Genomic DNA, 72,089 nt, shown 5'->3' with positions numbered 1-72,089 from the left:
GTGATCAGGCTCCATCCTCTATAAATATGTATTGTTATAGTGGGGGTATTTATGTCTTTTTAGTATCTAAATATATTATCTCGACATTTCTGGAATATTCCTCTCTCTCCGTGTGTTGCGAGGTCTCCTTCTTCGTCTCCAGCTTTCGCTCTCTTTTCAATCTTCAACTGCTCACCGCTATTGTTTACGATAAAGAAATTCATAAGATTGTGTAAGATAAATAGCAATAGAAATCTTTGTTAATCTCATGTTGAAGGTAGCAGAAACTATCTGAGAAGTGAGTGACAAGATTTTGAACTTCACAACCAATGCGCAAATAGAGGAAACGAAGGATTATTGAGACTTCTCTGTCAGGTGATTTAGCAATAAGATATTTTGCTTGCATAATCAAAACTCTATTCAAATAGAAGAAGAAAGGTATATATCACACATTTCCTAAATGAATTTGTTATATTGTAAATGGAAGATCCATTTTTTTTGTTAATCTCTCTTCTTGGCAGGTCAGATTATTCTCTAAACGTCAACTAAAGGTTGGATCAAATCTCAGAAGATTCCATCAAGGTTCATCATGTCGATCATTCTCCATGTTTCTTGATTTAAAAATCTCAAAACCTTATTGTTATCAGTGTGTAGATATTTAAGACAACTGACAACTTTCACTCTCCAATAAGATTGTTGTCAATTTCCCTTATTCAGGTCTCTCTATTTTGGTTCAGTGGCTAAAAGAAGAGGTCGTACAATGAAAGTTTCAGATCTATAGCAGTTACTGGGTGGTTGCTCATTGTTAGAAGTAAGTTTTAAATTTAGGCATAGTATATTAGTCACTACAACCTGCTCTTACATTTAGTTTTGTAATTCTTTAGTCCATCATTTGTATATATTTCACTATGTACCCGTTATCATCATTAAACTACTTGATTGAGTGGTTTGGTCACTATTGAATTTTCTTTTTATATGTGTTATGGCTAAAATTTGCCACAGCTATCTTTGGATATTCATTTATAAGCTGTAAGTCAGTATTCTAGTAGCCTACGACCTAGGTCTTTGTTAAGATTCTAACGTTGATTCACATCCCACCTTCATACTTTATGCTACTTCTAGATCAATAAAATTATTTCATACTGCCTTTATCATTGCCATTTTCTTAATTGTGCTTTATTTAGAGAAGCACCTTTCCGGTGTGAATCAAGTCTTAGACAACATTCAGCTTAGAGTATGATTGTAGAATGTCAAAGATGTTTGAATGAATATTTCTGATGTTCTTTATTGATATATCAAAAGGGTATATATACAAGAAGGATTCTATGAATACATAAGATCTCCCATTATTATAGGAATGATTATAGGAGATCTATATATCTAGAGAAAGATTACGATACACTTGCTAAGATTACAATATAGTTTCTAAGTATACTACATACTGTAATATATTGTTACTCCAACAAGCCTTTAGCTTTGTTAAAGGTACTATTTCACTAAGTATAGACACAAATTTAGAGTGTCACTGTCTATAATTAGGCTATCCATGTGAGCTATTTAAGCTTCTTTTGGCGTGAAGTAGTTGTTGCTTTGGAATTGGATGTTGGAATTCTATTAGTTAGTATTAGTTAGCTGGTGAATCTTATAGTATTGCTTCTTTTTCGTACTTTTAAATCTTAATACTTAAAAGTTTGTTGTCCCTAATCACGCGTAGGTCTCAAATCTAAAAGTTTTCCTATGGTTGAGTTTTTGGATTTTGCCACAGTTGGGATTGAGTGTAGTACTGCAGTTAGTGTGCTTATACTAGATATAATAGCTGAAGTAGGATTGCCAGCGGGGACATAGCCATAGCTCTTGAAGGGACAATGAAAATAGTAATAAACTTTTCTATATTCTTTATTATTTCTTGATCCGTCCTATATCAACTCTTATTTTCCGTTCTTCTGTTGCAGCCCCGTGCTAGATGTTGCTGATTCCTGCAGAACTGGAGCTGCTACTAACATTATTTTAGGCCTTGCATTGAGATACAAAGCTGTCATCATTCCGATTTTCAGCATTTCTTGATACTCTTGATGTTACTGGAATCACTACTGATTTGCTGCTATGGTTTCTTTGGCACTCCTTGGTACCTTTGTAAGCCGTGCAAACTCTAAGTGCATCTAAGTGCTATTCAAGCAATACTTTGAGCGCGGTATTCATTTGAAATCACAGCTTCGTGCCAACTACTTCTGATAAGCAGTGCATGCTTTGATCGAACCTTTGTTCGTGAAGTATGCATCTTTTAATTGATGTCCCCTACCTCAGTGAATACAATAAGTGCTACTAATTGAACTGTGTGAGAACTATTTTTCTTCCCCTTCTTTTCTGTAATAAATGTGTAGCTTTATACTAAAACACTGTTTAAATTAAATGACGACAATGTGTTATTTAGTCAATCAGTGCATGGTGCATGATCAGCTGTGTGATTGTTCTCAATCAATACTTTTACTCTATTGTGGTACCACAAGAAGCTTCCCAGGTTCATCTCTACTTCTCCCCAAACCATGCGGTTCTCAAGTCTACAACCTTTCCATTCGAAATACAATAATCGAAACATGTACAAACTAAGCTTTGGTAACGAATGTTAGAATCTGTCTGTCTAATACAACGTGTGCGAGCACGTGCATGATGCTAGTAAAGATAAAGAATACAGATTACATTACATCCCAACTACCAACCAGCTTCCACTCTCCCAGCTGAACACCAACTTCTGCTCACATAGTTACACGAAAAGTCTCTTCTGAAGTGCTCCTATTGCTCCTTTGTAATATGGGTCCATTGGTTTTTAGCAAGACTGCAGGATTAGGCCCAATATGAAAACACCAAAAGACCAGAAAATGGGCCGGCAACAGAAACTAGCTGTAGCAGAAAAAAGAAATGGACTCTCTAGCCCTCCAAAGTATGAGCCACTTTTAAAGTTAGCGTTTAGCGCTTGTATCCTAAATAGTAAATACACATTTTTGGTCATATTCAACAAACCCGTCGCTCGAAAACAATAAAAAAAAAAAAACATTTCCATCTAAAACAACTGATCGATACTGACTATGTTCGCTAAACGCTTCTTACAGAAGGTCAAGATTCCCTTCTTCTTCTTCTTCTTCTTCTACTTCTCAGGTAATTCTTTATCCATTTTTTTTTTTGGTGCTAGATGTTCGTTCGGTCAAAATAAAAACAACCTTTTCTCTACAGCAAAATGTGACATTAAAGGATTTAAATCCACGTGTTGAAATTCACTATGGTATCCCATCCACTGCATCAATTCTTGCTTTTGATCCTTTTCAGCGACTCTTGGCTATTGGGACACTGTAAGTTTTTTTTTTTTAAAATATTGTGTGTATGAAAATGTTTTACTTATTAGGCTATTACTAACTATTATTAAGTGATCCCCCACGGTGCAGGGATGGAAGGATAAAAGTGATTGGTGGTGATAATATTGAAGGCCTTCTCATATCTCCAAATTCATTGCCCTTCAAAAGTTTAGAGGTTTGTAAGTATCTATATATTCATATTCTTTCTTCTTTATTTTCTCCTGATGAGAAGAGGAATAACAAAAACAAATTATTTTGCTTAGCAGTTCCTACACAACCAAGGCTTTCTTGTGAGCGTCTCGAATGGAAATGATGTTGAGGTAATGTAACTTTACATAACATTTTCAATATTTATGTGTTGTAATTTGTCTTCTTAATGCCTTTATACCTTCTTATTTCAATTTAAGACAATTTTATATATATATATATGTCCAAACCTGAGTACCGTTTGATGGAGCCTCGTTGATAGGAAGTTCAGGTTCATGTAAAAAGTGATCTTTGATGTTAGATATTTCAGTTTTTAAATCAGAACTAAATTCTTTTGGGCGTGAGCTTCTTGGTGGGTATGTGCATCCAACAAGGAAAAAAAGAACCGTAATTTAAGTATGATTCAAATTTCATGCGTCGATGTAATATATATACTACAGATGGTTTTGATGATATACGAGTGCATCAGTGCATGAGTTCAACAATCTCCCACAGTTATCTACAATGAACATGCAAACTTATAAATGCTCTGCGATTAGCGATCCATCATTTCACTGCTCTTCGTTTTCTTCATGAGTAAATGCTTACCTTTTTTTTCTTTCACAAACTAGGTATGGGATTTGGAAAACAGATGCTTGACTTCCTATCTACAGTGGGAATGTAACATCACTGCGTTCTCAGTGATCAGCAGCACCTGTTTCATGTATGCTACAGTCTGTGGAAGTTGTAAGAATACATTTGCATCTCCATATGAACTTTTTATGTCCCATCTAAACATTTTATTGTTTTACTGCATACAGGTTTATTGGAGATGAGTATGGATCAATGTCTGTGTTGAAGTATGATGCTGAAGAAGGAAAGCTTTTGCAGTTACCATATCATGTTCCTTCGAGTTCTATAAGTGGTATGGTAAATATAATATATTATCTCATGATGTCAACCATAAATTTCTGTGTAATTTATGAAAAACTTGTAAAAAAGCTTGTTTGTCTCTCTAATGAAACTAGTGTGGTGTTTAACAGATGTAACTGGGGTTTCACTGCCTTCCCATGAATCCATTGTTGCAGTTCTTCCTCAGCCCTGTACTTCTGGCAATAGGTGAGATATGAAAATGCTTTAATCTCTTAGTTTATTTTCTCGGTTTTGAATCTCTTGTTCTTTTCATTATTATATGAAATTTGAGTTTTCTACATTGTAAAGAGTCAAGACAGATATAATACATTAAAAAAATAGGTACATGATATCTTTCTAGTACATTTTTTTTTTTTTTTGCTCGGTACATTAATGGAGAAGCATTAAATTTTTATTTGTTAATCGTGCTGTACTTCCCAGTGCTTAAAGGAAATCATATATATGATTTCATAAGCTTGTTTTGTAAGTTGTTATTGTTTGTTTGGTCCCTTGTAATGTTAACATAAACACAACATACTTCAGCTATGAAGACATTGGGTATGCCAATAGGTGGGGTTGGCCATAGTTATCAATATTATACCATACACGAAATGTATCGTACGATACGTATCGTATCGAAAGAGAATCGATACATATCACACTAGTGTATCAAAAGTTTTATGATACGCTTCAAACACATGAAATATTAAAAGGATTTATCTGAAAACTAGTTTTTAAGATTTATTTGGTTTTTTCTTCTCTTTTCTAAGCCTTAGAAAGCCATCTAAGGTTTTAGGATATGATAAACAACAACAGTAATGCAAAAGCAACAGCTGGCTTACTCATCTAACAGCTAGCCTACCCCTTTATGCCTAATACTAATTTGGGCCTAGTGGTTGAAAATGATGACATTTTGTACCATACACTAGTAGTATTGTGTGTGATAAGACTATTTTTGTACAAAACTTACATGCACATGCACAAACACATATAAAACTATAACTATGAGTCTTCACTCTTCAATCCTTAAGACCTTTTCCTGCAAAGTATGAATTTATTGCATATATATATTCAAATAATTCATATATACATATTTTTTATAATTAATTTTAAAAATACCGTATCTTACGATACACGATAAGATATATGGTACGATATGCAAAAAATGGAAAACGATATATGATACGATATACAATTTGACAACTATGGGTTCGGCAACTTATAAGTTTTCTTAACTCGTTTTTGGAATAAGAGTGGTTATTACACATTATTATTACTGATTAGTGCATTGGTTGCTCTTTTGAATGCAAAAGAAGAGGCTCCTTTTTTGTAGATTTTATTGGAAAAATGAGAATAGAATATCGCCAAGAAAGACTTATTAAATATATAAACTGCTTGGAGTTGGAATTAACAGAATTTGATGAGTTGGATTCTTTATGATGGAAAGACAATGATCAGTGCCTTGTAATCAGTGTTATTAGACCCGGCCCGGCCCGGTGGTTTGACCCGGTGACCCGGTCACCAAACCAGGTTGGGTCACATAGTAGATCGTTTAAGCAGTTGACCCAGGCCAAACCCGATTAACTCGTCCGGTTTTCTTGTAAACTGCTTTAACCCAGACGGTTTAGTCCGAGCCGCCGGTCCATAACTAACTTTAGAAATTATAAAATTTTAATTTGTTGGTACTAAGACTCGGACCTTGGGTGACTATTAAACAAGCTAGGATCTCTACCATTACACCACAACAGCTTTTCTTGCTAGTTATTAACTATATAAGAAATAAAAATAATATCTAATAGTAAACTAGTAAATAAACATTTTAATTTTGAAAAACATAATCTGTATAGACTCAAACCTAGGTTTATTGGAAAATGAAATGTCTCTAAGACCACCTGGGCCACTAATGAAGTTGTGAAAATGTATGTACTAAGTGAATTATATAATATTTTCAACTTAAGTATTGACCCACTGGTTGAACCAGTGACCCACTGGTCGAACCGATGACCCAGTGATCCAGTTCCTTTGCCGGGTCAGTGTCCGGGCTGGGTCTGATAACTATGCTTGTAATACCTTAAATTTCACAAAAAAAGTCATTTTTTCGTCAACTCATTGTACATCTGGATGTGGCACTTGTATCTAGTATTTACCCTTCTCTGCAGGTGGTTTTCCACATCCATTGTGGTGTCTCCTGTATGTGAATGATTGCTTACTTCTCCATTCACTTTCCTTATTTATGTTGATTCTTCAATATCAGTATCAATGTTTTGGTTATTGATGTTTTTGTGCGTGTTTCGATGGTTAATGTCAAAATTAATAATCATTTAATCTGGAAACAAAAAAGATTGGCATTTGCTAATTGATGCACTTGAGGGAAAACATTTTTCTGATGGTTGGAAAGAGAGCCTATTAGGAATGTTTAGCAATGGTTGAATACGAGGAGAAACATACTATTTGAAGTCATGTTTTCCCTACAACAGGTATCTGCTGTTGTACGTAGACACTGATGCCTATGTTTACATATACACTAAATTACTAATCAATGTCTTTTGTCTCTCTTAGCTTGTTCTGACTTCTGATTTGCGATACATTAGAATAATCTGGTGGGCATATCAATAAAACATTATGTTTTTTAACAACTTTAAATGGCTCTGATTGTTCTATTTTAGAATCTTGTGTTTCACATAGCCATTCCTTTCCTTTGTCTGCAGAGTACTGATCGCTTATGGGAATGGGTTAATTATACTATGGGATGTTATTGAAGCTCAGGTTGTTCTTGTTAAAGGTAACAAGGATCTTCAATTGGAAGATGATGTATTTGCTGATTCTCCTGCTAATCATGAAGCTCCAGACCCCCAACTTGACCATATACAAGAGGAGAAAGAAATCAGCTCTATTTGTTGGGCATCTTCCAATGGATCCATTCTTGCTGTTGGATATGTAGATGGGGATATTATGTTGTGGAACATTTCAAGTTCTTCCTCTACCAATAATCAACGAGCTGGAAGATCATTTAACGGTGTTGTGAAGTTACAGTTATCATCTAATGAAAGAAGGATTCCTGTGATTGTATTACACTGGGCTGAAGATAGTCAATCACACAAAGATTGCAAAGGGCAGCTTTTTATCTATGGTGGTGATGAAATTGGATCTGAAGAAGTTCTGACGGTGTGTTTCTTCTCAGAGTTAGCTCGTTTTCAATACACTTGTAGTTGTTTGTATATTAGATCCTTGTGCACTTTTACACTGTTCGTACTCAATGAGTTTATACTCTTTTACGCTTCAGTATTTCAGCATCAACCATTAGAACTTTTTGTCAACATGTTTTCTGGCTGGTACAGGTCCTGAGTCTTGAATGGTCATCTGGAGTGGAAAATTTAAAATGTATTGGACGCGTGGACCTTACACTTGGTGGATCTTTTGCAGACATGATTTTGGTACCAAAATCTGGGTCAATGAAGAACGATGTCAATGCAGCTCTATTTGTATTGACTAACCCTGGACAATTGCATGTATACAATGACATAAATTTGTCGGCAATAGCATCTCCTTCAGAGAAATTATCCTCTCTTCCAACAATGAAATTTCCGGTGGTAATACCTATGGCCAATCCGGACTTGACTGCCGCAAAGCTCTGTGTAATACCTAAGGACGAAAACTTGTCCAAGGCTCTCTTAGAGGTATTCTATTTCTATACTGCAGTAAACTCTCGGTTTGTTATGTTTCCTTTGAAGTTACTGCATATCTTTACCATCTCCCCTTCTTGAAGTAATTCTTCTTTGTTCAAGTAGATAGCTTCCATTGTGACATTCGGTGCTACACCTACCGTTGTGGGTTCAGAGTGGCCTTTGACTGGTGGCGTACCGAGTCAATTATCATTTGCTGAAGAGAAACGGATCGAGAGAATATATATAGCAGGTTATCAAGATGGATCTGTTCGACTGTGGGATGCCACATTTCCAGTCTTCTCACTTATTTTTTGTCTAGAAGATGAGGTTAGAAGTTTCTTACGAAGATCCATAGATTCTTGATGTTAAAAGGATGACATGCTTTCTCACATTCATTTTGTTCTTTGTGGCTGGAAAAAAGAATAAGGAAAACTGTGTTTGATAGCGACAATTAATTGGCAGGTAAAATGCACGAGCGGTGTCGAGGCTAATTCTCCAGTAACAGCATTGGAGTTCTGCTCTCTCGGTACAAGTTTGGCTGTTGGAAAAAAAAGCGGTCTGGTCAGAACGTTCTACTAATGGTTTATTCTGGTTGGTTCTAGGAGAATCTTACAGATCTTATTGACTTTTGCCAATTTTGTAGGTTTCTGTCTATAAGCTCTTTTCGAGTGCTGGGGATACAAGTTTTCACTTTGTCACAGAAACTAATCATGAAGGTTACTCTTTCTCAGTAACAAACATCTGTTGCTGCCTCATTCGTTTAATTTTCTGATCAATATGCTAAACATTATGCACTTTTTCGACAGTTAACGTTATGCATCAAGAAAAAGGATTTAAATGTATGGCTGCCTTTTCTGTCCTGAATTCTCCTATTCAAACACTACTATATGTGAACTATGGAGCCAAGCTTGCTGTAGGTTTTGAATGTGGCCGTGTAAGTATCATCTTTGTACTGTCTTAATTTCACGGTCTTGATCCTTTTGACTGTGGGTTGTGGATTTCAGTATAATAATTGAATTCATCTTTCTTTGACGGCTCTCATATCAGGTGGCAATGCTTGATATCAGTACATTATCAGTTTTGTTTCTTACAGATATTGCAGCCAGTTCAAGTTCCCCAGTCATTTCAATTGTTCCGAAGCCATTTCCTGATATTGGTAACTTAAAAAAGAGTCCGAAGCATTCAGGATTCAAAAACATGAAGGACCTCGCTGAGGGGGTTTTATTCATTTTGACCAGAGATTCACAAATTTTTGTTGTTGATAAAGTCAACGGTAAAATGATTGTCCCGAGGTCAATGCACCCAAAGAAGGAGTCAGTTGCCATTTCTTTACATGTCATAGGCAAGTAGAACTCATTAGATTTATTTGTAAGTTCATGCTGCACTATGGTAATGGTTCGTGTCAAATTGTCAATTTCTTCATAAGCTTGAACTTGTGTAGAGGGTAAATTCTATGAATATGGGAGGAGGCTCAGGATAGAACATAGGTGGGACACACCTAGAAATGGGGTGGAATTAATCCCAACACTATCCCTAAGCAAGACATGCTGAAAATAGACACAAACGGTGAGCTTTTTTTTTCTGCAACAACACCTAACAACACTTGAACCCGAGACCTCATATAACTTTAGCTCTGCTACCATGTTAAACATTATGAGTATCCAACTTAAAACCAATTGGTGATTAGTGAGCGTCCCCATGATTTATATATTAATTGGCTACGCTTTAGACTCCCGATGTGGGATTAATAATCTCAACACACCCCCTCATGTTTGGGGTATTTTTTAGCCTAACACGTGGACACTTTTTTTAAAGGGGTGACGTGGAGAATGGATCCTTTGGGGCAGAGAAATAGCCCACTCTGGTACCATATTGAATGACGGCATCCAACTTATACCCAATTGGTGATAAGTGGAGCAGTCTTAGGATTTATATGTTGATTGGCTAGGCTTTAGACTCCCGATGTGGGATTAATCATCTCAACAGTTCATGCATATCTGATAAATGTTCTTTGTACCAGAGAATAGCACCTCAATCTGTAATGTTTCAAATGAAAAGGATCTGGAGCAACTCTCCCAGAATAGTATTGCCCATAGTGAGCCCGTGCACACTAGTATTGGTACTGGAGCTAAGTCCGAAGAAGTTGAGCTTCACACTTCTACTGAAACTGTATATTCTGGGGACAGACTATTGAATTCAGTTGTTTTACTTTGTTCCGAGACTGCATTGCGCTTGTACTCTGTAAAATCTTTGATGCGGGTACATCCTTATCTCTTTTGCCACCTTTATCTTCTGATAATTACTTATATTTGCTAGTTGAAGGAAGCTTCTGATGTTTTTAGGGGGACAAGAATTCAGTTTGTAAAGTGAAACTTGCAAAACCTTGTTGCTGGACCACAACTATTAAGAAAAAAGGCGAGAATCCATCTGGATTGATTCTGCTTTACCAGACTGGATTGATTGAGATAAGGTCAAGCACTAATTTCAGTAATCCTTTCTTTTCGTTTTCCTTGCAATGGTCACATTACACAAGTATTTTTAAGTGACACAGGATGCAAGTTGATTAATTTTGTTGGCAAATTTGGTTTTCTTGATTGTGAAAATGGAAGTAGAGTCATCTACTTCTTTCTTGAAAGACAAAGTTCCTGAAGCCTTTCATTGGCAGGTCTTTGCCAGATCTTGAACTCGTGTCAGAAAGCTCTTTAATGTCGATTCTAAGGTGGGGCTATAAGGCCAACATGAATCAAACAATGAGCTCATCTAATAGTGGACTAATTGCATTGGTAACTTTCTTGTTTCTCAAACAAATATTTGTAGTTATCTTTGTAAGCTATATATTACCCAAATACTTATTTTTAGCCTTACAAAGCCCACTTTGAAGTCCTTCCATACTTTCTTTCCCTTTCAGTAGATTGAATTTTGTTCCTACGGTTTACTAAGGAATTGGAAACTCATAATGTGTAGATGTTGGTATTTTGTACTTCCCAAATGGTGAAAAACTCCAAACGATTGTTTAATGTCTCTGTAATTGTTCATTCTTCCATCTCTCGTCCCTCAAAGTAAAATACCATACCATTATCCTTACTGATTTTCTATAATTCAGTGGGTCTATGAACAAAGTAGTATAGAACTGTAAGAAATTGGAAGGGACGCGGGAAGGAATTTGGAAGAAGAGAGGGGAGGACCAGAGGAGTAGAAAATCGAAGCCCTACCCCAATCTCTAGGAACAAAACAATCCTTGTTCAGTCCAGTTTCTAGAATCCATAAAGGAGATAGTATTTATTAAAGTTTTGTGAAATGTATTTAGAATGTTCACAAATGAAAAGCAGAAAGCGATTTTGGTGTTCCATGACAAGATTACTGAAGCACGAGATTCTGAGGAATTTCGTACAAAAAAATGCCATAAAAATAATTACTAGTTGAAGCAATTTTAGAAGGTTGTAATTGATGATTTATCACATTGTAATATACTCTGAAACTTTGTATCATCCAACTCAAAATCAATTGGCAATGAGTGGAGCAGCCCTTGGGGGACTATACTAAACACTCAACATATATATAGCTTTAACAGAATCAATGTATAAGTTGGTTTCATGGTTGCTAAAATCTTTAGTGATCTGGACGAAATATACAGGCGAACGGGAGTGAATTGGCTTTCATTTCCATTTTCATTGGTGAAAATGATTTCAGGTATCCTTATTTCATGTATGTATTTGGCTGCTAATCTACAACTTTGCTGAAAAAGAATTAATTCTAAAAGAACACTGAATTATTTTAGGATACCGGAGTCTCTGCCTTGTCTTCATGATAAAGTTCTTGCAGCTGCTGCGGATGCTGCCATTAGTTACTCTTCAAATCAGAAGAAAAAGCAGGTTTCCTTGAAATGTTTCACATTGTTTTGTTATATTTACGCACTTGTAAGGTTCTTGCAGTCAGCAGTCTAACTTCTGTTGCTACAGGGCAGTGGTCCTGGCATATTAAGTGGCATCATGAAGGGCTTCAAAGGGAAGAAAGTTGGCTATACTGCTAATGCTGTTGGAAATCGTCCCCAATCTTGTTTGGCTCCACAAGTAGAAAACGTATTTTCTAGAATGCCATTTGCAGAGCCATCTGCAGATATTGCAGATTATGAAGAGGCGGAGCTCAATATAGGTCCTTTCTCGTTCTTTTCTCACCTGCCTTTCCTATCTCCTTCCCTTTGCTTTGCACTGACCCACTGTGTTTCAAATTTAATAGATGACATTGAAATCGATGATCCTGTGGAAGTTGTGTCTACTTCAACTTATACAGGAAAAAGTGATAGTGGAGGTACATCAGGTCTGTCTCATTATCTATTAAGTGTATTTTAACTACAAAGTTTAAAAGTAACCTCTCTTTTTCCTCTACAGATAAGAAATCAGAAAGAGAGAAGTTATTTGAAGATGCGACTATGGATATGAAACCAAGACTAAGAACACAAGATGAAATTATAGCTAAATATCGAAAGGCTGGGGTAACTACTTGTAACAAGTCCACTTTAACCACTCATTTTGCATTTTTTTTTAATGTCTAAACTGGCTATTAATTCCAGGACGCCTCTGCCGTAGCTGCACAAGCAAGAGACAAGCTTTTACAGCGTCAGGAAAAGCTTGAGGTATGATACTATCTTGCTGAAAGGTCTAGAGCTCATTATCATTTGAATTTTATAAAAGAGCTCTAGAACACATAGATGTAGACAGAAATTACTCTGACTCGCTTGAATCGAGTAATTTGGCAACAACGCTGAATGGTCTGTAAAATTAGAGAAGTTTCGCAGAAAGCACCAACTAAATGATCCTCAACTTCTTATCAGTTGTGTCCTAAAGAGTATTGCAATCACTAGGATATTTTTCTCTTACCAATGACAAAATATGATTTATCAGATGACCAGGCATGTTAATCATATCGCTACAGTAGTTGAGTTCATGAGAAGTTACAATCAAATATGCTAACCATAATGTTTTTGGGTTTAATGGTTTCTACATAAATTCACTTTATTTGCAATTTTTTTTCTATTTCAAACTTTCACATGATCAGCGGTTTTTAAACATGAATTACTTGAAATGTAGTAGTTATACTTTTACTGAGATGCAATACACTGTAATTTATAGGGGTCTGAAACTGTTTTTAGAGTATTAAAATGTCTTATAGGATCCTTGACATACAATTCCCTTCTCTTATACCAGAGGATTCGCAAAAATACAGAAGAACTGCAAAGTGGGGCTGAGAACTTTGCTTCAATGGCAAACGAGCTCGTTAAGGTGATGGAAGCTCGAAAGTGGTATCATATATGATAAAAACTTGACGTCCGTCCGCATTTTTTGGATTAAAGGGGGTAGGGCAGGCATCTTTCCATGGTCTTAATAAGGAAGCTTACTTGTGAGGTGAATAGCTGCACGAACTTGTTTTTATGCTGGCAGGGATGGTTCTTCGGGTAAGAAACATTTAGTCCAGGAAGCAGAGGGCCTAGTAGTCGACTGGCGCACTCAGAGGCCAATAAGAATGTTGGTATTGCCCTTCTACCTACCTGGACTGCTTTTATGATAACATCTGGGTTGGTATTGCCCTGTAAAGAACGAAAAGAAAAAAATAACAAAAGATTGTAGTTGTGATATCCGATATGTACTGTAGATCTAAACAAGTGCAGAATAAGGCATCAGGTGGAAAAGCGCCATTATATAGAAAAGGATAAACAAGAAACGATGGTATTATACTATTATTATGACACAATCTTTATTGGCTAGTGATGAGAATTACTTATTAGTTTGATGTTATAATGTTATTATGTTTTCCTTGTAATCTCAAATGAATAATATTGGAAGTGGATATTCTTCTTTTTATTGAAAAAGATATACTTGCCTGAATGGATTCCGACCGCCGGAGCAATTACTAATAAGTATTGGGTGCTGGACTTTAGGTAGAAGAAAGTGAGTCAACTCATTAATTGACTTTTTCTCTACAAAAAAAGTTAAACCTTTAGTATTGGTAAATAGGTAGCTTTTCACTGTCTTTAGTGTGGTAGGATGGTCCTGCCCAGGGGCAGGACGCTAGCGATTCTCCTAATAAACATACTGAACTAGTAAAGCAAGTCCACAAAAGAGTATCACTCCGCTTTGATCTGAAAAGCATGCGTTCTCTCTATCTTTCACCCAAGGAACTTTTATCTTGAGCACGCCATTCTTCCTCTGACCTTTAGTCTCGTTAACCTTGTAAAACTCAAGTGGAAAAGCGAGCTTAGTCTCTTACTTCCTTCCAATCTCATAGTTATTTAATGGTTATTCCGTGTCCTTCAAAACAAGAACCTTTTACGTCTTCCTTACCAACTCCAGGCATATCAATCTTTAGGTACGTTGCCTCCTCCTACTTGAAACCCATAAAAGTTGTGTTGATATGAACTCAGGATGGATGCTTGTATAGGACTACTGCATTCTACGTTCAGGAACACGCAATGTACCATTCAATAATAATTAAGGGCAACATGCACCAGTGGTCTGAGTAAAATTGTGACAAAAGCTGAGAAGATACAAATGTTTACAATAGCTGAAGATACAAGCACCAGGGATTGGCTATGATTTCAAATGCTAAAACCAACCAAAACTCCTCCAATGCCAAGCTTTCAAGGAGCAGACGACAATTATCTCCTACTGGCCTATGATCCTAATATGTTGCAATTGCATGAATCAAGCATAGGCTCTATATTAATGCTTCCAATGCGTTACTTGAACCTAGTTAAAACTAACACATGCAGTTTAATTTCACCATTATCAATTACTATCTCAGGTACATTTTTCTCAAAGATGAAGCAGACCCAAACACAAACATGTTTCAAATATGCGGAAACACTGACAACCCAATTAATAGAAATTGATATACCAATATATAAAGTAATAATATAGAAGGCATAACAATATAACATTAAGTAGCTAGGAAAACGCAATAGTTACATAAAATATCTATTCTACATTCATATCCAACAGACATATCAGACCTCTTTCTGTAAACCTTAATCGTTGTTTTTCTTGTCAAGATACGGTAATTGATTCATGTACAAAACTACAAATTGTGAAGAACTTTATAATTTGATATCAGTTCTTTAGCCATCAGAAAGTAAAATCTTGTGGATGTTGGAAATAATAACAGAAGAAGATGATTAGGACATTTCTAGCCTAATTCAGAGTCCCAAAAGAGATGAATCTGCCAGATTTATAAAACACCAGAATGTGCTTCTCTTCAGCAGCTTCTTATTCGTTTTCTCCTTTGATCAAAAGTCATAGTTTGCTAGAGCAGCCAAAATAATAGTTTACTAGACATGTAAGAAAAAGGAAAAGCTGACAGGTGCTATGAATAGACCAAGTGATATCCATGCAGTACGTCGTGTTATACTACAGTTATCAATAGTTTCTGCTAGCTTACAACTAATTTACTTTATACTTTCAGGTTTAATATTTTGGCAGTCAATAACTATCAGACTTCGCTAATAATGCTATCTCAGATAACCTGATAAATTCTGAGACAAATACAAACATGTACCAGACTACCAGGTCTTCAACAATATTTCTCAGCCTGATTAAAGTGAGGTCAGATTCTATGAACAATCACTCTGCATACATTCCGACTATCCATGAGAATTTTGCTACACTAGGACCAAAGACCATCTGCTCGAAGGCCATCCACGGTTCTTGAACTAGCCAACTTTCTGTTCAAGAGTTCTCTCAACTCAATTTCACTTGGGAATCTCTGCTCCTTTAGCTTAGAGAAAATCTACAATATCCAAACAAAGAATCGTGACGTGGATAAATGCTAGTATGGAGTGGTAATAAGCATATGATAAAGGAGCAAGAAAATCACATTCTTGTTTTATACTAGAAATAAAAATGGCTTCACACATTCCAAACTTTTTATCCTTGGGAACAAATTTTACGTGAATTATGAAGATCCCAAACAACTTTCAGATATATAAATTACCAACATGCAAACAAATTATGTGCTAGTGATTGACATTCAAGCTATGGAAGTTTAAAAGAATTCCTTGGAGACCAAGTACGCCAGGTTATAAATCTGCAATTCTTATGTGTCATAGGCTCCGCTTGGTATCAAGGAAATAGATGCAAATGTGGAAAGTTTTAATTTAGAAATATTTGCTCTGAAAGAATTTCCAAAACAAAATGTTCCATAATTCGGTGCTCGGTAAGGTAAGTGAAATCAGTTGTTGAATGGGAGAAAAGATCGGGGACGAAGGGTTTTCATGTTGGGGAAAGTTTTGTTGCCATTTTTGAAAACTTTCTAAAACAAAGTTTTCTCGTGTTTTCCGACTAAACAAGCGGACCCATAGTGTGCAAATATGTAGAAAGGATGCTATTCTAAAATGATGAAAATGACTGAACTGGCTTATAGACACTGATAATTGCTTAACTGAAAAAAAAAGGGCAGCTGTGAAGGTGATACATTATAGGTTTCCACCTAAAGTGCTACACATACTAATACACACCGGATGGCCTTTATTGTCTAACATTCCTTCCCAACTAAAGGATGCCCCCACCGCACCATAAACGCAAACCAATAAAAAAAAAATGGAAATAATAGTAAGTAAAACTAATAATACCCTACTATTAGACACCATTAAATGTTTCTATCATGTAGGAAGTAAAACATGTGTTGCCGGTGAAAAATTATCTACATTCCAAATAATAGAAGAAGCAAAAGCCACTTACCAATTCGCCATTGTAGTAAACTTCAAAAGCCCCGGAACTTTGTAGGAAGGATTGCATGACATTTCCAAGAAGCCAAGCGGTTGCGATGGTTCCAAATCTATTTTGGCGCATTGAAAAATACCAAGCAGGAGGATTCATGTATCCCAACCTTGGAAAGATGTGTTCACCACCCAAAACTATCCCCATAACTCCAACTTGAAAAACAGGTACGGCCTTGCTAAGTATGCGTTTCGGAAGGGCAGGTGGATAGTTTGCAAGAATGACATCAGCCCCTGGAAAAGCAGTTTCCAACCCCTTCTTTATAGTTTCCGCAGTTCCCCTGCCAAACAAAAACCAATCAATTTTCCAATTCCAAAATGAAATTTCAAGAAAAAGGGGATTATTAGCTCAAACCTGTAAGAACAAGAGGAGCAGAAATTGATGTTGATAGTAGCTCCACTCCTTATCGTCGTCTGCAATAAATAAGAAAAGAAATTAATTAACTTGACGTGGAAAAAATTTAATTGTTTGAAGAAATACCTGAGTGGGGAAATCAAGGGTTTGTTGTTGTTTAGATGATGGCACGTGATGGGGATGGTGATGAGATGGTTTGGAAGGTGGTGGGGGTGTAAAGAGGTTGAGAATGTCTGAACAGAAGAGAAACAGTGGGAGTCCAACCAGAAGAAGCTGCACTCGATCCATTGTAGCAGCAGCGAGAAAGAGAGAAGATCAAAAAACAAAACAAACAAGTCTTCTTCGTTTACGGGTTTTTTAATTGGGCCGTGGACTTGAGATTGGAGAATTGCTCATGGGCCTTATTATTCTTAACCCGATAATAATTCCAACCCTCCCTCGTGAAATAATAAATTAATAATGCACGTGGGTTATTCGTGTGTGTTGGATATTCTAACCCCTAATTTTAACAAACTACTACACTGCATTTTGGTAGTGAACTTCACGGGGCAGCAAAATAAAGATGTCACAACTGCTCTCCGTATTTTACACAAATGTTGCATATTTGATTTACTACTTATGACCAATTGACTTTGGGTTTGCCAATGTCGTCTTTAAACGCCTACACTCTATCTAATGCACAAGCGGGGATAGCTCATAATAACTAAAAATTGAGTGAAGTAAAAAGTGACAAATTGCAACTTTAGAACAACACATAATTGGTTTACTCGAAATATAATGTCTATCATCTTAAAGTGAAGGGACCATGACCCATTGATCTGTTGGTAGTGTGATTGACTATTGGCTAGTTTGGTCATGGGGGTGACTTAAAAAAAAAAAAAAAAAGAAGATTGGACATTATATTGGTATATCTAAACTAGCTGTTTGGTCATGGGTTGACATAACTAAAGTAGCAGCTATCAAAAAATTAAAAAAAAAGTTGGAATTTGGAGGGGCATTATATAAGTGAGAAAGAGTATATCTAAACTAGCTGAACTTGTGTCTTATAGCTTACAAAGTTGAGCATAACTAATTTGAGTAGCAGCTATCAAACTAACTATTAGGAACCCCAGTAAGAGACTAAGAGTAGTGTAGTTAATTTTCATTGGATTAGCAGACTGTTCAATGGGGAGGTTCATTAATTAGCTAAATGGGCTATGAATTGAACAGAATCGTGACTCGTGAGTCTCTTCCGAATTATATTGTTAATCTTGACTGTGACATTTCCCAGGTTTGAAATTTATGATATGGTATGGGTTTAGCGAAAATAAATAAATAAAGGCCTTGGGTGTCAAATTGGTATCCCATATGCAATAGGAAACCATATTTGGAAACAATGTTACCAATATAGTGTGCGGTTGGAAACCAAAACCGTGTGGTATTGGATCTTGAGATTTTGTTTCTAATATGAATTTAGAAATTGCCAAATTCAATAACTAGTGAATCTATGTGGAATTTTTCGGAATTGGTTTGTGAGTAATTGTATTATATTTGTTTCTCTCTTAATTAGTAAAATTTTCCTCTTTTGCTTGGTGGATTAGGCTAATGCCAAACCACGTAAATCTCGTTTATATTTTTATTGGTTATTCGTTTTGCATTGATAAATATTTTGATTAATATTTTTGCCGATTCTATCACCACATTCAATTTTCTTTGGTCCAATTAACACGCTTCTGCATTCGTTTACCTAACAAAATATTCTCCGAGTCAATGCTTTTGTTTGTGCATGTTGTTGAGGAAAATCCAAATAATATTTCGGTAGCCTACAATAAAAGAAAAGAACTAGAAATCCAAGCAGAAATTGTTTTGTTCTCAGGTTGGGTCCCCGACTAGGTGGCTCTATTTAAAACGTTTCACGGCTCTACTATCTTTTGTGCAAGGATAGCAAGATAATTTAAACAATGGGTTTGTAAGATAGTTTGCAAGTATGTGTTTGTAAGATAATTTAAAACAGCACAAAATTCATTTGACTTGATCTTTTTCGTATGGAGAGAAGATTAGTATACTACTGCACTCTCGATCACTTGCTCAAAATAAATTAAATTACGGAAATGGAAAAACCAAAAACTTCATTGTTGTCTTCATACTTCATAGCCTCAACGAATGGATCCAATCATCTTTTATAACCCATCCAATAAATTAGTTGGAGAGCGGTTCTTCTATAACCGGGTATAGATCAATCACTGTATCTCTGTACCACACATACCCATTTCGTATCTCGACGCACACACACACACATCTCGGAGCACACACATAGGTATCGAGAGACACACACATCTTGAATTTGAATGAACGGCGAGATAACACGGTTACAGAAATGATCTCTGTACCCGGTTGTAGAGATCTCGAATCCAATTAGTTGTAAAATCATTTTCCTACCGAGGACTGAAAGATGGGTGCGGAACACTACTGAAAAACAAAATATTCCAAGAATAACTTTTGTTTCTGAGTTCCTGTATCCCTAATCCCCACTTTCTTTCCAAGAATAAAAGGAAACAAAAATCTCAAGATACAAACAAATCAAGTTTCTAGCCATGGCTAAATTAAAAGGACAAATTTTCTCATCAAAAGACGTGAAGACCAAAATTCCATTGTGGAAGAATACAACTTACTTCAAAGTTCAAACAATGGGTATCTACATGGACTCCAATCCTCACATTAATAAAATTTGAGAAAGTATAGATTGGAGCAAAGGGGGAATAGATTGGTGTTTTTTTATGGTACCCATTCATCTTCTTCCCATGCCACATCGCCACCAACTTTACCATAATTATTTAGGCCTTGTTTATTACTTGATTGTGCTATCACTCTACTAAGCAAATGACCAAAACAATGACCCTAACACTCTCTACAAGCCATGGAACTCTTGAAACCACGTCGAAATCAATAGGCTCCAGATTGGAATATTTGATTTGAAATAAGAAATAACTAACTTTTCATTTTCCTTTAACTTTGTAGAATTCTTGAGATCGATCGAATTGGAAGCAAACACAAGTTGATTCTTTTAAAGAGGTCATTTTCTGTGTTATTGTTATTTGTTGCGGTTAGTCTTGGGAAGATGAGGGTAGAGAGTTTGTTGAAGGTTCTATTATGCATTCATTGAAGATGTCAAAACAGGTTAAAATGGTATCAAGGTCTACATTTTCTGTCTTTTAGTGGCTTGGCCTGAACCCATGAGTAAAGCATGGGATCTCTAGCATTCCTCTTTCCTACCACCATTAAAAATTTTAAATAGATACCACTAACGGTTTGTAACATATAGACATATAGTAGATTTATCACAAATAAATTTTCCAGCTGCTATATAATAGCTAGTTTTACTAATCAACGAAATGGGTTTTTACTGTCAACAAAAGTTGTGGCATCCTAATATTAATGAAACTTTTATAACTTTGATTCCTAAAATCTCTAATCCTGATTACATGTCTAAGTTTAGGCCTATTAACTTATATAACTTCTATTATAAGATCATTTCAAAGTTGTTGGCTATTCATTTAAAAGCTCACATTAATAATATAGTTTCCCCCTTCCAAGGAGCTTTCATACAAGGTAGGAGTGTAGGTGATAATATAGGTTTAGCTGCTGAGATTTTTCATAATATGAAACATATGAAAGCTAAACATGGTTTTGTAGCCTTAAAAATGGATATGGCTAAGGCTTTTGATAGAGTTGAATGTCTTTTCTTGATAATATTTTCAAAAAACTTGGTTTTAGTGAAAATGGAGACTCCTCATCTCTCAATGTATTTCAATTGTTTCTTTTAGAATCCTTTTTAATGGTGGCACCCTGGAACATGTCATTCCCAAAAGGGGGATTAGACAGGGAGATCCTCTCTCCCTTTACATTTTTATTATTGTTTCTGAAGCCTTATCCAGGATTATTGCAAAAGGTGAATAAGAGGGGGCTATTCATGTTATTAAGATTAGAAGGAATGCTCCCCTATTACTCATTTGCTTTACGCGGATGATTTAATTCTTTTTACCAAAGCTAATCTAGAAGAAAGTGGTCACCTTAAGATTATCTTAGGGGACTATTGTGATATTTCTGGTCAGAAAATTAATTTTAACAAATCTAGTATTTTTTGTAGTAAAAATGTGCATAATAGACACAAAATGATTTTGAAAGGATTTTGGAAAATGAGAATTTTTGACAAAAAAGATAAGTATTTAGGAGTTCCTATAGTTTTATCTAGGAAAAAAAGAGAGGACTTTGATTATTTGGTTGACAAAGTTCATGGAAAAATAAAAGGATAGAGAGCCAAAGTGTTGTCTCAAGCAGGTAGAACAACTCTAATCCAAGTTGTTGCCTAGGCCACACCTCTTTTCACTATATCTACCTACCTTCTCCCTGTCTCTACTTGTGAGAAGATAGACAAGGCATACAGAGAGTTTTGGTGGCATGGAGCAGATGATAGCAAAGGTATCCACACCATTGGGTGGGATAACATATGCAAACCTAAAGCCATGGGAGGCTTGGGATTCCGAAAAGCTAGAAACATGAATAAAGCTATGCTGGCAAAGCTTGCCTAGAAAGAGTCTACTGATACTTCCTCTATATGGGCTAGAACCTTTAAGGCTGTGTATGGAAAAAATTGGTTTGATGTCAAGGAGAATCCTCCACCAAAGGCCTCCTGGTTTTGGAAAGGGATACACCAATATGAGAGAGTAATATACACAACCAATATATATTAAGCACATGTCTAGCACAACAAGACGACCACACTCATCCATAAGTCCAACTCGCTTATGATCAACTCATACAAGTCAAGCGACCTTATTAGCACCAGAACGCTCTGCTCCCAGAATGACCATATCCAGAACGATAGGCCCAGAACGCTCACATCAGCCAGCACCACAACGGCTAGTAACGTATGGTCTGGCTGTCACCTTAAAGACCGGAGCTTCAGATACGCACACCATTACTCCACCGCAGGATGCCTTCATGGCTCATTAAATATCATAAAGTCCAGAACTTGACCTGACGTGGGAGAGAAGGAAGTGCGGGCATCTTTGCCTATATAAAGAAGAGGAGGAACTACGTCTAACCTGATTCAAGTTCCCCCCCAGAGAGAGAGAACATAATACGTAGGTAGTTCATCCACACGAACTCGGTCAAACCCAATTAACTGATCCATCTCCCCCAAATTATCTACTCTAGTAAGATTAGACGAAATATAACATTTACATTGGCGCCATCTGTGGATCGAATTACTTGAAAATTTATCTACTCAAAATTTCCATTTCTTCCAACCATCTTCCTAAAATCGTTAATTTTCAAGCCCACGAAGCATGGAAAGCCTCCAATATCAAATGAAGGTCATGGTTGCACAGATGGAAACCATGAACAACAGCATCACCCTCTTACGACAGGAGAACGCCGCATTGAAAACTCAGGTGGTAGCCCAGAACCCCATCGGAGTCACAGCCGAAGACGACATTAACAAAGTGAATAAGCAAATCAAGGAGTTGTCCCAGCGAATTGACCAGAGTGTTGTGAAGAAGGATGCCACTCATATTGTCCAGAAGATGCTGAAAACTTATCGAGCATCCCCATTCACTCCGGAGATACTCAGTAAACCCTCCCCACACGATTTCATACAACCACGCTTTACGATGTATGATGGAAGCTCGTGTCCCGGTCAACACGTAGCTCGCTACATCCAGAGCCTCACACTGTATAGTGCGCAGGAGTTTGACTACTTATAGTGTTGCCTATTTCCTGCAAGTTTGAAAGAAGGAGCTCTCGACTAGTTCTATTCGTTGGAACCGAACTCCATCGATAGCTTTGAAAAGCTAACTGATCAGTTCGCTAACCATTACGTCCACAACAGACGTAAGAAAACCAATGTAGACTCACTTTTCATGCTGTCTTAGAAAAAGACGAATCAATTCGCTCATTCTTAGGGCGATTCAAGACAAACTTGCTGTCCATAAAAAGAAACCTCCAAGAGTCCTTTGCAACCTTGGAATTCACCAATGCAATCCGGAAAAACACCTAGCTATACAGGTCGCTCATGAAGGAGCGTCCTGAAAAGTTGGAAGACTTGTACACTAGAGTGTACAAGTATATAAAGCTACAGGAAGCTTTAGATAATGACGGTGAACAAGAGGAAGTCGCAGCAATCTCGGACGTTGCCCCGTCCTCAAACAAACGCGACCGGACCTCGAGGACGTAATGCAGTACGGACGCGCATTACGAAACGTGAGTTATTTTGTGTTGACAAGATCTTCAAGTTACATACTGGAGAAAATAAATTACAGGCCTATTATCGACCTAAGGTAAAGCGACCAAAAGACACACCAGGAAAGCCATACTGTGCTTTCCATACAAAGCAAAGTGTCATGAGACCAACGACTGCCGTGAACTCAAGGACTACCTCCAAGACCTCATTGAGGCAGGCCATATCAAGCAATAAATTGATATAGCCGATGGCGACCTGTGCCATAAGCTCATGGCTCGCCGGGAACGAAGTTGATCCCCTCTATGCCATCACCAACGACCTCGCTCACGCGCTAGAGGACGCTCCAACGAGCGTTCTCGCCATGAACGACGTCAACACTTTTCAGACAGGGAGAATCATAGAACAATCAATATGATCACAATCCAAGACGACTCTGTCACGTCATCTAGGGAGAAAAAGAGACAAGTAGGTGCTTTGTATGAGGTCTACCACTTCTCCTCTTAAGCGGCTCATGTTCCACATGCAATTGCCCGCAACTCAGGAGACATCACTTTCACTGAAGCCGATCTCAACAAGGTATGCCTTCCACACAATAAAGCCCTAGTGGTCCATGTCAAGATTAGCGGCTGGACTGTCAAGCATGTCCTGATTGACCCGAGCAGTTCGTGTGACATCTTATTTTACTAAACTCTGAAGGAGATGTACATGCCCAAATAAGTAATGATCGATCCAATTGCCCCCCTCTATGGCTTCAATAGATCACGAGCCGACCCAGTAGGAGACATCATTCTACCTGTCTCAGTTGGATCGAAAGATGATAAGGTCAGCATTAACACGTGGTTCAATGTTCTGGATGTCAACTCGTCCTATACTGCTATTTTAGGAAGATGTTGGATCCACAAGATGCAAGCAGTTCCGTCAACACTCCATCAGGTTTTACGATTCCCCGGCCCTAGAGGCATGATGGAGCTAAGAAGCAACCAGCTCGATGCCCACGATTGCAACCAGATCCTCTCCGTCAACAAGCCTACAAAGGAGACATCGCTAAAGCTAAGTTGGAAAAAGACTTCATCACTGAGGTCAAAACCCTGACCAAGGCCCCTCGAAGCGAACTGACAAAGGAGAACACTAGGGGCTCAGCCCAACGAACCCCCTCCGAAGCCCAGACCCCAGAGGTCCCGCCACCTCTTTCGGTTAAAGAGCTAGACACCGCCAGAGACTAAGACCCCAGAGGTCGCTTAGCCCACTGAAGCGGCTGCTCAAACTGAGCTGAAAGAAAATGTCAACCTAGGAACTGAGGATGACCCCAAGTTCGTTTATGTAGGAGCTAAACTTGACCCTACTCTCAAGGCACAACTTATAAGCTTTTTATCATTAAATAAAAATGTTTTTGCTTGGTCGTACATCGATGTGCCCGGAATTGACCCCAATATTATATTGCATGCTGTAGGGGGGATTTCCCGTCACTGAACAGATGACACGTGTATGGGAAACAACCTAAGACTATAGATGTCTAGAATGAGACGAGGACCATCGGATCAGTTATGTGAGTAAGTAATCTCGTGTGTAGCACGAGTGTTTAGTGGACATATGCCAGGCACATGACTAACCACCTTCCAACATAACAGTTACCCCAGTTGTTAGAAAATGATGTAGACAATTCCTGAACAGAAAGAAACTGAAGATGGTGATCTTTGATGATAAGGAAGGAATCGTGAAGACATATTTTAAGAGTTACCTTGTAGATATAATCTTCCAATACACGATGGGACATTATGATCAGCAAGAAAACTTACCTCTCATAAAGATATGGTCTAGATTCAGACTTCCATATAGAGGGAATTCCTAATAGGAAGATAGAGTCCAAAGATGGAAGGGAACTCATAAGCGGTGAAGACAGCCCTAACCCTAGGACTCTCAAAGCTCTTCCTATATAAACCAGAGGGATTTTGCTCTTAGGAACTACGCAAGATAGGGTTTGATTCTCCATAATAAACAAGGAGATACGTAGGGCTGCTATCAGACGGTTCAACCCTGAACTCACAATCATCTCATCCCTTCTCCATTCATTTAAAGGTTCCAAGATCACAAGGCATAGAGGAAGATCAGGGAAAACTCGAAAAATCCCCTACATCTAGTGGCCCGTCTGTGGGGATGAAAACAGGTAAATATTCATTTCAGACGATTGATTTAGCCTAAAAACTCTTACTGTTGTGATGGCAGGAGCAAAGAAAACAAAGGGTGGTGCTACCACACGCAGTGTCGCTGTGAGAGAAGAAGAACATAAGACACCTGAAGGGGGGGGGGGATAACGCTGGTCACCACGACGCGAACAACCCCCTTAAAAGACCCATGAGCAGCACTGATGCACCAACAATTCCCGGTGCAGGCCCCAGGAATAACACTCAAGAAGAGCATCAAGATGGTGAGAATGTGTCCTCACCCGCAAGCCAGGCAGTACAGGCTCTGGGGCAGCAAAGGAGCAATCTTGAATGAGAAGTACAGCTGCTGAGGCATTTGTATCAATTTGACACAAGGAAGGAGCCATTCATTGATCTCGATGATGACAACCTTCCAGAAGGTGGTCGTACAAAGAATGCGAGGCATAGGGGTCTAGGTCAACGTGAGACATCTGAGTTGGAATACAACAACTCAAATGAGGACTCGGATACAACATCCGAACCAGAGTCAACCGACCAGGATCGTGATGTTGACCCTTGACACAGAAAAAGAGCTCAGTCCAAAAAACATTCTACTAAAGAAGCTGCATGGGAAACTGAGAAGAATGACCTGATCCGTCAGATGCATCGGATGACAGGCAAGGGGAGAAAAATGCAAGACTCCCTTGTTCAATCCACCATAATGGGGGCAGGCAGATCTCCTTTTGCATCACGGGTGATGAGGAAACCATATCCTCGTGGTTACAGACAACCGAAGTTTAGTGTCTTTAGTGGCAAGTCAGATCTGGTTGATCACGTATTCAGGTATCGTGCCACTATGGGATAATATGAGAGATGTGTTAGGAATTCAAAGCCTCCTTGTCTGGATCTATGCTCCAGTGGTACCACAGATTACCTGAGAGCCAGATTAGGTTCTCAGAAGAGCTATTTAGGACCTTCATAGACAAGTACTTATGTAACAAGCATCAACCGAAACGGATCGATGCACTGTTCAACATTAAGAAAAAAGATAGAGAGGCATTGAGATCCTACATGCAACGGTTCATGGAAATTTCAATCCAAATAGAGTCTTGTGATGAATAGACTGCTATAATAGCTTTTAAACAAGGGTTGGATGAAAACAACGCCTTATTCGGATCTCTCTAGGAAACCACCCCGTGATTTAGAGAAACTCCTTGATAGGGTTGAAACTCATGCGGGGTGGGAAGAAGATGTCCTCAACAGACGTCAAGAAGCGAAGAAAACTAGTCGGACAGCTCCTGGAGTTCCTCAAGAAGGGAATGGAAATTCTTTTCCTAAAAAATCAAAGAGAGACCGTAATCATGGTCGCCAAAGGGTTGAATCCCCATCAAAGGGACGAATGCTCAGAGGGCAATACCAAAATGTAGCCAGTAGTGCAGATGGAAAGCAGCAGAAGAAGCCACGTGTGGAAGGAGCTGAAGAAGCTCTTCCCTCAATGGACTGAAACTTTGCCCCTCTGAACAAAATGCCAGATGAGGTTCTAGACTCGATCAAATATCAGAGTTACCTCAAATGGCCAGCTCCGCTTAAGCTAGGTTCCATGGGTACCAGAGACCAAAGAACATACTGCAAGTTCCATAAGAGTAAGGGTCACAACACCAGAGCTTGCAGGACCCTACAAAATGAACTACATGATCTGATTGAAAGGGGGTATTTGAAGCAATTTGTGGCACACGAACAGGCAAATGCAGTATAGCCTGAGGAGATCGACGCCGTCGATTCAGGACCCCCAGTCTTGGACCACTCTCAACGGCCGACTCCAGATAAATATAATTTCTGGTAAAGCAAGTAAATGAAGTGGACAAGTCACTGACAAGGGTACGCGATATCAAATGCGCATCGCCAAATAGATGAGGATCATGAACAGCGAGCTGACTATAAGAGCTCATGTTAACGCGGTACCCCAGAAAGATCTGCTCATTCTTTTCACTGAAGTTGACTGCCTTAACATCCAAAGTCCACATGAGGATGCGTTGGTTCTCACACTCCCTTTTGGAGATTATGATTTGCATCGCATATTGGTAGACCCAGACAGTTCAGCAGATGTACTCTACTATGATGCATTCAAAAAGTTGCAGATCCCAGATGCAGAGATGGTTGCCACCAGCTCCAACCTGTATGGATTCAGTTAGGATAAAGCTCTCACAGTTGGGGAGATCTAGTTACCTGTAGCCACTGGTCTGGTAACTTTTATCATAAATTTTGTTGTGGTAAAAGCTAACACACCATATCACATGATTTTAGGTAGGACCTGGCTACACAGACTCAGAGTTGTTCCCAGCACCTATCACTAATGTCTAAAATTCCTACATCATGGGAAAATTGAGACAATCAAAGGAGATAAGGTGGCTGCCAAGACGTGCTATGCTTTGGAAACAAAGCAGTCCATACTCCCTTTTGAACCAATGGAGGTGAGGCAACCCACCAAATAGCAATTACAGTTGGATCCCCCTCTCCCGGACCTGGTCCCAAGAGAGAGGGAGGATCCCCCCTCACTAGAGCCGTTGGAGGAAGTGAATATTGGGGGAGGCAACTTGCCAAAAACCACTTTCACTAGCACCATGTTGAGTTCTGAAGAGCGCACGACTCTGATATAGTTCCTCCAAGAGCACAAGGACGTGTTTGTTTGGTTGTTTGAAGAAATGCTAAGAATTGATCCCTATGTGGCATGCCACCGACTCAATGTCCGCAATGATGTAATAGTAGTCAAGCAGAAACCAAGGAAAATAGGTGCTGACAAATCCAAAGCTATAAAAACCGAAGTTGAAAAGCTGAAGGCAGCTAAATTTGTCAGAGAAATCAATTTTCCCATTTGGATTTCTAATATTGTCCCAGTAAGAAAGAAGAAGGGGTCATGGAGAATCTGTATCGACTTCACGGATCTGAACCGTGCATGTCCGAAGGACAGCTACCCCCTTGCCACGAATTGATAAATTGGTGGATGCAATGGTTGGACATGAACTGTTGTCTTTCACAGATGGGTCGTCTGGTTACAACCAAATCCCATTGTATGAAGAGGACCACAAACATGCCTATTTCACAACTGAGGATGGCCTGTACTTCTATCAGGTCGTGCCATTCAGATTGAAAAATGCAGGGGCTACATACCAGCGATTGGTAAACAAGATGTTCAAAGGATTAATAGGTGACATTATGGAGGTGTATGTAGACGATCTTTTGATCAAAAACCTAAGACGAGGAGATCATCTCTCCTACCTAAAGCGTGCATTCGATATTCTCAGGGAGTATCGCATGAAGCTCAACCCTGCAAAGTGTGCTTTCGCTGTCTCATCAGGGAAGTTTTTAGGGTATCTAGTTACCAAAAGAGGAATTGAGGGAAACCCAGATCAAATCTAGGCACTCCAAGATATACCTTCACCCAAAAATATGAAAGAGGTTAAAAAGGTTACAGGCAGGTTAGCAGCACTGAACAGGTTCATCTCCAAGAGTTCAGATAAGTGCAAACCTCTCTTTCAATTACTACGAAAGAATACCTCATTTGCATGGATGGAAGAATGCCAGAAAGCGTTTAATCAACTCAAAACATACCTGGGGGCACCACCAATTCTTTCCAAGCCAGTTGAGGGAGAAATCTTGGGTCTTTATCTCTGTTTGTCTGACTACGGTATTAGTTCTGTACTAATACGCATGGATGAAAACAAGGTTGAAAAGCCTGTCTATTTCTTGAGCCGCATGCTTCTTCCAGCAGAAACAAGGTACCCAAAACTTGAAAGAGTCGCTCTAGCACTTGTTTTTGCAGCAGAGAAGTTGCAACCATACTTCTAGTCCCACACTATCAGAGTAATCATAGAGTACCAATTGCAGTTAGTTCTAGAAAGACCGAACATGTTAGGGAGGCTGGCAAAATAGTCTATACAACTGTCAGAATATGATATTATTTACGTCCCCAGAATCTCAGAGAAGGGTCAGGCACGCTAGCAAAATTCTTGGAGATTTTCCAATAATCTACATAGGATACGACTAAACTACCCCCAGTTCAGATGATCGCATCCAGCCTAAATCTCTAGAAAACCGTCTATATCCTTGGGAGCCAAGCTCTGGGTTGCAGTTGTTTATGGATGGATCCTCGAATGACAAAGGCGCAGGAATTGGAGTTGTGTTAGTCACTCTTGACAATATGCGATTGGAGAAATCCATCTGATTAGGTTAGAATGCTTCCAACAAAGAGGCTGAATATGAAGCCACTCTTGTTGGCCTCACAATGGCTCTCGATCTGGACCTGACACACCTCACAGTTTTCAGTGACTCACAGCTGGTTGTTTTTCAAGTTGATGGTGGATATGAGGCCAGGGATAAACGAATGGAAAAATACCTGGAACTGGTAAAGGGCCTTTAGAGCAAGTTTGAGAATATTCAGTTCTATCAGCTGCCTCGGTCATCCAATAGACACGCAGATGCTTTGGCATATTTTGCCTCAATGTTGGGTAACAACAAGTCTCGTTCAATCCCTATCGAGTTCCAGGAGAAACCTAGCATCGAGGTCCCATTATGGCGGTTTGTGTTGTGTTCCGCCATTACTCCAACTTGGATGGATCCCTATAAGTCCTACTTCAAAGACGGGACACTCCCTGAAGATAAGAATATAGCAAGGCGTCAGCTTGCAAAAATACAAAGATTCACCCTCGTAGGAGACAATCTGTACAAGAAGTCCTTTCTGGGACCTCATCTCAGATGTCTCTCCCCAGATCTCACCGAACATGTTATGCGAGAAGTTCATGAAGGAATTTGTGGCAACCATGCTGGGGGTAGGACTCTAGCTCTCAAGATCCTAAGGCAAGGATACTTTTGGCCTTATATGCAAAATGATTCACAAGTTTTTGCCCGCAAGTGTGAAAAGTGTCAACGATTCGCTCCACTTATCCACACTCTAATAGCAACAGAACTACACCCATTGGCCAGCCCATGGCCATTTGCACAGTGGGGAACTGACATTGTAGGACCCTTACCACCCGCTCCTGGCATTGTCAGATTCTTACTGGTCACAATGGATTACTTCACCAAGTGGATAGAAGCAGTTCCCCTTGTCTTCATTCGAGAACAGGACGTCATCAAAAAGTTCATTTGGAACAACATTGTCTGCAGGTTTGGCATACCTGATAAGCGCATAAATGTTATATATTTATGCTCAATTTTATATTAGTTAGTTCGTTTAATTTATTCGCTTGATTTAGTTAGTGTATTTTCGGTGATTTTGCAGGAATTTAAGTTAAGTTGATTAAATGTGGCAAAACTAACGAAAATACATGAGTTCAATGTTTGGTTGGTGACATTGGTTTTATTGTTCGATGGAGGTGTCCAAGACCGGTGAATAGACTATTTGTGTTGGATGGCTTGATTATTGGTTTTGGGCCTTTTAACATTGGGCTAAGAAAAAAGGACAAAAAGGAATTAAATGGAAATGGGCCTATGGCTTATGGGCTTAAGTACACCCACATGACCAACAAGAAAGTTTCAAACATTCTTTGTAATGTCGAACCCAAAGACATGCCTTCATTAGTTAAACTAATGGCCACACCACTTCTGTCCATCCCGGATGCACAGTATAATCCCCTTATGACCTCCCATCTCACTTGAGCAGAGCAAAGTTTCCCTTGAATTCCAACAGCAGAAAAGTTCGAGACTTAACAAATCAAATATCCGAATCGACCGAGCCGCACCATCTGATCACCCATGGGCTTAAACCCTTATTTCTAATTCCGTTTTCTTTTGGAGAAAAAACAGTATCCAATTCCTAAGAGACGTGAGCAGGTCGATCTTTGGGTTTGCAATTCGATTCTGAATCGCTCGCATATGTTCTACCGAACTCCAAACTTTCTAATGAGAATCAAACTCTTGGGGTTAGTCGAGTATATAAGAAAGAGTAATTAGAACTTAAAGAGGCGCTCCAGAATATCCAGAAAATCAGATCTTGGGGGAGGAGAAACTCGAGTTAGCAACGGCGGAATTGAAGCTTGGGGACAGAACGAATTGGAGGAGAAGACTTCAAAGCGAGACTACGGTTTTTGCAATGATTAATTCTTCTATTAATTTCGTTTTTTTGTTCATTGTTATGTATAGCTAAACTCCAAGTCTAGGGCAGATGAAACCTTAGGCTAATGTTTGTGTTTTTTGGGATTAATTTCAATGATTTCCAGTTAGTTTAAATTGCTATATTCTTCTAGTTTCATGTATTGATAGCTAGCTTATATCTTTCATATAGTATGTCACGCATGCTTTATAGTTTGATATTCGTTGCTATTAGTTAAGCCTCTTTTAACTGTTGACGTCAAATTTAGATATTATTTGTGCCGTAAAAAGACGAGTAATCTTTTGAGTTTGATATGTAGTGCCAAAACTTTAGAAGATACATGTTTAGTTAAGATTATCATGATCATATCATCGAGAAAGCAAGGGTTACCTTTCTCTCGTGCTACTCGTATTAAATCTGGAACATTAAAATTACTCTTAGAAATATAAACAGAAGTTTACGGTGGATTCAATAGTCCTAGAATTCTCTTCCTATTTGATAAAACCCAATTATTTAGTTTATAGTTTTCATAGTTTAAATAGTTTAGTGAGTAGTTAATTCAATTTTCCATAAAAATAATATTGTCGAATTAGGTTAAGTAATATTTTAGTATTCAATTGTCCATAAATAGCAATCCCTGTGGAATCGACCCGTTTGCCGTCGCAACTATTTTCAACGATAGCTGTGCGCTTGCGGTTTAACTAAGGTTAGATTAGTCTAATTAAATAGACCGACTAATTTCCTATCAATACCCAAAGTTATCATTTCAGATAATGGGCAACAATTCGCTGGAAGACTGGTTGCTGAATTGTGTGAAGAGTTTCACATCACCCATTTGTTCTCAACTCCAAGGTATCCCCAAGGAAATGGCCAGGCTAAAACCTCTAACAGGGTGATCTTGAATAACATGAAGCGTAAATTAGATGACGCGAAAGGTTTATGGGTTGAAGAGCTGCCCAAGGTCCTATAGGCATACCGAACTACATCCAGGCGATCAACTGGTGAGTCTCCATTTTCACTGACCTACGGAACTGAAGCTGTCATACCTCCAGAACTGGTAGCTCCCACTCAGAAGTCAGATATTGTGCACACTCTAGACAACGAGGAGCTGTTCACTAGAGAAATGGATCTCCTAGATGAAAAACGAGAAGGTGTCGCACTTCACTTAGTTGCTAACCAATAGACTTTGAAGAGATCACATGACAAGAGAGTCTGGATTCGATCTTTCAAAACTGGCGATCTGGCTCTCCGTGAGATCCTAGAGCCCAACGACAAACTTGGACCTAACTGGGAAGGACCATACATCATCGACAAGGTTGGTCGAACTGGTTTTTACTACCTATGCACTGTTGAAGGTGACGTTCTTGTCAAACTATGGAACGAACAGCACCTTCGCAAGTACTATTAGTAAATTTTTATGTCATGCTTTGTTATGCATATTTCATCATCAATAAAGTTGTTCATCTTGCAATCGAATATATTCTTTGCACGTTCTTTATTATCCTCAATGGACTAAGCCTTTAGGGAATTATTTGTTCACTATCTGTTCAGGAATATTGTATGCCAATTTGCTTTAGAACCAGTGATACTGAGTAAGAGAAAGTTGAACTGTCGGTTTCCTTTCAATTTGGGCTGTATGCGAGTTCTTTTAAACTGCAAATATCTTTGATGGGTTAAGCCTTTAGGGAATATAACCACACTAACTGTTCAGTAAACTGTATGCCGGTTTGACTTGGAGCAAGAGATAGTGTTCTTGTGAGCCTGAATTGTATGCTAGTTCCGAACGCTCTCAAAACATCAAACAAAGGGGTTGCTAGGAAGATCTGGGTGGGATCCAGATCCTAGAACACCATCATTGGCCTGGAACTATATCGACATGATGGTGCTGAGGAAGACTCCTCCATTGCTATTCAGGTGATACCCTTTTTATTTTTTAAAAATAAATTGGACCTATCGTTCTTAAACACAATGTTGTGCTCATGGCACCAAGTTGCTTTCGCAAAGGCATATGCCTCTATGCGATCGAACTCTCTGCTACAGTTAAGTTGAAATAGCTCCCATGACATCCTGATCAGATTTTGGTTATGCCTCATCTTAATCTGTTTAGCTTGCTAGGGTCACCTATTGTTGTTCCAAATGAACTTTGGGGGCAACAGGGGTAGAGTATGCATAGTGATATATGTAATATAACATAAAATACTTCGAAGGCATACATAAAATAGAGGAGCTTAGTAAAGTAAATTGTATGTGAGCTACATGGCTCAATATTACAGACCCATAGAATAATTGTTTAAAAATAATTATTTATGTGGATCATCAACTGAAAGGCTTATGAAGCAGGGGTAGAATCAAACTTTGGCTCACCATCAATGCTTGTTGGAATGGTTAACTGAATAGAACATTCACCTGAAGCTGGAACGGCTGGTTGAATAGAACATTCACCTAAAACTGGAATTGGTAGAAAAGAAAGTTAAACTGGAGGCAGGTCATCATCGCTGTCTTCTTCAGAAGATGAGGAGGCATCAGACATAAGTTTTTCCTGGATAGCTGAGATACTGGTGTCTAGATTAGGAAACAAGATGAAAGGGTTGGTCACTCACCCCTGAGTATCCAACTGAGAGACATATCCGTAGCCTCTCAATAGCCTCCTCTAACTTGTCTAGCGACCTCGAGCGACTCTTGAGAAACATCAAGTACTCTCGGAGCAAAGAGCGACATTTTCAGCTGACCTCTTCCTCACCTCTTTCACCACTTGAGAATAGAACTCAGAGGTCTCTGCCAAGAGGTCACCAGTCTTCTTATCAGAGCGAAGACGTTTATCTTTTAGAGCCCTCTCATAGCCTGACATGACCTCATTTGTATTGGCAATAGCTTGCCCAAGTGTCCTCATCTCAGTGTTCCTACGATTAAGTTCCCCTTGGACTTGATCATGTTTTGCTTGCAGGGTAGTGAAGTGGGCGCGTAGTTCCAAGAACTTTACTTTCCAAACGGCAACATTATCAGCTCTTTTTTGGGCTTTCTCCAGAGAGCTCCGAAGGTTAGAGATAGTGTCTCTCATGTTCCTAAAGCTAGTATCAGATTTCTTCTTTTTCTCCAAGAGCTGGTCAACCTGGATCTGCAGCTCTGCAGTGCTCTTCTTAGTAGCCTCTTAAACCCAGATCAGCTCACCGGTAGCCATAGCATCAGTGGATGAATCAGCGGAGGCCACAATGATGGGGTCTTTCATAGCCAAAAAGTTATTCACTAACTGGAAAAGAATATAGGATGTGTAAGTAACACAATGAGAGAAACCGAACATTGAATAGAGAAGAAAATCTTACCTTGGTAAGGTGAACAGCAGATCGGCAATAGGACAGGTCCAAGGCCCCAATTATATTGGCTTCAGCCTTTGACACTTCCTCTTTTTGTGTGTGTAGATGAGATGATGGGTGATGTAGATAGATGATGATCGTTGAACAAATAGAAGCATATCAAAACCTAATTATCCCTCAATAAGTAAAGGATGAGTAGGGTATCGTTCCACTTTTAAGCGTATGTTATGTGAAGGACGGGATTTGGAAAGGGGTTTGAGGGATTAAAACTAATATTGTAGAGATTGTAGATTCTAATGCTAAACTAAGCTAAACTAACTAAATTGTTGAGAATTTATAAGAGGGAATTCAAGAGATTAGAATCCACCAATACTTTTGATCTATGGACCTTCGCTTCATGGTTGTTCTTACAAGTAGACTACAATTAGGCAATCGAGCGAGTGCCGATGTCCTCTTGGATCGAAACATCGTTAACAATTAACTCTACTTAAGGTTGTTCCTATGTTTATGCTATTAATATCTTCTTTCCTTTTATGTAAGCTCGGGCAGCCATTCAATGTATTACCAAGAGCAACATCAAGGAGTACTTCCTAATAGAGTGACCATTCAATGAATCACCACTTAAGGCAAAAACACAAAGAATACTTCCCCTAGGCACCACTCCCCGAGCTACCCCTTCTAAAGGCAACACAAAGAATACTTCCCTAACTCTAAAGAACTATACTACTAGAAGAAAAGTAAAGAACACTAGCATGATATTAATATTGCAAAACATAAACCCTATTCTATACTTCCATCTCCTGGTGTGGGCAATGGAACTAATAACTACAAACATAAAGAACTAACCTGATTGAAGAACACCATGAACCAAAAGAATCATCAAACCTTAAGCACTGGCTTCATCTTCTCCCTTGAAGGAGAAGATTAGCCTTCCATAAAGAAGGAAGAACAAGAAGAAGAAGAGTTGAAGAACATAAGACTAGAAAGACTAATTTATTAAGACTCAGCTAGTTAAAACCGATCTTTTATTATTAATCTCTCTCTACCTCAAGTTCTGGAGACAAGAATATAAGTGAATTGGCCCATTACATGAGGCACTTAGGTCTTCTATTTATAGGGGTTACAATGATCTCTAGAAGCATTCCAAACCGTCATTTGTTTCCTAATACAAATAGACTTCTTCCAGAGTCCGACTTCGTCTTCAAAACTGAGAAGGAATTGGCTACAATTGTCGATTCATGCGCGTCGGGACGCATTATTCATCGCCCCGGACTTAATCAATGCGTCGGATGCTCGATTTATCGCCCCGGATGCAATCAATCGCGTCTGGGACTTTCGATACATGTGTCAGGCAGCGATATAAGCCGATTTTCTTCTTTTGCTCTATCCTTCTATCCTCTTTTGCGGGCTTTGGTCCAAACAACGAATCCTTTGGCCTTGGGCTTCCAAATAGACTTTAAAATAGGTCCAAGTCGCATCTTTAACAGCTCCAATTCCTTGGCCTTCTCCATGATTGTCCACGGGCCTCCCATGTGATCCTTGATGCTCCGAATTGCTTCGTTTTACCCCATTTTCTCTAATATTCTACAAAACTCTCTTTTTCACCTATAGAATCTTAAAACACAACTTATAAACACTATTAGTCCACTAAGATGGCTAAACAAGAGGCATAATCGAGGGTTAAATAGCACTTTTTGAGCACTTATCACAACTCCCAACTAGCCTTTTGCTAGTCTCTTAGCAAATAAGATAAAAAAATAGATAAGTGATCAAAATCACATCCTAATAACAAAAATAAAATCCTAACTCATTTTCGCAGGCATCGCGCGACTACTAAAAGAAGGGCTTTTTGTGTCACTTATTTTTTTTGTCTCGTGTCACTTACAGGAAAAAAGTGACACATAGAGTTTTGATGTGTCACTTTTTTATGGAATGAGGGCTGATGTGTTGTTTCTAAGAAAAGTGACACAAGTTATTTTATTTTTTGTGTCCCATTATTCGAACGTGACACTAGTAGTTTGCCTTGTTGTGTCACTTCTGGGTGTAAAAAAATCAAAAATAAAATTAACAAATTATCGAAATAAATAAGCGACACTACTAATTGCTTATGCCACGAAATTGAAAGTCGTGATTTGGGCCGCGGCTATATTTTTAGGTTAGCTCTCAAAAAGAATTAACTTAAAAAGAACACTTTTTTAGGGTTAAAAAAGAAAAAAAAAAAAACAGAAGAAAATGAAGGTAATATTGTTTTTCGTTTTTATTTAATTTCAATTTATCTCTTGCGATAACTTAGTTTGAGAGTCATAGAAAGTTTGAAATCAAGATCAAAAGCGAGTAGTTTCAGCAGCAGTCAAGGTTTCAGCAGCAGAATCTCCTTGGCAAGAATAGGATTAGTAAAAATATCGGCAGCAAAAAAAAACAAAGGGTTGCAGGCAAGGATGCTTTCAGGAGATGTGCCACCAAACCAAACGATTTACATAAAAAATCTCAACGAAAAAGTCAAGAAAGATGAGTTGAAAAGATCTCTGTATGCTCTGTTCTCTCAATATGGAAGAATCCTGGATGTTGTTACGTTGAAAACAGCTAAACTTCGAGGCCAAGCATGGGTTGTGTTTAGTGAAGTTACAACCGCTAGTAATGATCGCGTTCGATGCAAAACTTTCCATTTTATGATAAACCAATGAGGATACGGTTTTGCAAAAAACAAAATCTGATTGTCCGCCAAAGCAGAAGGCACATTTGTTCCTAATGAAAAGAAAAAAAGCAGGAAGAAAAAGATGAAAGGAAAACGGGTTGAGGAGCCGCGATAGTCTTTGCTACAACTAATGACTAAAGTGCCCAGTAATGGGGCTCCTGCCGCTTCTCATCGACAAAGGAAAGCCGGAGAACAAGAGGTCGCTGCTCCAAATAGTATATTATTCATTCAGAATTTGCCCTATGAAACCACGAGCAAGTATCTTTGCAACTTCTGTTTGAACAATATCCAGGTTTCAAGGAAGTTCGGATGATAGCGGCGAAGCCTGGGATTGCTTTCATAGAGTATGAAGATGAGGTCCATTCGTCAATTGCCATGCAGTCCTTTCTCCTTTGTATGAACAAGAGGTATGTACTGTGTCTTTCTCATTTTTTTTTGAATAGAGGAATAATTTGTGGATCCATATCTGATTCAGTGCCTGGAATCAGTTGTTTAGTTAATGAAACAAAAGGTTGTCCAGCTGTTTTATTTCCTTTTAGTTTTAACAAACTATGCCAATAGACCGAGACTTCTAGCCAAAATTGCATCTCTGAAGCAGCTTACTTCTCTACTCATGATCTTGTAAGATCTCAAATCTTGTAAGATTTTAATGATAGGCTTGATTAACTGATTATTGAAATCTTAACTGTAAAAAAAATAAAAATAAAATAGGATTAGTGATCATGCTGTGCCATGACTTGCTTACACACTTGAACCGAACAAGTTCTTTAACAGGAGAACGAAGTAAAATATAGGAGATTAGGTGGTTTTGTTTTGCTATAAAGTATGTATGTAGCTTCTATTAGTGGTATATACCTTACATAAAATTTGTTTTATGGTTCTTAGACATGGAGTGGTCAGCTGAACATTAGCTGCAATTGTGAGTGGGCTTTCATCAGTTCTTTTGCTAGTAGCAGATTCCAAGAAGTTCAATAAAATAAGGATCAATCACTCAGCTTTCAGAAAGTTTTGGAACATAAGCTAATCATCATGACCTTAGTTTCAACAGGTTCTGATTCCCACCCTATTGCAATAAGCAAAGGCTCCATTTTACAGGAAATTGGAACACACAAGAATACAACTCGTACACTAAAGTTTTTGTTTGTTTCTTTCAAATGAAGAAACTTGCCCTTGAGAAGTCTTACACTTCTTTAAACATCAATCCGAATTGAGTACATACATCAATGAACGTAACGAGTCAGGCAGTGTTGGGATGACATTTCACTGGTGGACTGGGGTGACTTTTTGCTGTTGGGATGGGATGTTTCATTTTGACTCATTGATATGATCAGGAACAAAATAACAAGAGGGCACATTGATATTCTTGGTGGAGGGATGAAAAAGAGGGGAGACTCCATCTCTATTTACTCACTCTCTCATTATCACCTCAAATGGGTTGCGAGTTTATAATGTCTTTAAGTTAATCTGGCGGTTCAAAATACTATATGATCAGGCTGCAGGCATGTTATCTTCTTCCTAAAATAATATATTATCTTTTTTTCTTTAAGTTTCATTATTATTTGACGATGTTTGTGGTTGTTCTAAGCATTAATATTAGTATTACTAGTTTTATTGAATTCTAAGCAAATTTTGGATCTCGAGTTAGTATCTATTAAAGTTTGAGAAACGCCACACCTTAGGTATCCATGCCTTTATGGTTTCTTTCTCTATAGTTAAATATATTATTGACATCCGTGTTTCTCCATATACGTGAGTTGTTTTTTATTTCAAAATCTGCATGTTAAAAATAACTCATTTATGTGTGGATATGATTAGCTTGGTAGTTGACATGTACAACGGTTTGCTTACTTGTATTGGGTTCCTTGCAGGATGAATATTAGGAAGCACTTTGAGGAGGGACCTATGGAAGTTCTTGAGGTAAGTTATCAATGCTTTTATTTGACTGCCTGGCATGATTTTTTTGTGATCACCATAACCTATTTTGTAGTGAATCTCCCATGCATGCTGCTGCTACCTACGACAAAAATAGTGGGTTCCTTTGTATTGCCTTTGTCTGTGTTGCTTTTTTATCCTTCCATCATATTCAAAACCATCTCTACTGTAGTTTCCCATTGGGTTCCTTTGTACTGCCTTTGTACTGATAGAAATATTGGATTCTTATCTATTTTTGCAGGAGGAGCTGAAAAAATAAGGTAGAGGAGGGGGTTTTGGCAACGGAAGGAAAGAATGACATACTTACTATGGCATTGGGAACTCCAGAGCCTAGTGGTCGAGTCAGGGCAGGTGGACAATATACCACTCCCACTATGTACTTCAATCTTCCTAATAAAATATCAAAGAAATATCACGAGGATTTGGAAGCGAAGTTGAAAAAGAAAGAAGCTCAAAACGAGAAGTTGAAAATTTTGGTGCTACATGTGCTTAAAGAACAAGGTGTGACTAATTCACCAGCGATGATAGAATTGTTGAGCGAGTTGCTCAAGCAAGGACCAAAACTCATCAACTCGCTGTCATTAGAAAATATGGAATCCAATAATGCCAAAAGTGATTATAAGCAGCAGGCGATTACCAAGTCTAAGCAGGTAAGTTTTTTGGCTTTTAAATTTGTATTTATGATTTTCTACACATTTCGAGTGTTCTCTTTAACTAAACTCATATTTAATGTATAGAGAAAAGATGGTGGTCAAAAAAAAAAAGGTGTGACTTCAGTAAAACTTAAGTCGAAAAATGTACAGGTAAGTTCATTCTATAGTTGCCTTAACCATGTTATACTCATTGTGGTATAGTAAATGCAGGGAATGTACGTATTATCGGGGAAAAAAAAGGGAATGATACGTAGCTTTTTTCATTCCTTTATTCCAATTGCTTCACATATACTAACTTGATGTACACTTCGTCATATAGTCAAAAATAGACAACGGAAAGAGCATTGTGGATTCCGAAAAACTTAAAGCTAAAGATGGGAAGGTAAAAAAATATTTTCTTAATTAAACTCAAAAGTTGATTAAATGTTTGCTTGCATTATTCATTTTCATAATATTTATAATATATTTTTCGTCGAACAGGTATTGGAGTTCTCTAACAAGAAGAGTTACACCACTGAAATAGATGAACTTCGTCTTGAATTCATCGACTTTATCCAACAATTTATCTTAGTAGTTAATTTGGGTAAGTGGGCTTCCATATTTCCCTTTCTTTATGTATATATACTTTTCTTATCAATTTTTTTTCTTACTTGTACAATATACCCTTCTTGATTCACTTGCTTTTTAATTTTATATACTAGTCATAGTGGAATGACGACTTCATGATATGATGCAGGTGCATGGATCGATTAACAGATGAATAGATGGCAGCTAGGTTTTTTGGTGTTGGAAGTGCGCACAACAAGCTAAGATATTGCTAGAATATATTATTGGTTTATTTTTTTTTTTTTTTTTAATTGTGATTCTTTTGGTATTGGAATGACTTCTTTTGTTGGGAGTCAAACGAGATGATAAATACTTGGTTTGATCGATGAAATCAATAGAAGTTAATTGTTTTGAATGTTGTTTCTTTCTTCTCGAGTGGATGTTGTTTCCGTTTCATAAAGCAGGTTAAAGTGATTTTGGTTGTGATGTTTTGATAAATGTATGTGGATGTTGTTTATGTCATAAAGCAGGTTAATGAGATATTGGTTATGACGTATAGGATGCAGGTTGAGAAATGAATACGATTGAATACAAAAATGAGAAAAAGTTTAAAAAAAAAAAATATTTTCATTTGTCTCACTTTTGGAAAAAGTGACATAATATCTATTGAAAGTGACACAACTGACCACTCTTATGTGTCACTTTCTTTTCCTCGAAGTTACATGGAGTTGATTCCCAAAAAGTGACACAAGAAGTAAGGGGCTTTTGTGTCTTTTGACGCTTTTGTGTCTCTCTCTCTGGGTCAAAAGTGACACAACTAGTATACTTAATGTGTCACTTTTGACGTACTTGTGTCTCACTCGGCCTAAAAAGTGACACAACTAGTATACTTAATGTGTCACTTTTGACGACGCCATTTGTCTCACTCTGGTCTAAAAGTGACACAACTAGTATACTTAATGTGTCACTTTTGGCGACTTGTGTCTCGCTCTCTGGTCTAAAAGTGACACAACTAGTATATTTAATGTGTTTTGACGTACTTGTGTGTCTCACTTTCGGTCCAAAAGTGACACAACTAGTATATACTTAATGTGTCACTTTTGACGTACTTGTGTCTCACTCTGGTCCAAAAGTGACACAACTAGTATACTTAATGTGTCACTTTTGACGAAATTATATCCCACTCTGGTCCAAAATGGATACAACTAGTGTCACTTTTGACAAGCACTGTGACACTCTTTCTTAAAAAGTGACACAAGAGGCTATTCTTAAGTGTCACTTTTATTAACAAAAGTGACACATTTAGTAAGGCTTTTGTGTCACTTTTGGTAGAACTTTATGTGTCGGGGGCTTATAGGTCACTTCAGAATTAGTGTCAAAAGTGACACAAGTGACTTCTTGTGTCACTTAAAAAGTGACACAAAAAGCCCTTATTTTAGTAGTGCGGCCGATTGCATTTACCATATGCAACAAGGCTTTAAACCTTTAAGTTCCCAAAAAGGACGAAGTTATAGTCTCATTGAGGGTTTTCGGTGATATACCCACAAAATCAATCAATAGTATGTTCAAGAATGATAGTATTTTTTGAGAGAGAAATTCCTTACCCACTTTAGTGCTTACTCCAATAGACAATCTCCATTGCTAACTACATCTTTGCAAAGACTCATAGATTATGATGAGAGATAGTAAAATTGACAAAATTCTCAATCAAGGCTTATGTGTGTACTTAGTCAATCTCCTATACTCTCCTATCCAAGAAGCGGAATCCCTAGTTTACCATAGGTAGATAATCTCGACTTTCAATCCTCACCAGTCATACTCTCAGAAAAGAATCTCTCAGGAGATGGTCTACTATTTTACCTCATGTATGTAGGGAAAAGAATAATGCATACGAACATCCCACATACTACCTTGAAAAAGGACTTTGAATAAAAGTAGTCTCATGGAAAGAATGTCAATCACATATGAAGTGTCGGGTCATTCACTTTAGCATCCTCTCACCTATTCTAGACTTCGTACCATACTGTAGTGATAAGTCATGGGTTGTAACTTGGTTTGGGTATTGGTTTATGAAGAAAAGGTAAAAAGGATTCTAAGGTTGTTTCTGAAAAACACTAAGGGTTTTGCTTCTTTCTTTGGAAGATTTCTTTAAATTATGTATTGCAGAGAAAATTCTTCCTTTGTCTTAGCTTTTCCATCCATTCTGTTCAACTATTTTTTTTTTTTTTTTTTTTTTTTTTTTTCAGTGGTATATCCTTGATTAGTACTGGATATGCTTGTTTTCCACTAGCTTCTTTCACTTAGAACAGAATGATGGTCTTTATTGTATCTCTCTGGTATTTCCTTGTAATCTTCCTTTTGTGCTCTTTCTTCCTCTTTGTGTCCCTCGTATTCTCAGAAACATATGGGTATGGCTGATAAAGATTTTGGCTATACTCCTTGTCTGGAGTTGGGTAAAGGGTAGGGGGTTTTATGAAAGAAAATGGCTTATTGTAAGGCGCAAAAGGGTTTAACATGATGGTCCTACTAGGTGGGATAAAGGCTGAATGGGTTTACTACTTGACTTATCAGTATGATACTCTGTTTCGAATAGACTACAAGACCTAATGGCTATCTCCCCAGTTGATGTCACTTCGTGATTAACCAAATCAACGAATAATGAGACTATATTACAACGACATAAAGAACTGAAAGATGTTGAGTCACTAAGACTTCGGATTTTTTCGTAAGAACTCTCCAAAGAATGGGTATAAAGCTCAAGTCTCACGGGCTAAGTCTAAAAAAATCTACTTCTAGTTTACTAGGGGTTTAAAATCTCTTCGAGCAAAAGTACACAAAACTCCACCAAGTATTATAGTGATGCCTTGATAAAGAATTCTATCAATAAGAACTATGTCGAGCATAATAAATAGTCTAAGCGGTAATGAAATCAATAATATCAACTATCTATCAAACTCAACACTAAGCGTTATAGAATATATATCCCGGACTCATCATTAAAATTCATTTTTCTCATCTTCTTGATATAAAAACAAAAATATTTTTGTTTTGAAAACTAATTTTCGAAATTCATTTCTCAAGTACACCCTCCCCTACTTATGCATGCATTGACCTCAATGTATAAAGAAGTAAATGAAATGGATAAGAAAAAGGTAGGATATTACCATTGATGCCGAAATATCGAATTAGTTCAAGAAACAAATTTTAGGTCTTTTTACGTCAGATCCCCAAGACGTAATGTGAGTCTTTTAAAGTTATATCCTCAAGACATAATGTGAGTCTTTTAAAGTCAGATCCTCAAGACTTTTGAGTCCTTTATAGTCAGATCCTCAAGACTAGTACTCCCACCCACTCGGTTCCACTTTGTAGGAATTCTTCTGATCTCTCTCAGCATGTGATTGACAAAAGTATACCTTGTACCAACAATTTTCTCTTAATGGCTGTAACCCAGGACAAGTTTCAGAATGGCAATTCTTACAACAACCTAGCTTACGCACTCTCCTCTTATGTGCAAATGGACTTTTACCGAACCCTACATGAGCCATAGAAATAATCTTCCTTTGAAGGTCAACAGGGAGTAAATCCCATAAACTAACAGGTGGGGAATACTTAGGTTTCCATCTCAAAACTGATCTTTCGATAACATGCTTACTTCATGTAGACATTTTCGCTCGATCTACTAGAATTCCTTCCAGCAGTATCCCTTCCTTTACCATGAAGTGACACTTTTCCCAGTTCAGAACTAAGTTGGTATCGCAACAATGTTTAAGGACTAAGGAGAGATGATGCAGACAATCCTCAAAAGGACATGTGAATGTCTTCTCTTGGTCCTCAGGGTGAATATGGATCTGAAAGTATCCTGAGTAACCATCAAGAAAGCGGTAGGAAGCTTGTCCAGCTAATCTTTCAAATATCTGATCGATGAAAGGCAATGGAAAATGATCTTTCCTCGATGCGCTATTCAACTTCCTGTAATGGATGCAAACTCTCCATCCAGTCTGAATCCTGGTTGGAATCAACTCATTGTTCTCGTTCTCGATCATTGTGGTTCCGGACTTCTTTGGCACATCTTGAACTGGACTAACCCATTGACTATCAGAAATAGGGTAGATAATGCTGGCATCAAGGAGTTTGACGTCCTCTTCTCGAACTATTTCCTTCATCTTCGGATTAAGCCTCCTCTGTGGTTGCTTAGAAGTATTGGAATCCTCTTCCAAATGAATCCTATGTTGAACTATCATAGGGCTGATCCCCTTGATATCATCAATTGTCCAACCTATATAGCTGACTTGTGTTCCTTTAAAAGTGCTACTAACCGGATTCTTGCTCATGATCAAATCTGATGCAATGACTCTTGGGTAGGTTCCCAAATCTCCCAAGAAAACATACTTGAGTGTAGGCGGTAAAGGCTTCAATTCTAACTTGGGTGGCTCCTTCTTAAGCTCTTTAGGTGGTCCATCAAGCATAGGCGATTCAAGCTTTTCTTTGAACTTGATGTCATCTGATAAAACATAAAATTGATAGTCTACCTACGAAATGAACGATGAAATCAAAACGTAAGTAAACTAAACTATTTTTGATGCTATGTTATCAAAGTTTCCTACTCTCAATTCTATCGAGATATAGTGGAGTAAGAAGTTCGTTCCACTCCTAGTGCTCTAGCATGGATTGTTTTCTAATCTAATTAGTCGGTCTTAAGTCAATGAGAGCTTTACGAAGGTGATTACTACGATACTTACTGAATTTGATTACTTGACTTTTAAACTACTAATGCTATGGAAATATGATTGTTTTGAATCTAGATAAATGATTAGAGGGGAATTGAATCCACCTCGAATCCAACTTAATAGCCTAACATAGATTCTTGTATCTCGATTCTTACGTTCTTACGGCAAGAAATTCGAGTTCTAATCCCTAGTGTTCATGGCATTTCTACCGAGTACTAACTAGCATGTGAGGTCGTCCACCCATTCTCATGGCGAATCACGACCTTCTAGATTGGAATAAATTCTACAATGTTTCTACACTATACCACTAAGTTTTCATCAAGGCTTCATCAACCCCTCTAATGGAGGTTTTAGCCTTGAGTCATCAAACCATCATTTCCCATTTCATTATAACTACACATCATATTAAAATTCTAACTTAACTAAATTAACTAACAATGGTTCAATCTATTTAAACTATGGAATGATAATCAACAAGAATTAAAATCAGATCTATAAATTGAAATAACACAATTCGAAATTGAGAAAACAACTATTTTATTTATCTAATCAATCAAGAACAATGATTCAAAGACTTAATCTAAAACAAGAATTGAAAATGAAACTAAAGCTTAATTTAATTAATGAAAATAGATCTAGAATTATCTATAATATTTTAGGTCTAACTAGCTACCATTAACAAAGAGCTAAACTTTTGTTTTTATACTTTCAGATCAAAAATCGTACATGGGCTTGGAGCCATGTTTTGGGCGAGAATCGAGGCCCAAAAAACCCATTCTTTCGATCCAAAAAAGGCCTCTTCAGCTGCAGTTGGCTTCCATAGACTTTTCGTCCACTTCTGCTCCTCTGATTGGGTCAAGGCTTAGACCATTGGAAATCTCTTTCCGAGGCGGTCGTTTTGACATAAGGTAGGCCCAATTCGAGGGTCTGAGTCCAAAGATGGCTTTAGGAAGTTCTGGCGACTTTGTGTTCATTTCAGCCGTGTCGACTTTTCAGCTTTTGGACCGGGCTTTAGGAAGGCTTTATCTTCTTGAATCTTGGCCTTTAATTACGGAACTCCTTAGTAACCGACCTTTTCTCCTTTATCTCACTAAAGTGGCACATTTACGCACATAATAGACTTTGAAGCACGAAATGCATAAAAACGTAATGTCGTGTTAACTCTTAATTATTACTCACATAATTGGTCCAAAAGTATAAGCTGTTAAAGGGTTAAAACTACAGTTTTGGGCTCTTATCAAACCACCCCAAACAGCATTTTGCTTGTCCTCAAGCAAAGATGAGAAATTAGAATAAGTGACCAAAAATGGAGTTCTATCTACTCGTTTATTTGAGTCGCGATTGCATTGACCATATGCAACAAGGCGCTTAAACCACTAGGAATTCCCTAGTGGGCCGAGTTATAACCTCGTGAGAGTTTTTCGATGAAGGTACTCACAAACTTCAACTATACTACAGCGACTAAGAAATAAAACTATTGTTTCCTCCTTCATGTCCCAACTATATATACATCTACTAGCACTTGAATAAGAATAACCAAGTCAAAACCTAAGCTAATATATGCATAATAATCAATCATCTATGATACAAATATATATATACTATGAGTAATACTATGAAATGCCTAGCGAGTTCGTTTTGAAAACTTCGGAATAGCGTCCTTAAGTAGGTCCTCACATAAATGTCAAGACAAAACCACTCGATTTTCCACTCGAGTTTATTTACTCGGTAAATGCAGTGGGCACACTTTACCTTACAATCTCAATGACAACAAGGAAAGCGAGTCGATCAAACACATCTGCCACTTCTTATCACACTAACCTATTCCTAATTGAGCTAGAGGTCTTTATTAGGTGTTCGGGGATTAGGAGATGGTTTAAGAAGGAAGGAAATGGATATTCAAAAAGGACAAGTCCGAGATAATAGAGTCTTCATATTATGTAACTTAGAAAACCTTGTTATTTTCTTTTTCTTTTATACTTTATTTCCATCCTTAGCCATATTTTTCTTTTTCTTTTTCTTTGGCTTTTGACTCCGCTTTTATTCTATTTTTGGAGTTTTTATTTATTTCTATATATTTTTTTTTTTTTTCCTTGGATGGAAACTTCTTTTTTTTGAAGCAACTAACTAATTTTTTGTTTACCACGAGGTTTTCTCTTCTTCTTTCTTCACTCATTCTATTCTCGGACTTATTCTAAATTGGGTAGGTTGATTTATTTATTTATTTATTTTGTTTTTTGTAACGAGGGGTAAAAGGAATTGTGGTTTATGGAAGGCTAAAGAAAGACTTCGAGGAGGGGCTTAATAGCGGAAAATAATTCATAGGTTTGAATTTCTGGCTATATCGATCCAAAGAGGGCCTAAATTCTCGCTTAGGACATGGCATAGTGATCAAACAAGTGGGCGTGTGATATCTCTATCCGGATTTTACTTCTCCCTTGTGTCATTTCTCAAATATTTCACTCATATAAGGCTTTTAGGCTATATTCTCCACGGGATTTGTAGAATAAAGTACTCTAGCCTAGATTTGAGAAACTTACTGCTAACAATCATAGATACTCATGTAATATATTTATAGATAGATGCAAAGATTATTACCTACATATTAACCTAAGTTTCTAACAATTATTACGATGCAAAAGCTACATTGAGACTTCTAGATTGTTAAGAGCATAGAAAGAAAACAATACCAATATTCCTAAGTGTATAGCATAACTTATTTATTTATATTTTTGAATTTTAAAATTTTAACTAGAAAACAAATGCATATTATACATATCTATATCCTACGGATGCCTTAATTACACGTGTTTCTATGCCCCCAAACAAGAATCATGCTTTGTCCTCAAAGTATTGTAAATAAAGAGGGTAGAAAAATACCATTGAAGCGTGTGAAATCGGGGAACATCGCAAAACAAAGTTAGAGCGATACTACTATAGGAATAAAAACGCAACTCTATAAGAGTTCCACCCATTATGGGGTTAACAAAAATGAAATTGCTTGGGACATAAGTAGACACTAAAAAACTAAAACTTACCTTATCTCCGGCAAACATCCTCCTCCTCATTAAAGATATGAGGTTCCTTCAAGATCCTGCCGGTCCATTATAACTTGCCAAGCTTGCCGCCATTTATCATCTACTAATGCTAAGTGTTAGTGTTATTATGTACGATGGGATGTCTGGGGCGACCAAATGAAATTTGCACCGCCATCCCAGCCAAGTCATTATTAGCGAATGAGCGAACCACCCTATTGGTGGGTCTCATGACTTCAACCCTTTTCAATCTGTGAATTGTGCGCGGAATCACAGGGTAAACAACTTGGCATGATGCGACTTACCAACACAGGCATAAGAAGATACTTACGCCTCATGGTTTGGGCTCTCTTAAGACTAGTGACCAAAACTTCGGGGAATGTCATAATGGCGGCGTCCCTCAATTAAAGCGAGGAAAATGTCACCAGCGGTCTTGTTTGCAGAAGTGGTATCATTACCCCAAAATATTCATCGGGATAAATAACATGGTGGTGCCTACGTTTAAGGAAAAGGCTACCAAAAGGGCAATGCTATATCGCCCACTGGTCCATTACTCGAAATACCCTCCCCATAATAATCATGGAAATATGTATAATCATAAAGATATGCATTATCGGTCATATATGCCCATGTGTGAGCGAGGATCGGTATTGGTATTCCTAAAACTAAAGGCGACCAAATTTTTATTGAATTCATGTGTCGTGTCATCGACTCTGACGGAGAATTCTTGATCTCCATCGATTACAATAGAATTTAATGTGGTCATAGAAATAAGCGATAAGTTGTGGTGAATATGACTCGTCATCACTTACCGTAGATGGCGCCATCTAACTCGCGAGGATCATTAGCCGGAACCGGTGTCCATAGGTGCCGGTGCCCAACACATCTTGAAAGACTGTTCGGTATGACTATAGGAGATGTCATCACAATAACTCTTTGAGCAGTTCCACAAAAATCCGGAATATTTGTTTGAAAATTGGAAATTTCAGCGTTCCGCGAAACCGAGCGCGCGGCGCTTCGTGTAGAAGCGTGATCGCGGCTCTTGTGTAAATCGCGATTCGGTGTTATGGCGGGTCGTGGCTTTGGTATGAGGGCGGGTCGCACTCTAGGTCCGATGGTGAAGTCGGGTCGATTTCGATTATGAGGGCGATCGCGCTCGACAAATTTTTCAAAAAAAAGTAAAGGCGAGCTTCGTTTTCGTAATTGAAACCGGAGTTTAGATGAAAAAAAGAAAGTAAAACTTGGAGTTGATGGTGCGGGATGATGGTGGAATGTATTGTGGTTTGTTAGTGTAGAAAGAAGGGAGTTTAAATAGGTTATGAGCTTCCAAAGCGAATCGGGAGTTCCCTATTTGTTTGAAGGCAATTTCGAGGAAATAGGAAAATTCCCAAAACCGAAAGCGGAAACAAGCCATTTTCATGATTTCCTAAAATCACGGTATCTTTCATCTTGGATTTAGAATAGTAACCGCTAAACTCTCCTAGATTTCATGCTACCACCACACAAGTCATAGATATGCCGATATCGGCCAAATTATCAACCTTTCCTCCAAGACAACGTAATATATATATGATCATATAGCGACTTATGCTTTCGGTCTAAATATTTCCATCCCCAACCAAGTCGGGAAGGTGGGATAAATGATAAAACAAGCGATTTTCGAAAATAACCCCATTATATTAAAATAAAAATAAAATAAAATAAAAATCCAAACAACATTAAATAAACACATTACTATTTAAATTTAACTCTTGAATTAAAATCCTTCTAATAAAACGAAATTATGAAATAGCAACTAACTCAATTTGGGGTGAGCACCTAGTTTTATGATGATGATGGACCACGAGATGGAGATTGGCTGCGGGATGGAGAATGGCTTGAACCATCGTCGCCCGGCGACGACGCTCATGCTGTCGGACTCGGTGAAAGCGGAAGTCCTCCACGGGTGGCATGCGTCGTAAAGCATCTCTATTCGGAACAAAGCGTTGGGCTTCCATCTCGATCGCAAAGTCGCATCTTGGGTTTTTGTTGTTTGGTGGATAGTCTCCATGTTAGACAAGATATCGTCCAAAACCCCCTTCGAGTATTTCAAATCTCCTCTGAAGGTTCCCTTGCTTCTTTTGAACTACTATCATCTATTTGGGATATCTCCACAAATACCATAAACGCGCATGAAGGCGGTTTTGCAACACTTTGCATCGTTTCTACATTAGAATTACACTTCTCTAATGCATCTTCATCCATCCATGTCATATCTTCCCTTTCATCCTCCGACTCATCCATTTTTCTTCGGACAACGGCCAAGTCTCTTGGATGCAATCCATTATAGATACTTGCATTAGAATGCAATTTGATCTTAATAGGGCAGATCTTGCGGCGACTCTAAAGGAGAGCATGATCTTAGTGATCAATACGGGAAGAGGCGCTAAACTCTTCCCCCTCCTCGAATCACATTAAACATTAAATCAAGGATGCAGAAATTATACTTCTTTGTTTGCAAAATCGAGCGAGAACGTCACGGACATTGCGGGCCGATATCGATTTTTTGTCTTTCAGAGGGCGTTCCTACCAATCCATTGAGCTTCTGACCCGGTTGATTGATTTTCGAGAATAATCTGGCGGGGCCAATGGGATGTCGGATTGTATTCACCCCTCCGCGGCGGTATCCTTCATCAAAGCGGGAACTCCGGTATACGGGGTTCACGAATTATCGTTACTAGGTTGCTTTCAAAGCGTAATTCCTATGAGTTGACTAACAAGCTACCGTTACTTCTCTCTCCGTTCCTCTAACTTTATGAAAATCCTATCCCTTCAATTCTCGCTTTTTTTATAAAACTGTTCTACCAAATTATAGTGGTAGAACTCCTCGGTTAATTACCACAGATCCGTTCAATGTCTCTTGAACATCTCCAGCGTCATAAAATTAAAATGGCTATCCGGAAACAAATAGCGTTTTCGGCAAAAATTCTCACGTAAGCGCCATTGAAATTTCTTAGACTACTAATGGTTTGTAGGCTGTGGGGGAAGCGAGTTTGAAGAAAACTACTAAAGCGGCGTTGGTGGCGTTGGTGGTGGTGGTGGAAACTATAATTGGTGGGTGTTTTTGAAGTTGGGTTGGTGGTGATGATTGTTTAGAAGATTTAAAGGTGGATTTGATTTCCTTGTTGTAGGTGTAGTTATGTTTTCTTCTCTCTCTCTCTCTCTATATATATATTATATATATATATATATATATATATATATATATATATATATATATATATATATATTTTTTTTTTAATTTTTTATTTTGGTTTCCAAGTTTGATTTAAAATAGGTAACGGTTTGGTATTGAAGGGAAAGAAGGGAACCGTCGTTTTTTGGGAAGGAAGGAGAGCTTGCTGACATCGTCGCGGTTTGGGCCCAAGCCCGGTTTGAATTCGAAATTTTTCGATTTTTTGGCGCAATTTCAAACTCAATTTGCCGCCGTTCTTGGCCCGATTTTGGCGAATGAGTTATGGAAATGATCAGTAGAAAATTTCAATCCAATGATCCATAAAACACTCAATTCAACCATGGGTGGCGTATAAGAGGGTGGAAGAACGCCTCGAAGTGCGTGTGTGATGTAAGTTATCGCGACGAAGGAAATCTAAGTTTAGATTACGTCAACCCGATTGAACTAATGGGCCTAAACAAAACCAATGGAAAGTTCGAGCAATCGATGGAAAGATCATTTGCCCACCCCAAACAAATTTTTAAACACAAAATTTGTTTACAGCGTGGGTCGTTTAAAGTCGGATTCCCAAGACTTGTTGGATTGCTATTTCTATGATTTTAAAATTTTAATTTTATTTTAATTTGTTTATTATAAGAAACACGAAAAACAATAAATACATAATTCATTCCATAGAGGAACATGACTCAAAACCGAGAAAACATGCAAAAGTGGAAAGCGTGAATTATGTGGTGTGGACTTAGGATCCGGTACTTAGAGCCACACACTCCATAAGGGAGGGCCGGTTACCTGAATGGTGCACTTATCGGTATATGGAAATGAAAGTAAGTACACCAAATGTCAAAGGTTCGATCCTCGTAGGCGAGGTCTGTAAAAGGACTTCCTACATCGGGGGCGAAGTTCATGAAAATGTTTTAACCGTTGACCATTAACTTGAAAGATACTTTTGTCATTTGGATTTACCAAGGTAATTGCCCGTGGGGGGGTGACCCGATAACTAAAAGGGCGGACCAGCGGGTTTTTAGTTTGCACGGGAAAACATGTAGGCGGGAGTTGTAAAGCAAAACCTTTTGACCGACCACAAACTCTTTGCACAAGATATGCTTATCATGAACCGTTTCATGTTGGCTTTATAATCCCAGCGAGATCGTCACGAATCATTCACATTTCTTCAAGCTCATTCAATTTGCAACTTGCGTTTGACACTGCCTCATCAATATTGAAGTTAAAAGGCTTTTATAGCCCCACGAGCCGCGGTGCTCTAATTCAACGAGCAAATGACATGGTTTCCCAAATACAAGTCTAAAGGGGAGACATACCTATAGGAGTTTTGAAAGCATTCTATACTTATAAGGCATCCGATAGGCAGCTTTGACCCGATCTTTCCTATCGGGGTTCACGGTTGTTTCTAAAATCTTTTTTGATTTCCCTATTAGAAACTTCTACTTGTCCGCTAGTTTGTGGATGATAAGGAGTTGCTACTTTGTGTGTAACTCCATACTTTTCACTAGGGATGCAACAACTCATTTGCAAAATATATTCCACCATCACTAATGATGGCTTTAGGAATGCCAAACCGACAGAAAATATATTCTTTAATAAAAAAATACAGCGGTCTTATGGTCATTGCTCACGGCAAGCTAGGGCCTCTATCCATTTTGACCGTAGTCCCGGCAACTAGAATATAAATGAAACCATGGGAAACCGGGGAAAGGACCCATGAAATCAATGCCCCTGGGCGTCGAAAATTTCTACTATCAAGATTGGATTTAATGGCATCATATTACGTTTAAGTGATTAGCCCAAGTTGTTGGCAGCGAATACCGTCTTGCAATGCGCGGGCATCCTTAAAAAGGTAGGCCAATAAAATCCACATTGAAGAACTTTAGCGGCTGTTTTCATCCCACTAAAATGGCCACCACACTCTTTGTCATGGCAAAGCGATAGAACTTCATTATATTCCCCGGGGAATACAGCGGCGAATAATCGATCCGCACAATACTTAAAAGGTGGGGCTCATCGGTAGTATAACTTAACTTTCGGCCAAAAACTTTTTACGTTCATTTCTTGACCAATTATAAGGCATAACATCAGCCGCTAGATAATTTACAATGTCGACATACCATAGTCTTTGAAAAAATGGCATCTGGATGCTCATCGGGGAAAAGAGTCCGGTATGGACTCGAATCGATCGATCGTCGTTTGTGAGTCTAGATAAGTGGTCGGCAACTTCGTTTTCGACCCCTCTTTTGTCCTTTATTTCTAATGTGAACTCTTGCGGGAGAAGGATCCGTGGATTAATCTACGCTTAGCATCCTTCTTTGCAAGAAGGTCTTTAAATTTTGCATGGTCCGTGTAAACTAAAGTTTTAGAACCAACCAAATAAGGAATGAAACTTATCTAAAGCATAAATGGCGGCTAAAATTCTTTTACGTAGTTGAATAATTTCCGTTGAGCATCGTTTAATGTTTTACTAGCATAATAAATGGCAGTGGACTTATTATCTAGTTTTGTCTAAAGAGCGCACCAACTGCATAGTCACTAGCATCACACATGAGTTTGAAGGTTTAGACCAACCAATCGGAGGCTGTATAATTGGTGCGAGGTTAGGTTAGAGCGGCTTTTAAAGTTCAAAAAGCACTGCTTCTGGTTAAAATTAAAATCAAAAGATTGCATCTTTCAAAAGCGAGATTAGTTAAAGGCCTAGCTATTTTCGAGAAGTCTTTAATAAATCGCCTATATAAAACTGCATGGCCTAGAAAGGCTCTAATATCCGCGGACGGTCCGTGGTTTAGGTAAATTAAGCTATCTTATCTAGTTTGGCCTTATCTGCCGATGCCATCACTAGATATAATGTGACCTAATCTATGCCCTTTTTCACCATGAAATGACACTTTTCCCGATTTAAAAGCGAGGCTCTTTTCTTCACACCTTGTCAAAACCTTAGGCGGGTTAGACAAGCGATCGTGAAGGAGTCTCCATAGATAGAAAAATCATCCATGAAAACTTCCATAAAAGCTCTACCATGTCACTAAATATATGGAAGCATACACATTTGGAAGGTTCTAGGAGCATTACAAAGGCCAAAAGGCATTCGTTTATAGGCATCGTTCAAAGGGACATGTGAAGGTAGTCTTTTTCTTGGTCATCAATATCAATAATAATCGAAAATAGCTTGAGTAGCCATCGAGAAAACAATAAAAGCATGATGACTAGGCGTTCGAGCATTTGATCTATAAAGGTAAAGGAAAGTGATCCTTTCGTGTCATAGCATTTAAGCGTCGTAATCAATCTGAGATCCTCCATTTCATAGGACCTTGTGTGACAACATAGTCCCCTTCCGTTCACGAACCATGGTAACTCGATTTCTTAGGAACTACATGAATGGGGCTTACCCGTTAAGCTATCGGAGATGGGGTATATGATACCCGCGTCGAGTGTCGTAAGACTTCTTCCCTAACCACCTCTTTCATGGCAGGGTTCAAAGCGGCGGCTGAGGTTCAGCGAGAAGTCTTCGGCGTTATCCTCAAATGGATCTGATGAGTGCAAACATTAGGGTCAATTCCTTAATGTCGACTAGGGACCAACAATCGCAGGACCGATGTTCCCTAATCACCGGATTAAGCGTGTCTCTTCATCCTTAGATATGAGAAGATATAATTACGGATGATTACCATCGGATCAAGTTGTATATATTTTAACTCTGGGGAAGGGGTTTAAAGCGGGGTGGAAGGAAAATCAATAGATGTTTCGTCGGGGTCCTCATTTTGCATAATGAATACTTGCTTAGGTAGCAAGTCTTCATACTCAATATATAAGGAGCAACGCGAAGGTCTACAACTTGGTGTGGACTCAAGGATGGTGTTGACTTCCTCTAAGTAGGAGTCATTTACAAAATCGACTTTCAAAAGAAAGGAATTTGTACATATTGTTTTCGGGAAGCGTGTTGTTAAAATAATCTTGAGCTAAGCTCGATCATGCTAACCTCCCCATCTATAAAGCGAATCGGTAATTGTTTCATCATTTTAAAACATTTACCTCATTTGTGAGATGGCCAAAAGATAAGGACATCTTACCATCCAGCGGCAATTAATAAAGCGTTGGCGGTTGCTAAAAGGGGCACCCTAAGATGATCGGTCTGAGTCATTAGCGACTTACGTATCGAGGATAACAAAATCGGGAGGATAGTAGAAATCCTGAACCTTAACAAACTACGTTTTCCACTACACCCTTAGGATGCTTAATTGACTTTTGTCCGCTAATTGCAGCGTTATTTTTGTAGGTTGCATTTCATGTAGACCTATTTGTTTATACAAGTAACGGGAGTAAGTTAACACTTTCGCCCCGAGGTCTAATAAAGCGGCCATCGTGTGGGAATCTCCTAAGGTGCATTTTCTGATGGGGGACGACGGGGGTCCTTGTACTTAACAATTCCATTATTTTTAGGATAAAGTTGGGAATTGTTCAGGTTAAAAGCGTCTTTAGGTATGTTGGTCTTCGCCTAGTAGTAGTGCACAACTCTTTAAGAAACTTAAGCGTGATTAGGTAGCTTTTAATAGCCGAGAGAAAAGGAAGGTTTATCGTTAGATTTTTGAAAGCGTTTCCTAATCTCCTCAAAGTTTGTATCCCTGGTTAGCATGGCTAATTTTGAGGAATGGTGGTTTTAGCTCTATATTTAGTGTATGGCTCGACTTGATGTGTAACCTTGGCTTTTACGTTTCTTAGGTTGTGGTTTAAGCGGGTACCTCTACGGTGGTAGGTTCTTGAGTTTCTATTTCGGTATCTAGTTCGATATCCGGTGTAGAAGTCTTGATGGGGTAACTATAGGCATAGTTACTTTGTTATCAACCACTCTTCGAGGAGAGTGGTGATGGCATTTAGTCACCTACTATTGTCGTTTCCATTACTAGTATTACCGTTTACCTCAAAAGTTGTGTTTGTTGTTTTAGGGTTTGGTATCGCTTGTCACGGAAACCGCCTTTTGGTTGGGATTTCTCTTGGGCTAAGCTTGTTGTATGCCCGATTTATGGATTGTAATATCTGTTGGTTTGATTGAGTCATTGATTGGAAAAGTTGTTGGGTAACACGTATATAAAGCGTCGATCTGGGTCGGTTGTGTAGGTGTAGTAGTCCGCAGTGGTGGTATTTGGAACTATCTCCGTTGATTATTTATGGGTGGGTTTTGATAGTTACTATTGTTAAGCGGAGCGATACCTCTATTGGTATTATAACTATTATAATTATTCTGACCTTGTGCTACACCTTGTCGTGGTTTAGCTTGGTTGTTATAATTATTATAATTTCCCTGACCTTGTCCCTATCTTTGCCTAGGTGGAGCTTGATTATAGTTGTTTGTTTGCCTAACATTTTGGTTATTAAACCTGGAGTTGTAACTTGTTGATTGTTTAGCCAACTAAAAGTTGGGATGTTGTCTCCATGGGGCATTAGGAATAGGATAGTTATTAATGGAGCAAACATTATCTTGCTCTAATTATTTGTTGTTCATGGCTGAGAGGACAACAATAGTCGGGGTGCTCGGGGACTCAAACAGAAATTACATGGGTTGGAGTTGACATTCATGGCTGGGAATAGGCTTTTGTTGAATAGAAATAGCCTCTACCTTTTTAGTTAGAGATTGATTAAATTTTTAAGTTAGGGATCGGGTTTCATCTCAAACATTAGTGCCTTAACTATTGAAGAAGAACTAGCAGGCGGGGGATATCATCACTCCCAATTGTTATTAGCGTTTAGTTTGTTCTTCTAAAAATTTGTAAGCCTCTGAGGCTCCTTTACTTAGGAAACTACCCCATTCATTATGTCGAGGACTTCTTTATGGTGATGTTGAAGTCCTTTGAAAATACGCGAACTAACGTGTCTTTTGCTAGGTTATGGTGTGGACACTCTATAAGCGGTCGGTGAAAGCGATTCCAAGCCTCGAGAAAATGATTCATGAGGGTTTTGTCCGGAAGAAATGAATCTTGGAAAGCATTTCATCCGTCTTTAGGGGTGGGTAAAAATGTTCCATAAATAATTTGAACAAGTTTAGCCCACGAGTCCTGAGTTAAGCGCAGTAGTTAACCAAAATCTTTGCCTTATCGGCTAAGGTGAAGGAAATACCCTCGGTTTAATTTGTTTTTTGCGCTGTCGTAGGATGATGGAATGTTGTAAGGACTTGTTCAATCTACGCGCATGTGTTGGTAAGGTTTTCATGGCCTAAACCATGGAAAGCGGGTAACAAATTAAATATGTTTGAGGATTCGAAAATCCCCACTGGAGTCTGCTAGAACGATGCAAGATTTAGGGCTATCGCTCAAAGCTTTGTAGAAGTCGGAGAGAGAGTCTCTCTTTCTTCACCCATTATATCAGGTATGGTTGGTGGAATAGTAGTTAGAGGTGTTATGATTGGTATACTCGATATGTTTGTTTGTTGGCGGTTAATTCGTTCGGTGTTTTTCTTCGACCAGACCTACCTCATGTATGTAGGGAAAAGAATAATACATACTAACATCCCACATACTACCTTGAAAACAGACTTCAATAAAAGTAGTCTCATGGAAAGAATGTCAATCACATATGAAGTGTCCGTCCTTCACTTTAGCATCCTCTCACCTATTCTAGACTTCGCACCATACCGTAGTTGATAATTCATGGGTTGTAACTTGGTTTGGGTATCGGGTTTATGAAGAAAAGGTAAAAAGGATTCTAAGGTTGTTTCAAAAAACACTAAGGGTTTTGCTTCTTTCTTTGGAAGATTTCTTTAAATTTGACATTGCAGAGAAAATTCTTCCTTTGTCTTAGCTTTTCCATCCATTCCGTTCAACTATTTTTATTTTTTATTTTTTTTACTCTGTGGTATATCCTTGATTAGTACCGATATGCTTGTTTTCCACTAGCTTCTTTTCACTTAGAAATGTAATGATGGTCTTTATTGTATCTCCTCCGGTATTTCCTTGTAATCTTCCTTTTTCAGGCTATTTCTTCCTCTTTGTGTCCCTCTATTCTCGAAACATATGGGTATGGTTGATAAAGATTTTGGCTATAATTCGCGGTCCGAGTTGGGTAAAGCGGTGGGTTTTATGAAAGAAAATGGCTTATTGTAAGGCTAAAAAAAGCGGTTTAACATGATGGTCCTACTAGGTGGGATAAAGGCTGAATGGGTTTACTACTTGACTTATCGTAAGATGATACTGCTTCAATAGACTACAAGACCTAATGGCTATCTCCCCAGTTGATGTCACTTCGGATTAACCAAATCAACTAATAATGAGACTATATTACAAACGACATAAAGAATGAAAGATGTTAAGTCACTAAGACTCGGATTTTTTCGTAAGAACTCTCCAAAGAACGGGTATAAAGCTCAAGTCTCACTCGCTAAGTCTAAAAAAATCGACTTCTAGTTTTACAGGGGTTTAAATCTCTTCTAGTAAAAGTACACAAACTCCACCAAGTATTATTGTGATGCCTTGATAAAGAATTCTATCAATAAGAACTATGCCCGAAAGCATAATAAATAGTCTAATTCGTAATGAAATCAATAATATCAACTATCTATCAAACTCAACACTAAGTAGTATAGAATATATATCCCGCACTCATCATTAAAATTCATTTTTCTCATGCTAATCGATATAGAAACAAAAATATTTTTGTTTTGAAAACTAATTTTCAAATTCATTTCTCAAGTACACCCTCCCCTACTTATGCATGCATTGACCTCAATGTATAAAGAAGTAAATGAAATGGATGAGAAAAAGGTAGGATATTACCATTGATATTTAATATCGTAATTAGTTCAAGAAACAAATTTTTAGGTCTTTTTACGCCGATCCCCAAGACGAATGTGTGAGTCTTTAAAGTCATATCCTCAAGACATAATGTGAGTCTTTTAAAGTCAGATCCTCAAGACTTTTGAGTCCTTTATAGTCGATCCTCAAGACTAGTACTCCCACCCACGGTTCCACTTCAGGAATTCTTCCGATCCTCTCAAAGATGTGATTGACAAAAGTATACCTTGTACCAACAATTTTCTTAACGGTCAGAACTCCAGACAAGTTTCGAATGGCAATTTACAACAACCTAGCTTACGACTCTCCTCTTATGTGCAAATGGACTTTTACCCAACCCTACACCTCCAGCCATAGAAATAATCTTCCTTTCATGTCAACAGGAGTAAATCCCATAAACTAACAGTGGGGAATACTTAGGTTTCCATCTCAAAAACTGATCTTTCGACAACATGCTTACTTCATGTAGACATTTTGCTCGATCTACTAGAATTTCTTCCAAAGAAGATCCCTTCCTTTACCATGAAGTGACACTTTTCCGATTCGTAACTAAGTTGGTATCTCAACAATGTTTAAGGACTAAGGAGAGATGATGCGCATAATCCTGAAAAGGACATGTGAATGTCTTTCTTGGTCCTCGTGGTGAATATGGATCTGAAAGTATCCCCGAAGTAACCATCAAGAAAGCGTAGGAAGCTTGTCCGCTAATCTTTCAAATATTTGATCGATGAAAGGCAATGGAAAATGATCTTTCCTCGACGCCTATTCAACTTCTCTGAATGGATGCAAACTCTCCATCCAGTCTGAATCACGGTTCGAATCAACTCATTGTTCTCGCTTTCGATCATTGTGGTTCGGACTTCTTTGGCACATCTTGAACTCGACTAACCCATTGACCATCGGAAATAGGGTAGATAATGCCGGCATCAAGGAGTTTGACGCCCCCTCTCGAACTATTTCCTTCATCTTCGGATTAAGCCTCCTCTGCGGGTTGCTTAGAAGATTGGAATCCTCTTCCAAATGAATCCTATGTTGAACTATCATAGGGCTGATCCCTTTGATATCATCAATTGTCCAACCTATAGCTGACTTGTGTTCCTTTAAAAGTGCTACTAACCTGGATTCTTGTCCAATCCAAATCGATGCAATGACTACCGGGTAGGTTCCCAAATCTCCCAAGAAAACATACTTGAGTGTAGGCGGTAAAGGCTTCAATTCTAACTTAGGTGGCTCCTTCTAAGCTCTTTAGGTGGTCCATCAAGCATAGGCGATTCAAGCTTTTCTTTGAACTTGATGTCATCCGATAAAACATAAAATTGATAGTCTACCTACTTAAATGAACGATGAAATCAAAACGTAAAGTGAACTAAACTATTTTTGATGCTATGTTATCAAAGTTTCCTACTCTCAATTCTATCGAGATATAGTGGAGTAAGAAGTTCGCTCCACTCCTAGTGCTCTCTAGCATGGATTGTTTTCTAATCTAATTAGTCGGTCTTAAGTCAATGAGAGCTTTTAAGGTGATTACTACGATAGTTACTGAATTTGATTACTTGACTTTTAAACTACTAATGCTATGGAAATATGATTGTTTTGAATCTAGATAAATGATTAGAGGGAATTGAATCCACCTCGAATCCAACTTAATAGCCTAACATAGATTCTTGTATCTCGATTCTTACGTTCTACTAAGAAGAAATTCGAAGTTCTAATCCCTAGTGTTCATGGCATTTCTAAAAGTAATTAACTAGCATGTGAGGTCAGTCCACCCATTCTCATATTAATCACGACCTTCTAGATTGGAATAGATTCTACAATGTTTCTACACTATACCACTAAGTTTTCATCAAGGCTTCATCAACCCTTCTAATGGAGGTTTTAGCCTTAAGTCATCAAACCATCATTTCCCATTTCATTATAACTACACATCATATTAAAATTCTAACTTAACTAAATTAACTAACAATGGTTCAATCTATTTAAACTATGGAATGATAATCAACAAGAATTAAAATCAGATCTATAAATTGAAATAACACAATTCGAAATTGAGAAAACAACTATTTTATTTATCTAATCAATCAAGAACAATGATTCAAAGACTTAATCTAAAACAAGAATTGAAAATGAAACTAAAGCTTAATTTAATTAATGAAAACAGATCTAGAATTATCTATAATATTTTAGGTCTAACTAGCTACCATTAACAAAGAGCTAAACTTTTGTTTTTATACTTTCAGATCCAAAAATCGTACATGGGCTTGGAGCCATGTTTTGGGCCAGAGAATCAGGCCCAAAACCCAATTCTTTCAGTCTAAAAAGGCCTCTTCAGCTGCAGTTGGCTTCCACAGACTTTTTGTCTACTTCTGCTCCTTGGATTGGGTCAAGGCTTAGACCATTGGAAAGCTCTTTCCGAGCCGGTCGTTTTGACATAAGGTAGGCCCAATTCCGAGGTCTGAGTCCAAAGATACGGCTTTCGGAAGTTCTCACTGACTTGTATCAAGCTTCAAACGGTGTCGACTTTTCAGCTTTTGACCCGGGCTTTAGGAAGGCTTTATCTTCTTGAATCTTGGCCTTTAATCACGGAACTCCTTAGAAACCGACCTTTTCTCCTTTATCTCACTAAAGTGGCACATTTCTCGCATTATAATGGACTTTGAAGCCCTGAAAATGCATAAAACACGAATCGGTGTTAACTCTTAATTATTACTCACATAATTGGTCCAAAAGTATAACTGTTAAAGTGGTTAAAACTACATTTTTGGGCTCTTATCAAACCACCCCCAAACATCATTTTGCTTGTCCTCAAGCAAAGATGAGAAATTAGAATAAGTGACCAAAAATGGAGTTCTATCTACTCGCTTTACTGAAAAATTGCATTGACCACCATATGCAACAAGGCCTTTAAACCACTAGGAATTCCCTAGTTGATGACGAAGTTAGCCTCGTGAGAGTTTTCAAAGTTGAAGGTACTCACAAACTTCAACTATACTACAACGACTAAGAAATAAAACTATTGTTTCCTCCTTCATGTCCCAACTATCTATACATCTCACTAGCACTTGAATAAGAATAACCAAGTAAAAAACCTAAGCTAATAAATGCATAATAATCAATCATCTATGATACAAATATATATACTATGAGTAATACTATGAAATGCCTAGCAGGTCGTTTATGAAAACTTCGGAATAAGGCCCTTAAGTAGGTCCTCACATAAATGTCAAGACAAAACCACTCTGATTTTTCCACTCAAGTTTTCACACTCCAAATGCGGTGGGCACACACTTTACCTTACAATCTTCAATGACAACAAGGAAGCCGGAGTCGATCAAACACATCCGCCACTTACTAGCACACTAACCTATTCCTAATTGAGCTAGAGGTCTTTATTAGGTGTGCGGGGATTAGGAGATGGTTTAAGAAGGAAGGAAATGGATATTCAAAAGGACAAGTCCGAGATAATGTAGTCTTCATATTATGTAACTTAGAGAAAACCTTGTTATTTTTTTTTTTTTTATACTTTGTTTCCATCCTTAGCCATATTTTTCTTTTTCTTTTCTTTTGGCTTTTGACTCCCTTTTATTCTATTTTTGGAGTTTTTATTTATTTCTATATATTTTTTCTTTTCCTTGGATGGAAACTTCTTTTCTTTTCCCAAGCAACTAACTAATTTTTGTTTTACAGGTTTTCTCTTCTTCTTTCTTCTTCACTCATTCTATTCTCAGACTTATTCTAAATTGGGTAGGTTGATTTATTTATTTATTTATTTTGTTTTTGTAACAGGGTAAAGGAATTGTGGTTTATGGAAGGCTAAAGAAAGACTCAGAGGGGCGAATAGCGGAAAATAATTCATAGGTTTGAATTTCTGGCTATATCGATCCAAAGAGGGCCTAAATTCTCCCTTAGGACATGGCATAGTGATCAAACAAGTGGACGTGTGATATCTCTATCCGGATTTTACTTCTCCCTTGTGTCATTTCTCAAATATTTCGCTCATATAAGGCTTTTAGGCTATATTCTCACAGGATTTGTAGAATAAGTACTCTAGCCTAGATTTTAAACTTATCGCTAACAATCATAGATACTCATGTAATATATTTATAGATAGATGCAAAGATTATTACCTACATATTAACCTAAGTTTCTAACAATTATTCCGATGTAAAAGCTTCATTGAGACTTCTAGATTGTTAAGAGCAGCATGAGAAAGAAAACAATACCAATATTCCTAAGTGTATAAGATAACTTATTTATTTATATTTTTGAATTTTAAAAATTTTAACTAGAAAACAAATGCATATTATACATATCTATATCCTAACAGATGCCTTAATTACACGCGGTTTCTATGCCCCCAAACAAGAATCATGCTTTTTCCTCAAAGTATTGTAAATAAAAGAGGGTAGGAAAAATACCATTAAAACGCGGTGAAATTCGGGAACATCCGCAAAACAAAGTTAAAACGCATACTATTATAGGAAATAAACTAACGCGAACTCTATAAGAGTTCCACCCATTATGGGGTTAACAAAAATGAAATTACTTGGGACATAAGTAGACACTAAAAAACTAAAAACTTACCTTATCTCCCGCTTAAACATCCTCCTCCTCATTAAAGATATGAGGTTCCTTCAAGATCCCCGCCATCCATTATAACTTGCCAAGCTTGCCACCATTTATCATCTACTAATGCTAACCTGTTAAGTTGTTATTATGTCCGATGGGATGTACGGGCGACCAAAATGAGGCCGCACCCGCCATCCCGCCAAGTCATTATTCGCATGAATGAGTGAACCACCCTATGGTGGGTCTCATGACTTCAACCCTTTTCCAATCTGTGAATTATGCACGTAATAGGTAAACAACTACGCATGATGTGGCTTACCAACACAGGGCATAAGAAGATACTTACGCCTCATGGTTTGGGCTCTCTTAAGACTAGTGACCAAAACTCGGGAATGTCATATGGCGACGCCCCTCCACCTAAAGCGAGGAAAATGTCACCGCCAGTACTATTTGCGTATGAACCGCCATTCCCCAAAATATTCATCGGGATAAATAACATGGTGGTGCCTACGTTTAAGGAAAGGCTACCAAGGGCAATGCTATATCGCCCGGTCCATTACTTTCGAAATACCCTCCCCCATAATAATCATGGAAATATGTATAATCATAAAGATATGCATTATCAGTCATATATGCCCATGTGTGAACAGGATCGTATTGGTATTCCTAAAACTAAGGCGACCAAATTTTTATTGAATTCATGTGTCGTGGTCATCGACTACGATTGCAGAATTCTTGATCTCCATCCCGACACAATAGAATTTAACGCGTGGTCATAGAAATAAGCAAGAAGTTGTGGTGAACATGACTCGTCATCACTTACCGCGATGATGGCGCCATCCTAATCGCAAGATCCCCGTGGCCGGAACCGGTGTCCATAGGTCTCGTGCCCAACACATCTTCGAAGATCGCTCGTATGACTATAGAGATGTCATCACAATAACTCTTTGAAACAGTTCCAAAAATCCTGGAATGACCGCCTGAAAATTGGAAATTTCCGCTTCATTGAAAACTGACGCTGTTCGTGTAAGCGATGGTCGCTCTTGTGTAAATGCGATTACAGTGTTATGGCGCGGGTCGCGCTTGGTATGAGGGCGGGTCGCGCTCTAGGTCCAGTAGCTGAGGGCGGGTCGCGCTCAGTATGAGGGCGGTCGCTCTGACAAAATTTTTCAAAAAGTAAAGCGGCGGTGGCTTAGGCGCAGCGCTTCGTAGTAAAACCGGAGTTTAGATGAAAAGAAAGTAAAACTTGGAGTGATGGTCGCGGGATGATGGTGGAATGTATTGTGGTTTGTTAGTGTAGAAAGAAGGGAGTTTAAATAGGTTATGAGCTTCCAAAACGAATCGGGAAGTTCCCTATTTGTTTGAAGGCAATTTCCGGAAATAGGAAAATTCCCAAAACCGAAAACGGAAACAAGCCATTTTCATGATTTCCTAAAAATCCTGGTATCTTTCATACTAGATTTAGAATAGTAACTGCTAAACTCTCCTAGATTTCATGCTACCACCACACAAGTCATAGATATGCCGATATCGGCCAAATTATCAACCTTTCCTCCAAGACAACGTAACATATATATGATCATATAACGACTTATGCTCGGTCTAAATATTTCCACCCCCAACCAAGTCGGGAAGGTGGGATAAATGATAAAACATGCAGTACTCGAAAATAACCCATTATATTAAAAATAAAAATAAAATAAAATAAAAATCCAAACAACATTAAATAAACACATTACTATTTAAATTTAACTACTGAATTAAAATCCTTCTAATAAAACGAAATTATGAAATAACAAATTTAACTCCAACCGGGTGAGCACCTAGTTTTGTGATGATGATGGACCCCGAGATGGAGATTGGCTCCGGGATGGAGAATGGCTTGAACCATCTGTCTTCGGCGACGACGCATCATGCCTGTCCGGACTTGGCTGAACCGAGTCCTCTCCGGGTGGCATCGCGTCGTAGCATCTCTATTCGAACAAGCGGGCTTCCATCTCAGCATCGAAAGATCGTGATACCGGGTTTGTTGTTGCTTTGGTGGATAGTCTCCATGTTAGACAAGATATCGCCCAGAACCCCTTCGAAAGTATTTCAAATCTCCTCCTCGAAGGTTCCCTTGCTTCTTTTGAACTACTATCCGCCTATTTCGGATATCTCCACAAATACCATAAACGACCGCAAGGCAGTTTGCAACACTTGCACGCGCTCTACATTAGAATTACACTTCTCTAATGCATCTTCATCCATCCATGTCATATCTTCCCTTTCATCCTCCGACTCATCCATTTTTCTTCGGATAACGCCAAGTCTCTTGGATGCAATCCAGATAGATACTTGCATTATAATGCAATTTGATCTTAATAGGAGCAGATCTTACGACAGCTCTAAAGGAGAGCATGATCTTAGTGATCAATACGGAAGAGGCGCTTAAACTTTTCCCCACTCCTCGAATCACATTAAACATTAAATCAAGGATGCAGAAATTATACTTCTTTGTTTGCAAAATCCGAGAACGCGCACATTGCAGTCGATATCATCGACTTTGTCTTTCCCGAGGGCGTTCCTACCAACCCACCGAGCTGACCAGGTTGATTGGTTCTCGGTGGTGGTGCGGGCGGACGAATGGGATGTCGGATTGTATTCACCCTCCACGACGTATCCTTCATCAAAGCGGGAACTCCAAGATATCTTGGGGTTCCCGAATTATCGCTACTAGGTTGCTTTCAAAGCGTAATTCCCCTAGTCAAACTAACAACCGCCTCTCGTTATTTCTCTCTGCGTTCCTCCTAACTTTATGAAAATCCTATCCCCTTCCAATTCTCGCTTTTATAAAAATGTTCTACCAAATCATAGTGGTAGAACTCCTCATTGAAAGTACCACAATCCGTTCAATGTCTCTTGAACATCTTAGCGCCATAAAATAAAATGGCGAATCATCGGAAGCAAACGATTTTCCGGCAAAATTCTACGTCAGTAAGCGCCATTGAAATTTCTTAGACTACTAATGGTTTGTAGACCTGTGGGGGAGGCGAAGTTTGAAGAAAACTACTAAAACGGCGTTGGGGGTGGTGGTGGAAACTATAATTGGTGGGTGTTTTTGAAGTTGGGTTGGTGGTGATGATTGTTTAGAGAAGATTTAAAGGTGAATTTGATTTCCTTGTTGTAGGTGTAGTTATGTTTTCTTCCCTCTCTCTCTCTCTCTCTCTCTCTCTCTCTCTCTCTCTCTCTCTATATATATATATATATATATATATATATATATATATATATATATATATATATATATATATTTTTTTTTTTTTTTAATTTTGTTTTCCAAGTTTGATTTAAAATAGGTAACCGGGCGGTATTGAAAGGGAAAGAAGGGAACCGTATGCTTTTTTTTCTGGGAAGGAAGGAGACGCGGTAACATCGTCGCGGTTTGGGCCCCAAGCCCGGTTTGAATTTGCGAAATTTTCCGATTTTTTGCGCAATTTCAAACTCAATTTGCCAGCGCATCGATTCTTGCCCCGATTTTGGCGAATGAGTTATGGAAATGATCAGTAGAGAATTTCCAATCTAATGATCCATAAAACACTCAATTCCAACCATGGGTGACGTATAAGAGGGTGGAAGAACGCCTCGAAGTGCGTGTGTGACGTAAGTTATGCGAACGAAGGAAATCTAAGTTTAGATTACGTCAACCGAATTGAACTAATGGGCCTAAACAAAACCAATGGAAAGTTCGAGCAATCCTAATGGAAAGATCGACTGCCCACCCCCAAACAAATTTTTAAACACAAAATTTGTTTACAACGTGGGTCGTTTAAAGTCAGATTCCCAAGACTTGTTGGATTGCTATTTCTATGATTTAAGAATTTTAATTTTAATTTTATTTGTTTATTATAAGAAACACGAAAAACAATAAATACATAATTCACTCCATAGAGGAACATGACTCAAAAACCGAGAAAACATGCAAAAGTGGAAAACGTGAATTATGTGAACTGTGGACTTAGGATCCGGTACTTACAGCCACACACTCCATAAGGAGGGCCCGGTTACCTAAATGGTGCACTTATCAGTATATGGAAATGAAAGTAAGTACACCAAATGTCAAGGTTCAGTCCTCATAGACAGTGGTCCCCGTAAAAGGACTTCCTCTACATCGGGACGTGGTTCATGAAAATGTTTTAACCGTTGACCATTAACTTGAAAGGTACTGTTGTCATTTGGATTTACCAAGGTAATTGCCCCGTAAGGGGTGACTTCAGTAACTAAAAAGGGCCAGACCAACGGGTTTTTAGTTTGCCTGGGAAAACATGTAGGCGGGAGTTGTAAAGCAAAACCTTTTGACCCGACCACAAACTCTTTGGCGCAAGATATGCTTATCATGAACACGCGTTTCATGTTGGCTTTATAATCCTTCAGCGAGATCGCATTTAATCGCTACGGATTTCTTCAAGCTCATTCAATTGCAACTTGCGTTTGACACCTGCCTCATCAATATTGAAGTTAAGGCTTTTTATAGCCCACAGAGCACGGTGCTCTAATTCAACGGGCAAATGACATGGTTTCCCAAATACAAGTCTAAAGGGAGACATACCTATAGGAGTTTTGAAAGCAGTTCTATACACCCATAAGGCATCCGATAGACGCTTTGACCAGTCTTTCCTATCAGGGTTTACAGTTGTTTCTAAAATCTTTTTGATTTCCCTATTAGAAACTTCTACTTGTCCGCTAGTTTGTGGATGATAAGGAGTTGCTACTTTGTGTGTAACTCCATACTTTTTCACTAGGGATGCAACAACAACATTTGCAAAATGTGTTCCACCATCACTAATGATGGCTTTCGGAATGCCAAACCGACAGAAAATATATTCTTTAATAAAAAATACAACGGTCTTATGGTCATTGCTACGGCAAGCTAGGGCCTCTATCCATTTTGACACGTAGTCCACGACAACTAGAATATAAATGAAACCATGGGAAACCGGGAAAGGACCCATGAAATCAATGCCCCAGACGTCGAAAATTTATACTATCAAGATTGGATTTAATGGCATCATATTACGTTTCGTGATTCGCCCAAGTTGTTGGCAACGAATACACGCCTTGCAATGCACTTGGGCATCCTTAAAAGGGTAAAGCCAATAAAATCCACATTGAAGAACTTTAGCGGCTGTTTTCATCCCACTAAAATGGCCACCACACTCTTTGTCATGGCAAAACGATAGAACTTCATTGTATTCCCACTGGGGATTACAACGACGAATAATCTAATCCGCACAATACTTAAAAAGGTAGGGCTCATCCCAGTAGTATAACTTAACTCTGGCCAAAAACTTTTTACGTTCATTCCTTGACCAATTATAAGGCATAACATCAGCCGCTAGATAATTTACAATGTCAGCATACCATGGTGCTGAAAAAATGGCATACAGATGCTCATAAGGAAAAGAGTTCGGTATGGACTCGAATCATCGATCGTCGTTTGTGAGTCTAGATAAAGTGGCGGCAACCACGTTTTCGACCCTCTTTTTGTCCTTTATTTCTAATGTGAACTCTTGCGGGGAGAAGGATCCATCGGATTAATCTCGCTTAGCATCCTTCTTTGCAAGAAGGTACTTGCCAAAGGGCTGCATGGTCGTGTAAACTAAAGTTTTAGAACCAACCAAATAAGGGGCCGAAACTTATCTAAAGCATAAATGACGGCTAAGAATTCTTTTTCTGTAGTTGAATAATTTCGTTGAGTATCGTTTAATGTTTTACTAGCATAATAAATGACCGATGGACTTATTATCTAGTTTTTGTCCCAAAGACCGCACCAACTGCATAGTCACTAGCATCACACATGAGTTCGAAAGGTTTAGACCAATCGGGAGGTCTGTATAATTGGTGCAGAGGTTAGGGCTGACTTTTAAAGTTTCAAAAGCCCGCTTACGGTTAAAATTAAAATCAAAGATTGCATCTTTCAAAAGCAGATTAGTTAAAGGCCTAGCTATTTTCGAGAAGTCTTTAATAAATCGCCTATAAAACCTGCATGGCCTAGAAAGGCTCTAATATCACCGGACTGGTCCGTGGTTTAGGTAAAGTCGCTATCTTATCTAGTTTGGCCTTATCTACTTCGATGCCATCACTAGATACAATGTGACCTAGTACTATGCCCTTTTTCACCATGAAATGACACTTTTCCCGGTTTAAAAGCGAGGCTCTTTTCTTCACACCTTGTCAAAACCTTAGGACGAGGTTAGACAAACGATCGTAGAAGGAGTCTCCATAGATAGAAAAATCATCCATGAAAACTTCCATAAAGCTCTACCATGTCACTAAATATATGAAGCATACACATTTGGAAGGTTCGGGGAGCATTACAGAGGCCAAAAGGCATTCGTTTATAGGCATACGTTCCAAAGGGACATGTGAAGGTAGTCTTTTCTTGGTCATCAATATCAATAATAATCTGAAAATAGCCACGAGTAGCCATCCGAGAAAACAATAAAAGCATGACCAGCTAGGCGTTCGAGCATTTGATCTATAAAGGGTAAAGGAAAGTGATCCTTTCGTGTCATAGCATTTAAAGCGTCTCAGAATCAATCTGAGATCCTCCATTTCATAGGACCTTCAGGTGACAACATAGTCACCCTTTCCGTTACAAACCATGGTAACTCCGATTTCTTAGGAACTACATGAATGGGGCTTACCCATTCGCTATCGAGATGGGGTATATGATACCGCGATCGAGTAATCGTAAGACTTCTTCCCTAACCACCTTTTCATGGCGGGGTTCAAGCATTGGCTGAGGTTCAGCGAGAAGTTGGCGCGTTATCCTCCAAATGGATACGATGAGTGCAAACATTAGGTCAATTCCCTTAATGTCGACTAGGGACCAACCAATCGCAGACCGATGTTCCCTAATCACCCGGATTAAACGTGTCTCTTCATCCTTAGATAACAGAGAAGATATAATTACCGGATGATTACCATCCGGATCAAGTTGTATATATTTTAACTCACGGGGGAGGGGTTTAAGACCGGGTGGAAGGAAAATCAATAGATGTTTCGGCCGGGGTCCTCATTTTGCATAATGAATACTTACTTAGGTAGCAAGTCTTCATACATAGTATAAGGAGCAACCGCAGGGTCTACAACTTGTGTGGACTCAAGGATGGTGTTGACTTCCTATAAGTAGGAGTCATTTACAAAATCGACTTTCCAAAAGAAAGGAATTTGTACATATTGTTTTCGTGAAACGTGTTGTTAAAATAATCTTGAGCTAAGCTCTCGATCATGCTAACCTCCCCATCTATAGAGGCGAATCCGGTAATTGTTTCATCATTTTAAAAACATTTACCTCAACCGTGAGATGGCCAAAAGATAAGGACATCTTACCATCGCGGCAATTAATAAGTCGCGTTGGCGGTTGTTGTTAAAAAGGGCCCTAAGATGATCGACAGAGTCATTAGCAACTTCGTATCGAGGATAACAAAATCGATGGGATAGTAGAAATCCTGAACCTTAACAAGCACGTTTTCCACTACACCCTTAGGATACTTAATTGAATTGTTAAGCTAATTGCAACGCGTTATTTTTGTAGGTTGCATTTCATGTAGACCTATTTGTTTATACAAGTAATACGGGAGTAAGTTAACACTCGCCCCCAGGTCTAATAAAGCGGTCATCGTGTGGGAATCTCCTAAGGTGCATTTTATAGTAGGACGACCAGGGTCCTTGTATTTAACAATTCCATTATTTTCGGATAAAGTTGGGAATTGTTCAGTTAGAAAGGCGTCTTTAGGTATGTTGGTCTTACGCCTAGTAGTGCATAACTCTTTAAGAAACTTAGCGTGATTAGGTAGCTTTTTAATAGCTTCGAGAAAAGGAAGGTTTATCGTTAGATTCTTGAAAACGTTTCTAATCTCCTCAAAGTTTGTATCCCTAGTTAGCATGGCTAATTTTTGAGGGAATGGTGGTTTCG

The 72,089-nt window shown here is 38.4% G+C and overlaps 3 protein-coding genes across 5 annotated transcripts; 2 read left to right on the top strand and 1 right to left on the bottom strand.

The window, feature by feature from the left end:
* The first annotated feature begins 3,009 nt into the window (after nt 1-3,009).
* On the top strand, nt 3,010-13,971 carry LOC147489729 (uncharacterized). Of its 2 annotated transcripts, none has more exons than XM_086574989.1 (24): nt 3,010-3,132; nt 3,208-3,323; nt 3,417-3,501; nt 3,593-3,646; nt 4,145-4,236; nt 4,334-4,437; nt 4,556-4,631; nt 7,133-7,589; nt 7,763-8,101; nt 8,213-8,416; nt 8,552-8,650; nt 8,733-8,805; nt 8,896-9,023; nt 9,137-9,431; nt 10,110-10,348; nt 10,432-10,559; nt 10,755-10,872; nt 11,724-11,779; nt 11,868-11,961; nt 12,049-12,241; nt 12,326-12,397; nt 12,478-12,581; nt 12,660-12,722; nt 13,294-13,971. In XM_086574989.1, coding segments are annotated over exons 5-24 (2,952 nt in total). In that variant the 5' UTR covers nt 3,010-3,132; nt 3,208-3,323; nt 3,417-3,501; nt 3,593-3,646; nt 4,145-4,234; the 3' UTR covers nt 13,402-13,971. The 2 variants fall into 2 exon arrangements, with proteins under 2 accessions (XP_086431115.1, XP_086431114.1); XM_086574988.1 differs by having other exon boundaries at nt 12,326-12,406.
* A 1,495-nt stretch (nt 13,972-15,466) lies between these two features.
* LOC147489728 (selT-like protein) lies at nt 15,467-17,712 on the bottom strand. The gene is made up of 4 exons (XM_086574990.1): nt 17,338-17,712; nt 17,212-17,270; nt 16,819-17,137; nt 15,467-15,868 (listed from the first exon to the last, which is right to left on the bottom strand). Exons 1-4 carry the CDS (start codon nt 17,497-17,499, stop codon nt 15,746-15,748), a joined length of 663 nt encoding a protein of 220 aa, XP_086431116.1. The 5' UTR covers nt 17,500-17,712; the 3' UTR covers nt 15,467-15,745.
* A 20,225-nt stretch (nt 17,713-37,937) lies between these two features.
* On the top strand, nt 37,938-41,125 carry LOC147489727 (uncharacterized). 2 transcript variants are annotated; one of them, XM_086571415.1, is made up of 7 exons: nt 37,938-38,073; nt 38,552-39,583; nt 39,840-40,248; nt 40,336-40,401; nt 40,571-40,633; nt 40,732-40,834; nt 40,988-41,125. In XM_086571415.1, the coding sequence occupies exons 3-7, from the start codon at nt 39,907-39,909 to the stop codon at nt 41,002-41,004; spliced, it is 591 nt and encodes a 196-aa protein (XP_086427541.1). In that variant the 5' UTR covers nt 37,938-38,073; nt 38,552-39,583; nt 39,840-39,906; the 3' UTR covers nt 41,005-41,125. The 2 variants fall into 2 exon arrangements, with proteins under 2 accessions (XP_086427541.1, XP_086427542.1); XM_086571416.1 differs by lacking the exon at nt 40,336-40,401.
* The last annotated feature ends 30,964 nt before the right edge of the window (nt 41,126-72,089 follow it).

Source organism: Coptis chinensis, chromosome 7 (assembly GCF_015680905.1).
Source record: "Coptis chinensis isolate HL-2020 chromosome 7, ASM1568090v1, whole genome shotgun sequence".
In the NCBI taxonomy this organism is placed as follows: Eukaryota; Viridiplantae; Streptophyta; class Magnoliopsida; order Ranunculales; family Ranunculaceae; genus Coptis; species Coptis chinensis.
Note: the sequence above shows the minus strand (reverse complement) of the source record. Positions and strands in the feature narration are given on the sequence as shown.

Excerpts from the sequence above, each read along its gene's own strand:
- LOC147489729 (XM_086574988.1), top strand. Across the intron at positions 8,806-8,895 it reads CACAGAAACTAATCATGAAG|TTAACGTTATGCATCAAGAA; the intron begins GTTACTCTTTCT and ends CTTTTTCGACAG. Across the intron at positions 9,024-9,136 it reads TAGGTTTTGAATGTGGCCGT|GTGGCAATGCTTGATATCAG; the intron begins GTAAGTATCATC and ends CTCTCATATCAG.
- LOC147489727 (XM_086571415.1), top strand. The coding sequence starts at position 39,907 with ATGGCATTGGGAACTCCAGAGCCTAGTGGTCGAGTCAGGGCAGGTGGA. Across the intron at positions 40,249-40,335 it reads CGATTACCAAGTCTAAGCAG|AGAAAAGATGGTGGTCAAAA; the intron begins GTAAGTTTTTTG and ends TTTAATGTATAG. Across the intron at positions 40,402-40,570 it reads TTAAGTCGAAAAATGTACAG|TCAAAAATAGACAACGGAAA; the intron begins GTAAGTTCATTC and ends TTCGTCATATAG.
- LOC147489728 (XM_086574990.1), bottom strand. The coding sequence starts at position 17,499 with ATGGATCGAGTGCAGCTTCTTCTGGTTGGACTCCCACTGTTTCTCTTC. Across the intron at positions 17,271-17,337 it reads CCCTTGATTTCCCCACTCAG|ACGACGATAAGGAGTGGAGC; the intron begins GTATTTCTTCAA and ends TATTTATTGCAG. Across the intron at positions 17,138-17,211 it reads TGCTCCTCTTGTTCTTACAG|GGGAACTGCGGAAACTATAA; the intron begins GTTTGAGCTAAT and ends TTTGTTTGGCAG.